This window comes from Stenella coeruleoalba (assembly GCF_951394435.1).
Source record: "Stenella coeruleoalba genome assembly, chromosome: X".
In the NCBI taxonomy this organism is placed as follows: Eukaryota; Metazoa; Chordata; class Mammalia; order Artiodactyla; family Delphinidae; genus Stenella; species Stenella coeruleoalba.
Genome location: NC_137152.1, coordinates 40,359,804 through 40,431,892, shown reverse-complemented (window position 1 = coordinate 40,431,892; position 72,089 = coordinate 40,359,804).

The following is a 72,089-nucleotide window of genomic DNA, read 5'->3' as shown; positions in this document are numbered from 1 at the left end:
CGTAAGTAGTGGGCTTTGTGTTCAAACACAGGCAGTATGATTCTAAGGCCATACTGGCTTGTAGGATCTATTATCTCCAAAAATAAAATGAACTGGGAGATTTGGCAGGTTTAAATCACAAAATGGGAGAAGAGGATAAAGTCATAGATTATCTGTAGAAAATGGAAATATTGGTAAATTTTAGAAATAAAGGATAATACAGTGAAGTTCTTTTATGAGTACATGTTTTCTCCCCGAAGTAGGAGATAACCCTATGGAGATTGTGAGAGAGGAATGAAATAAGGAAAATGAGAAATGGAGAAGGTTTAGGATAGACTTTTAGGGTGTGGGGAAAGTGGCTGAGTTGCAAATGTAAAATTATTTTCTTAAGCATTCCAATTAAACAAAAGCAGTTTATACTGGAAAACATAATACTCTCTGGTGTTGAGATTCCCCTCTTTCCCCCTCATACACCTAGCATCATTAGGCATACTAGAGCACAAGCAGAGTTTTCAGTTTCATCCAGGTGTTAGGAATGGTAGTACCAAATAGGCTGGAAGGAGAAGAGGAATATATCAAGGGATTAGGGATACAGGGTTAAGAACACTGTGTTGGATGCCTTATATTTGTTTTCTCAGTGTATCTTCCCACTGCATTCATAAATATGCCTCTCTATACTGAAAAGGCAGGAAAGCTTAATTCTCTGTTTCCTAGAGTTTTTACTAGTAGGGTTCCAGATGAATTTTACCTTCTGTCAATCTGATGCACACTGATCAGATTTATTTTAGAGCTAATTTAAGTGTAGAGAGATGTAGAGTAAAGCAGGCATGATCTGGAGTTCTGAATGTAGCTGGGGAAGAATCTTTCTTGAGCTAACAATCTGGTAGAATTTCCTGGTTCTAAGACACCTTATTCCTAAAGCCAACAGTTGCACTGGAAGCATCCTGATTTACCCACTCAACTGTGGCAGCTCCCCTTGGGGACCAATTCTGCTGAATGACTATAATAATCATTCTGAGAGGCCATGAATAGACCTGTATCTCCAGGCCCTAGGACAGTATTTATAGGCCTTAACTCCCCAAATTAATCCCGGTACTAATTAACATAGAATGCTTTCTGCTAACAGCAACAAAACATTGACTAATACAAGTACCGAAAAGTTGGGGTTCAAAATCAAGTAATACCTTTGTTAACTATTGTTTTTGTTTAATATCCTTAAACATTCTGTGCCTCAGTTTCCTTATCTGATAAGTGGAGATGCATCCACATTCACATGTACACCCTGAGGTACTAGGGGCAAAGGTACATGGCAGATACAAAGAGCCAAAGAGGCTAGATTTGTAAGATACTTCAGTGACATCATCATTACTAAACACCAATATGGTAAATTGTGAGACAGCAACTTCCATCATGGATGATACACCTTATAGAAAAGCCTATGAGTAAACATAAACAAAAATGCCTGAATTTGAGGCTAAATGGGGTAAATGTATCTCCATTCTAAGGCAGTCCCTAATCCCCGCAATGTCCACACCACACCCCATCCAATGTTTCCAGTCCTAGGTGAGAATATAATTACAAACCAAAGCTGAAACTATAAACCTGTTGTTTTCAGACTAATTCACACACAGTCAATATGGGAAATATGAAGAACTGTGAAAACTGAGACTATTAGTCACTCAGACTTGTTCATTTTACACCAGTACACAGAACTGCTAAAATAAAATGTAGTGAAGCATATAAATAAAATGATAATTATGTGACATGATGGAGATGTTGGCTAAAGCTACAGTGGCATTCATATTGCAATACATAAATGTATCAAATCAACACATTGTCCAACTTAAGTTTATACAACGTTATACGTCAGCTATATCTCAATAAAAAATTAAAAATAAAATTTGGTGAAGCACACTCAGCTAGAACTGAACTGCCTGATAGCCGAGTGCTGGAGTAGCCTAACCAGAAAGTAGTCTTATCTGAGGGTTAACGAGTGGAAAATATCTCCATACAGTAACCTGATGGCCAACCAATTGCTGCATGTGTCCTAGCAATTCCTGCGTAAAGATTACTGTGATCTCTCAGAGTAACGGGATAAAGTCAAGCCTGTATTCAAGTAATCATGGGTACAAATGTTTTACACATTCCAGACTCTGTATGCCTCATGATGTTCTGGCAATCTCTTGTGGAGCTCATTTCACAAGGGCACAGGAGGGCCAGATCTTTTGCCCCAGGTTAGAAATCAGAAAATTGAAGTTTGGAGAAAAGGAGGCTGGTTGCCAAAGGGTCTTTGATGTGACCAAGGCCCAAACACTCAGCCCTCAAAATGCACAGCCATGACGGGAAAAACCATTAAGAGGAAGAAGCCGAGTAAGGCCACTGGAGATTTACTGATAAATTACTTCCACAGGGGTGCTGGTACAATGATATGGAGGAGATAGATGTGTCAGGGAAAGAGGAAATCTGAGCCATGCAAGGTTCCAGAAAGTAGAGCAATAGCAAATGATGGCACAGATGAACACAGAGAAAACAGTGTGAGTGAGAATTAATGGTAATGTGGGGAAATGAATTTTGTAAGCCAAAAGATGATCAAACCCATGAGCCTAGTTGAGTCACGTGTCCCCCAAGTAAGGTAGAAAGGTCCAACGAAGGAGAGGGAGTCTTAATTCTTCTGTCTCCAAATGTAGTAATACCTGCACATCACAACAAAGACAGCCAAGGGGTAATGCCAGGTTCAAACATCTGGAGGGATGAGTACAGTAATATAATGTTGTAATAAAACAGGAAAGTGTGATGTCAGTACACTTCACTCAGTTCTGTGACGTACTTCCAGCCCACACTGACTGAGCGCCGGCTTTGCATTTGCCCCCGTGTGGGCAGATTCAGATTATGAGTCTGCATCACGCAGGGACAAATTGAGTGACAATAAGAATAATACCTAAAACAGATTTAAACACATCAACTGTGATTAAATGTTGGGTTCATGGTGGCTCTAGAGGAACAAAGACCTCATGGTCACCGTGACCAAATGCTAGGAAATAGATTCATTACTTGGAAATTGGGTAAGCAGAGGCAAGTAATGAAACAATTATCCTGTGTGTGGCATATGAATGGTAACACTGGTTACCAAATAGTGGATGAGGGAAGGTTCTCATCGGAGAAGAATTCCATTTAATAAATGAAGAAGGGTAGATAAAATGAAAATATCTCCATTTTCAACCTCAAATGATGCAAACGCTCTAGGCAATGAGCACCAATATCTGCTCGCTTTACAAAAAGACGGATAGCCATGCTGTATTCACCTCCCAATGGACGAATGAGACACTGCTTCTGAGACATTCTTGCCAAATTATGAAGACTGAACCAGAAGAAGACAAGATCTAAATCCCAATTTGCAGGAAAGGCTGGGGACAGAGGAGTGTGTTAAATGATGCCAGTGAAATGAAATCAGCAGAATTCTGCATGTGGATGACTCTCTAGAGCAAAGGACTCATTTCTCATGAGAAAAAGAGAGAGTAAGAGAAGGTGAATTTTACAGAGAATTAGCAGGCATATTGAAAAACTGCAGTGCCTGAGTCTAAATGGGATCCAGAGTTGAAGAAAACATTAGCATTTAAAAGAGAGAAAGGGAAACTTTACCTGTGAGTATTGAAGATACTAAGTAATTATTAACTCTTGTTTAGGCATGATAATGGCATGTATTGTGTCACTAAAGTAGTCTTTTTAAGGAGTCTTTATCTTGGAGAGCTATATTCTGCAATATACGTGGATTAACTGAAAACATGTTCGGGATTTGCCTGAAGAAAACCTGGAGGGGTGGGTAAATTAATAGGTTTACATGAAATAAAACTGACCAAGAGCTCATGACAGTTGAAGTTGGGTGGGATTTACATGGGAGCTCGTTATAATAGTTAATTTATCATGTATCAGTTTGACAATATTTATAGCAGAAGGTTTTTTTTTAAAAAAAATATCCAGGGCTTCCCTGGTGGTGCAGTGGTTGAGAGTCTGCCTGCCGATGCAGGGGACACGGGTTCGTGCCCCGGTCCGGGAAGATCCCACATGCCGTGGAGCGGCTAGGCCCGTGAGCCATGGCCACTGAGCCAGCGCGTCCGGAGCCTGTGCTCCGCAACGGGAGAGGCCACAACAGTAAGAGGCCCATGTACCTCAAAAAATAAATAAATAATAAATAAATAAAATATCCAAAGCCACAAAACAGACTAATGAAATCAGAATTTCTGGATATAGAGCCAGTATTAGAAGTTGTAAAAGTTAACTTCAAATGAGTTTAAGGGAGAGTTTGGGAGCAAAGGTAAAATAAATAGGGCCTTATGTTTTTTGTTTTTTGCTGTTTGTTGTTGTTGCTGTTGTTTGCAATAAGAAATCTGGAAGCACCCATTTGTTCTCTGATTCAGCTGCTCCAGGGCCCCATGGCTTCCATCCCCCTGATCCACTATTTTCTGCAGGTTAAGGTGGTAACCTCATGCAGCCACACAGGCATCTCTGCAAGAGCTCCAGGCATCTCTATTGCATTCCAAGTGCCACCATCCTCCTGTGCCACATCTGTCCTTCTCATTAAAAAAAAGGCATATACCACAGAAGCCCCCAACGCATTCCCCATACGTCTCATTTGGCAGGACTGGATCATAGAGCCACCTTTAGCTATAGAAGAGGCTGGAAAAATCATTATCTGACAAAGGGAAACGGTGTAGCCATGATTGGATTGGAGAAATCCCAAGTCCCACCTGGGGACTGAACATATTACCTCTTTGACCAAAATTAGTTTTTCCTACCCTAGGGCATTGATAGGAAAGGCTGTTGGGTCCGAAATCAACAAATCTACTGGGAAAGGAGAAGCGGAGCTCCTAGGGCCAAAAACAAGTCAGGGGTAAGGATTAAGTATGCACTGAAGTGAATACACTCACAGGATTGAGTCACCTACTCTCTCCAAGCACTTTCACACCTGCTATCTTGTTCAATCCTCACAGCAATCCTATTAACGAGGTAAGTGGCCTTATCTCCATGTTGCATGCGATGAGGGACCAGAGCCTCCTAGTGGATGGGCGAGGTGGCTAGTTGGGGTTCTGATTAGTGGCTCCACAGCACAGTACTTTGCCCATCTGCCAGGGGTTCTAACAGCCACCTCCCTGGCTCACCAAAATCACTGTGGGAAATATTAACAGGGCAAAGGAAGGAAGTCCACTGTTTGCTCAGCACTGTGCTAGGCATATTCCAATTCAGGAAGGGGGCCTAGTTTGATTCTGGCTCTACTCTGATGGTAGATGATGTTTGCAGGTTTAGGGCTCACATAGCGGCTCACAAAAGATCCTGCCCCACACTATCCATTCTGCACACCAGGTCACACGTGAAAACTGAAAACACGGGAACTCAGCTATGGGCTGAGAAAGGAGTGCAGGGCCTAACACAGGAAGTGTGAAGCTTGATGATCTGACCATAGGCAGAGGTGCTGCCACGCTGATCTCATCGCCAGCAGGTCTGGTCGCCTGTTCACAAGGAATGAGCTTGATGTACATTCGTCCCATGAGCACCTGCAGAATCCAGCTCAGGTCCTGCCTGAACATCAAGGATGGCTCCTAGAAAGCCTTTCCTGTGCCTCATACCTCCGTTTCATGCCAGTAGAATATTGCCATTCATGGAGCAAAGAGCTGTTCTTTATTATGTCAACTTTGCTCCCCTGCCATATTTGACCCAATGCAAGAATCTTGTGACCCAATTCTCCTCTGTCCTTAATCTCCATCCCTTAAGACTTGGGTCTCGTGAGATATAGATCCTGCCAATTGAACCGTCTCTATCCCCTTGTTAAGTAGATGCATGTGGCTCAACCCCATTTGCAGACCGACATGTTCTCGTTCTGTGAGTCTGCTCAGAAGAACACGGGAAGAGAGGGAGATTCCCATCATTATGGGGGAAAAACTCAGGATCTAGTCTTTGGAAGTTTTAAAGATAGATCATTAAATTTTAATCAGTATTTTCATATGTCATGAGAACAGCCATTGAGGCATCCTAATACTGCAGAATCATCAGTTGACATGTGACATTTCCTCCTTCCTCTGAAAACCTATTATAGACTTACTAAACCTTCCCTAGGAAATCAAGACACTGCAAGACGGAAGCATTTCTGCTCACAGTAGTTTCGGTAGGTAAGTAAGAACAAGGAAGTAGAACAGACAGTGTGGGGGGCAGTTCCCTGCTTTATTAAGTCTACTCTATCTTATTGATAGTTCCATGCTTGTCTATTTAGTTATAAAATCTGTTCTGCAACAAATGAAGCAACGGCATGAGATACTGAAGTGAGAAAGGAGAAGTAGTAGAGTGAGCTGGTGCTATTGCTGTCAAACATCTTGGGTGTTTATCAGAAAGGAGTGACCTAAAGGGAGAGAAATGGTGAACAGGTTGTGTCCACAGAGATTGAGCCTTGAAAAATCTGTTGTTGTTGTTTTGTCTTCCCCACCTGAGATGGCTGAGCTTCTTTGATGAGGGTTGGAGGGGAGTGTACAATTGCTCTGCTCTGATCTTGAAGTAATTCACCCACTGAGAAAAGAAAGTTCACCATTAGAGGTCTGAGAAACCGATAATTTCTTATTTCACTTAATTTAATCCTGAGTAGAGAGTAAATCGTCTCTGATGAAAAACGCTTTTAATTCTCTTCTGTCTGGTAGGATTCAGGACATTCTCACTCACTCATTTGTTGAAACTTCCCATCTATTACTTGGCAGGCTTGTCAGGAGTAGGGAAAACTCAACATTCCCCCAAAATATCAGAGATGTGGCTGAAAAGGCATCCAGTGAGTTATGCACATGCCTACAGTGGGCTATCAAAGGCTGGTTCTAAATTTTTCTTATCAACCCAAAAGAAAATGGAAGTCTTGTTACTTCTGTGCTTTAAAGCCAGACACAAAAGGACAAATATTGTATGACTCTACTTATATGAAAAGTATAGAAGAGGTAAATTCATAGAGAGAGTTGAAAGTAGGTTAGAGGATACCAGGGGCTGGGTGGGAGGGGTTAATGGGAGTTATTGATCAATGTGAACAGAGTTTTTGTGCAAAGGAATGAAATATTATGGAAAGAGTGGTGACAGTTGTGCAATATTGTGAATCTAATTAATTCCACTGAATTGTACACTTAAAATGGTTAAAATAGCAAATTTCATGCTATGTATAAATTTACCACAATAAAAATAGTTTAAAATCCTTAGGACTTTTTGATCAGGAGCCAGAAGTGTCTGTTGAGGGCCAGATGCAGCCATGTAGAAGCGGTACTTAAGTCTGTCTCCGGGTAATAATTGCAGAGACCAGGCAGAGTGACCAATACACAGAAAGGGCTCCATAGATATTAGCTGCCGCTTAAACCATGGTCTGTTCTTGCCCCTTCTGAGGAGAAGTTGTATGCATCTCTGAGGTCTCAGAGACAAACCCTATGTACCCGTCAGCCTTCTGCTTGCCCTTTCCCTGGCCCTTTCTCTCTCTTCCCCCTTTATACTGCTGTCTGCTATACTTTGTTATACTCAAATGTTGAATTCTTAACGTCAGTGGATGGTATTTGTTAGCTTTCAATTTTCAGTGCATCCACTTGGTTGATTTTTAAATTAAAGCTTTCTGATGAGATCTCAATTTTGTCATCATCCATAGTCTTGAACATATTAATCATAATTATTTCTCTGCCCCTGTCTGATAATTCCAATATTGGGAACCTCTGGGTATTTTCTTTTCTCTTCTTCGTCTCTTAACCTGTTTTTTGATATGTCTGGTGGTTGATCTAAATGTCAGAACATTGTTTAAAAAAGAGTCGACTGGCTCTGGGCAATGTTTTTCCCTCCATAGAAGTTTCACACTCTCTCTGGCAGGCCGCTAGCATAGGGCAATCCTATCAATCCAGTCAGGGGCTGAGCTGACTCCAGGAGGCTTCAGGAATTATCAGGCTTGGATTACCCCTGGTTTTCCCTCCTCCCAGGTTACAGCTCTCCAGTGGTCCGAACTGTCAGCCTGGGGTGTTTACTGGGGACCCTCTTTTGGGTGAGTTCTGCACTTAGTGTTTTACTCTACTGTACCATGGGACTGCGGAGAAAACTGTTGAGACCTGTAACAGCTGTCTGCTCATCTTCTTAGTCTCGTGTCCTACTCAGTTTAGGTAGGAACAAATGCCTCAAGGAAGAAAGCCACCCAAGGTCGGTCTCACTTCTGTCTACCTTTCTTTTCCCTAAGATTTTGACTTCTCCAATATTGCCTGGTTTGTAAGTCTGGCTCCATGAATTTCCCCTAGCCCCAGGAATTTTCCTAGAAGCAAATGTCGTCTCTGTCTCTTAGTGGGTGTTTTGCCTGTAGAATGATGTGCTCTCACCCAGGGCAGTTTGGGATTCAGCAGATTCCCTGAGGGTAAAAAGCAGCACAAAACTGTTAGATCCCCCTCAGTGAGGTTCCCTACTCTCCAGGTTCTCCTACACTGATGTCCTGGACACAGAAGGAGTTCTCTGGTGCCTACAAGCAGAAGCTTTTTTCTTTTGTCCAGATTTTTAAATTTTTCTCTGTGAGATAATAGGACTGCAACAAGCTAGTTCATCACAGCCATGGCTGGAAGTGGAAATGACCCACGCATGATTGTTAAGCCTTATTATTATTATTTCTTAAAGGTGAATACGCAGATCTGGCTCTAAAATATGTTCCAAAAGAATGTTAATATCAGAGGATTTTTCTACCTGATATCCGTATACTCCTGTGGTTTGCAGCACAAGTTTTGGTGGAGCAAAAACCTAAAAAATCATCAAGGAAGAAAGTCCAACCCCAACATTTTTCACACTACCGATCTGTGGCTGAAGCATAAAAGCAATAGGCGAACAATTTTGACCACGTGCTAAGTGAGGGAAGTTTATTCTAAGGACTGTGTTTTAAAGAATTTGCAGGGTATGAACTCAGTCAACCAATAATAGAAAATCTAAGGCAAGTGGACTGTTGTTGAGAACTAAATCCTTATAAAACTAGCAAATCAAGTGAAACAGACATAAATAAAATTATACATTATTAAGGAAAACAGAGGGATGGAAAGAGAGAAAGCTGATTTTCTACTTTGATCATTGCTTGTAGGCATTAATAAAGAATGTCTAAAGGAACAGAAGGTTAGGAACATTTCATATAATTGTATTTATAAAAATACCTCAGGGACTTTGGGTTGTTGGCGAAAATAGTGTAGACTAACTTTTTCTTGCTCCTCACCTCCAAATTCAAATAATTACCTTGGGAAAATTTCAACAAATAATCGTAAAAAGATTGTAAACGTTGGAAAGAAGACCTAAGGACTTGAAGATTTATGATACACTGTGGTGAATTCCCTGACCTTTCTTTTTATCCCTCAGATGTCCTGAATCGGGTTCTAGAGATGTGCAAGAAAGAAATGCCAGTCTTCATAGTAAGTAAGTAAGTAAGTAAGTAAGCAAATAAGTAAATAAAAGAACTACAAATTAAAAAGCAAAGCCTGCTGTCAATGTGCAAACGTCCGGAAAAGTGAAAACCCGACAGTGATATGAAGGAGAAATGGATGCCCAATAGAAGCACCAAGCTGAACTACCTGCAGCATTTACAAGTGCTAACCCTAGCCTGGCAGGCAGGACCACCTTCTCTCCACCCCCAAATGAAGGAAACAACAGGCACTATTTCCACAAAACAGCACCTATAGCTGATCCTCAGAGGGCTGACCCACCCCATGCTCTTCTCAGGCTGACCACAGGAGGGCCTCGCCACATGCACAGGTGACTCCACCAGCCCCAATGTCTCCTAGGTGTCCACTCAGTGACAGAAGGTGAGCCAAGACCAGTGTCTTTCTATCCTCTACCCAACAAAGGACTGCCAACTAGACCAGGTGGCTCATGGCATTCTGTCCTGCAGAAGAATATCTATTCCAGGCATCTGCAGTCCCTTCACCCAATGGCAGAAGGCAACTAGGCCTGGCATTTCCCAGATATCCACCCTGTACCAGAAGGTGAACTAGTTCCAGGGTCTCTCCACACTCCACCCAGTGTCAGAGAGATACCCAGGCCCGCAGCTCCTAGCTCTCCCACCAGCAGCAGCAGGTACCCTGGTGGATGCCTCATTGCGTATCATATTCAAATTGCAAAAGAGAAAAGACAAAGGAAAATCCTGAAGGAAGCCAGAAAAAATTGAAAACCTCCTTACCTGTAGAAGAACAAAGAGAAAATTATAGTGGACATTTTGTCAGTATCAATGCAAGCAAGAAGAGAGCACAGGGGGCATTTTTAATGTGCCAAGAGAAAAATAATGTACCAACCTAGGATCATTATATATGCAGCAAAAATTATTCTTTAAAAATGCAGAGTAAATAAAGACTTTCTCTCTCAGATAAAGAAAAATCGAGGGAATTAGCACCAGTAGTTCTACCCTGAAAGAAACGGGAAAAGATTTATAGGGAAAATTATGTACGGCAGAAATTTGGATTTACATGAAGAAAGGAAGTGCATCAGGGAAGTAATAAAGGAAGGTAAAATGAAATCTCTTATTCTTAATGGATCTAAAAATAACTGTTTAAATAATAAAAGTAATAATGAATCAAGTGATTATAGCACGTGGGTAAGTGAAATGAATGACAGTAACATAAAAAGAGATGGAATAGTCTAAGTGACCTGCTCTACATGTGAGGTGGATATGTTGTTTGAAGGTGGTCTTAAATTAGTGAAATATGTATATGTAATCTCTGGTAAACCTCTAATATATTTTAAACAAGTATAATCAATACACCAAGAGGAGAAATGAACTGGCTTAATATAAAACATTCCATTACAACCATAGAAGGCAGGAAAAGAAGACTCTCGTAATGAAAACAGCTACAAACATGGTTGATTTTAATGCAACTAGTTCAATAATCACTTTAAATGTGAATGGCCTATAAACACAGAAAAAAAGTCAGAGTGGAATTTACAAATTCACAAGTAAGTACTGTCAGCAAGAACCCATTTTGTATTAAAAGTTTCCGATAGGTTAAAGAGATGGGAAATAACATATCATTCTAACACTAAGCAAAAGAACTCGGGAGTAGTTATATTAATTTCAGACTGCCAGGAGCATTAAAAATCACATCTACATAACTGTCATAACCACGAGAAGCCTAAGGAGACGTGACTAATAAATGTGAGTCAGTATCCTGGATGGGATCTTGGAATACCAAAAGGACATTAGAGAAAAGCTGAGAGAATATGAATATAAAGTGTAGACTTTGGGTAATGATTATGTATCAATATCAGTACATTAATGTGATAAATGTACCATACTAGCACAAAATGATAATACTAGGAGAATCTGGTCATGGGTCATATGGGAACTGTCTTTACACTGTTTACAGTAATTCTGAAAATCTAAAAACTGTTGTAAAATGAAAGGTTTACTTTTAATAAGCATGTTGCTACCACATTGCAGTAGTTCCAGTTATCTTGGGGGTCTAGACAGATATTATTTAAGACATAAGATGTCATTTTCTTAAAAAGATGTATTCAAAAACTAATGGCTGAAAACTTCCCAAGTTTAAGGAAAAAAAAATTGAACAACTTTAAAACTACAGACTCAGGGAAGTGAGTGAACTCCAAATAGGATAAACCCAAAGTATTCCTTGCCAACACACAAGAACTTTGAATTACTGAAAGCTCAAGACAAAGAAAATAATCAAGAAATGAAACACTCAGAAGTGACATGTTATTTATAGAGGAAAACCGATTCTAGCGATAGTAGATTGTTCGTCTTAAACCATGAAGGACATAAGGAAGTGGCGTGTCATCTTTTTCAAGTTCTGTTTTGGGGGTTGTATAATGTGATGAATTAATAGACATAAACATAATGAAATGATAACCACAATCAAGTTAATAAACATATCCATCACCTCACATAGTTATCCTTTTTTTTTGTGGTGAGAGCACATAAGATCTACTCTCCTTGCAATGCCAAGTACACAGTACACCACTATTATTAACTACAGTCACGATGCTATACATTAGATTACCAGAAATTATTCATCTCAAAACTAAGAGGTTGTGCCATTGACCAATATTTTTCGAGTTCTTTAGAAAAGAATCCACAACCCTAAGTTTTACATATGGAGATACGTTCCTTCAGGAATGGGGGGAAATAAAGACACACTCAGAACAAGGAAAACTACAATAATTAGAGATGTATCCCAAGAAAAATTGTTTAAGGAAGCTCTCCAAACAAAAAGGAAAGGATAACTTAAGAAAACTTACAGCTTCAGAGAGGAAGGAAGAAAAATGGAGTGGATAAAAAGTGGTGTGTATATACTGGCCAGAATGGCCATCATCAAAAGTCTACAAATGATAAATGCTAGAGAAGGTGTGGAGAAAAAGGAACTCTCCTACGCTGTTGGTGGGAATGTAAATTGGTCCAGCCACTATGGAGAACAGTATTGAGGTACCTTAAAACACTAAAAATAGAGTTACAATACGATCCAGCAATCCCAGTCCCAGGCATCTATCGGGAAAAGAAGAAAACTATAATTCAAAAGGACAAATGCACCCCAATGTTCATAGCAGCACTATTTACAATAGCCAAGACATGGAAGCAACTTAAATGTCCATCGACAGATGAATGGGTAAACAAGATGTGGTATATATGACTAATATCATATATATATATGTGTGTGTGTGTGTGTGTGTGTATACATATGTATTATACACACACACACACATATATATATATATATATATACACATAGGATATTACTCAGTCATAAAATAGAATGAAATAATGCCATTTGCGGGAACATGGATGGACCTAGAGATTATCATACTAAGTGAAGTAGGTCAGGTGGAGAAAGAAAAATATCATATGATATCACTTATATGTGTAACCTAAAGAAAATGATACAAATGAACTTCTTTACAAAACAGAAATAGGCTCACAGACATAGAAAACAAACTTATGGTTACCAAAGGGGAAAGGGGTGGCGAGGAATAAATTAGGAGTCTGCTTTTAACAGATACACACTACTATATATATATATATATATATATATATATATATATATATATATATAGTAGGTAAACAACAAGGACCTACTGTATAGCACAGGGAATTATATTCAATATCTAATATCTTGTAATAACTTATAATGGAAAAGAATCTGAAAAAGAATATATATAAATACACATAACTGAATCACTTTGCTGTACACATAAAACTAACACAACATTGTATATCAACTGTACTTCAATAAAAAATATACAATAAGATAAAGGAGACCTTCAAGGTGGCAGAGGAGTAAGACGTGGAGACCACCTTCCTCCCCACAGATACATCAGAAATACATCTACACATGGAACAACTCCTGCAGAACACCTACTGAATGCTGGCAGAAGACCTCAGACCGCCCAAAAGGCAGGAAACTCCCCCACGTACCTGGGTAGGGCAAAAGAAAAAAGAATAAACACAGACAAAAGGATAGGGACGGGACCTGCACCGGTGGGAGGGAGCTGTGAAGGAGGAAGGGTTTCCACACACTAGGAAGCCCCTTCGCGGGCGGAGACTGCGGGTGGCGGAGGGGGAAAGCTTCGGAGCCGCGGAGGAGAGCGCAGCCACAGGGGTGCGGAGGGCAAAGCGGGGAGATTCCCGCACAGGGGATCGGTGCCGACCAGCACTCACCAGCCCGAGAGGCTTGTCTGCTCACCCACTTGGGGCGGCTGGTGGCTGGGAGCTGAGGCTCCGGCTTCTTCAGAGGTCAGACCCCAGGGAGAGGACTGGGGTTGGCTGCGTGAATACAGCCTGAAGGGGGCTAGTGCACCACAGCTAGTCAGAGGGAGTCCGGGAAAACGTCTGGAACTCCATACGAGGCAAGAGAACACTGTTTCGGGGTGCGCGAGGAGAGGGGATTCAGAGCACCGCCTAAAGGAGCTCCAGAGACGGGCGCAAGCCGCAGCTATCATCGTGGACCCCAGAGATGGGCAAGAGACGCTAGCTAAGGCTGCTGCTGAAGCAACCAAGAAACCTGTGTGCAAGCACAGGTCACTATCCACACCTCCCCTCCCGGGAGCCTGTGCAGCACGCCACTGCCAGAGTCCCGTTATCCAGGGACAACTTCCCCGGGAGAACACACGGTGCACCCCAAGCTGTTGCCACGTCATTCTGGCCTCTGCTGCCGCAGGCTCGTCCCGCATTCCGTACCCCTCCCTCCCCCGTGGCCTGATGGAGCCAGAGTCCCCTAATCAGCTGCTACTTTAACCCCGATCTGTCGGAGAAAAGAACAGACTCCCTCAGGCGACCTGCATGCAGAGGCGGGGCCAGATCCAAAGCTGAACCCCAGGAGCTGTGCGAACAAAGAAGAGAGAGGGAAATCTCTCCATGCAGCCTCAGGAGCAGCGGATTAAAGCTCCACAATCAACTTGATGTACCCTACATCTCTGGAATACCTGAATAGACAACGAATCATCCCCAAATTGAGGGGGTAGACTTTGGGAGCAAATCCAGACGTGGGGTTTGCTTCCTGCATCAAATTTGTTTCTGGTTTTCTGTTTATCTTAGTTTAGAATTTAGAGTTTTTTATCATTGGTAAATTTGTTTATTGATTTGGTTGCTCCATATCTTTTTAATTTATATATATATATATATATATATATACATATTTTCCCTTTTCCTCCTTTTGTGAGTGTGTATGTGCATGCTTCTGTGTGTGATTTTGTCTGTATAGCTTTGCTTTTACCATTTGTCCTGGGGTTCAGTCTGTCCTTTTTTTTTTTTTTTTTTACTTTTATTTTTTAAATAATTTTTTATTTTAATAACTATTTTCTTTCTTTCTTTCTTTCTTCTTTCCTTCTTTCTTTCTTTCTTTCTTTCTCCCTTCCTTCCTTCCTTTCTTTCTTTCTTTCATTCTTTCTTTCTTTCTTTTCTTTTTCTCCCTTTTCTTCTGAGCCGTGTGGCTGACAGCGTCTTGGTGCTCCGGCCGGGTGTCAGGCCTGTGTCTCTGAGGTGGGAGAGCTGAGTTCAGGAAATTGGTCCACCAGAGACCTCCCAGCTCCACGTAATATCAAGAGGTGAAAGTTCTCCCAGAGATCTCCATCTCAACACTAAGAACCAGCTACACTCAACGACCAGAAAGCTACAGTGCTGGACACCCTATGCCAAACAACTAGCAAGGCAGGAACACAGCCCCACCCATTAGCAGAGAGGCTGCCTAAAATCATAATAAGGTCACAGACACCACAAAACACACCACCGGATGTGGTCCTGCCCACCAGAAAGACAAGATCCAGCCTCATCCACCACAACACAGGCACCAGTTGCCTCCACTAGGAAGCCGACACAACCCACTGACCCGACGTTAGCCACTGGGGGCAGACATCAAAAACAATGGGACCTACGAACCTGCAGCTTGTGAAAAGGAGACCCCAAACACAGTAAGTTAAAAAAAATGAGAAGATAGAGAAACCCACATCAGATGAAGGAGCAAGGTAAAAACCCACCAGACGTAACAAAGGAAGAGGAAGTAGGCAGTCTACCTGAATAAGAATTCAGAATAATGATAGTAAAGATCATCCACAATCTTGGAAATAGAATGGAGAAAATACAAGAAACGTTTAACAAAACCTAGAAGAACTAAACAGCAAACAAACAATGATGAACAATGCAATTAAAAATTCTCTAGAAAGAATCAGTAGGAGAATAACTGAGGCAGAAGAACGGGTAAGTGACCTGGAAGATAAAATATTGGAAATAACTACCGCAGAGCAGAATAAAGAAAAAAGAAGGAAAAGAATTGAAGACAGTCTCAGCGACCTCTGGGAAAACATTGAATGCACCAACATTCGAATTACAAGGGTCCCAGAAGAAGAAGAGAAAAAGAAAGGGACTGAGAAAATATTTGAAGAGATTATAGTTGAAAACTTCCCTAATATGGGAAATGAAATAGTCAATCAAGTCCAGGAAGCACAGAGAGTCCCATAAAGGATAAATCCAAGGAGAAACACGACAAAACACATATTTATCAAAAATTAAATACAAAGAAAAAGTATTCAAAACAACAAGGGAAAAGCAACAAATGACATACAATGGTATCCACAGAGGTTTAACAGCTGATCTTTCATCAGCAACTCTGCAAGCCAGAAGGGACTGGCAGGACATACTTAAAGTGGTGAAACGGGAAAACCTACAACCAAGATTACTCTACCAAGCAAGGATCTCATTCAGATTCGACAGAGAAATTAGAACCTTTACAGAGAAGCAAAAGCTAAGAGAATGCAGCACCACCAAACCAGCTTTACAACAAAAGCTAAAGGAACTTCTCTAGGCAGGAAACACAAGAAAAGGCAAAGACCTACAATAACAAACCCCAAACAATTAAGAAAATGGTAATAGGCACATACATATCGATAACTGATTTAAATAAATGGATTAAATGCTCCAACCAAAAGACATACAGCCTGAATGGATACAAAAACAAGACCCGTATATATGCTGTGTACAAGAGACCCACTTCAGACCTAGGGACACATACAGACTGAAAGTTAGGGGATGGAAAAAGATATTCCATCCAAATGGATATCAAAAGCAAGCTGGAGCTGCAACTCTCATATCAGACAAAATAGACTTTAAAATAAAGACTATTACAAGAGACAAAGAAGGACACTACATAATGATAAGAGATCAATCCAAGAAGAAGATAAAGCAATTGTAAATATTTATGCACCCAACATAGGAGCACCTCAATACATAAGGCAAATGCTAACAGCCATAAAAGGGGAAATCAACAGTAACACAATCATAGTCGGGGACTTTAACACCTCACTTTCACCAATGGACAGATCATCCAAAATGAAAACAAATAAGGGCACACAAGCTTTAAATGACACATTAAACATGATGGACTTAATTGATACTTACAGGACATTCCATCCAACACCAACAGAATACACTATCTTCTCAAGCACTCATGGAACATTCTCCAGGAGAGATCATATCTTCAGTCACAAATCAAGCCTTGGTAAATTTAAGAAAATGGATATCATACCAAGTATCTTTTCTGACCACAACGCTATGAGACTAGATATCAATTACAGGAAAAAAATCTGTAGAAAATACAAACACATGGAGGCTAAACAATACACTACTAAATAACCAAGAGGTCACTGAAGAAATCAAAGAGGAAATCAAAAAATACCTAGAAAAAAATGACAATGAAAACATGATAACCCCAAAACCACGGGATGCAGCAAAAGCAGTTCTAAAACGGAAGTTTATAGCAATACAATCCTACCTCATCAAACAAGAAACATCTGAAGTAAACAACCTAACCTTACACCTAAAGCAATTAGAGAAAGAAAACAAACAAACAAACAAAAAACCCAAAGTTAGCAGAAAGAAAGAAATCATAAAGGTCAGATCAGAAATATATGAAAAAGAAAGGAAGGAAACAAAGATCACAAAGACTACAAGCTGGTTCTTTGAGGAGATAAACAAAATTGATCGACTATTAGCCAGACTCATCAAGAAAAAAAAGGGAGAAGACTCAAATCAATAGAATTAGAAATTAAAAAGGAGAAGTAACAACTGACACAGCAGAAATACAAAGGATCATGAGAGATTACTACAAGCAACGATATGCCAATAAAATGGACAACCAGGAAGAAATGGACCAAATCATAGAAAAGCACAACATTCCAAGACAGAACCAGAAAGAAATAAAAAATATAAACAGACCAATCACAAGCACTGAAATTGAGATGGTGATTAAAACTGTTCCAACAAACAAAAGCCCAGGACCAGATGGCTTCGCAGGCAAATTCTATCAAACATTTAGAGAAGAGCTAACACCTTTCCATCTCAAACTCTTCCAAAACAGAGCATAGGGAGGAACACTCCCCAACTCATTCTATGAGGTCACCATCACCCTGATACCAAAACCAGACAAAGATGTCACAAAGAAAGAAAACTACAGGCCAATATCATTGATGAGCATAGATGCAAAAATCCTCAGCAAATTACTAGCAAACATAATCCAACAACCCATTAATAGGATCATACACCATGAACAAGTGGGGTTTATCACAGGAATGCAAGGTTTCTTCAATATACGCAAATCAATCAATGTGATACACCATATAAACAAATTGAAGGAGAAAATCCATATGGTCATCTCAGATAGATGCAGAAAACGCTTTTGAGAAAATTCAACACCCATTTATGATAAAAAACCCTCCAGAAAGTAGGCATAGAGGGAACTTACCTCAACAGAATAAAGGCCATATATGACAATCCCACAGCCAACATCGTTCTCACTGGTGAAAAATTGAAACCATTTCCTCTAAGATCAGGAACAAGACAAGGTTGTCCATTCTCACCACTATTATTCAACATAGTTTTGGAAGTTTAAGCCACAGCAATCAGAGAAGAAGAAGAAATAAAAGGAATGCAACTCAGAAAAGAAGAAGTAATGCTGTCACTGTTTGCAGATGACATGATACTATACATAGAGAATCCTAGAGATGCTACCAGAAAACTACTAGAGCTAATCAATGAATTTGGTAAAGTAGCAGGATACGAAGTTAATGCACAGAAAGCTCTTGCATTCCTATACACTAATGATGAAAAATCTGAAAGAGAGATTAAGGAAACACTCCCATTTACCATTGCAACAAAAAGAGTAAAATACCTAGGAATAAATCTACCTAAGGAGACAAAAGACCTGTATGCAGAAAACTATAAGACACTGATGAAAGAAATTAAAGATGATACAAACAGATGGAGAGATATACCATGTTCTTGGATTGGAAGAATCAACATTGTGAAAATGACTCTACTACCCAAAGCAATCTACAGATTCAATGCAATCCCTATCAAACTAACAATGGCATTTTTTGCAGAACTAGAACAAAAAAATCTTAAAATTTGTATGGAGACACAAAAGACCCTGAATAGCCAAAGCAGTCTTGAGGGAAACAAACGGAGCTGGAGGAACCAGACTCCCTGACTTCAGCCTATACAACAAAGCCACAGTAATCAAGACAATATGGTACTGGCACAAAAACAGAAGTATAGATCAATGGAGCAGGATACAAAGCCCAGAGATAAACCCACGCACCTATGGTCAACTAACCTATGACAAAGGAGGCAAGGATATACAGTGGAGAAAAGACAGTCTCTTCAATAAGTGGTGCTGGGAAAACTGGACAGCTACATGTAAAAGAATGAAAGTAGGACACTCCTTAACACCATACACAAAAATAAACTGAAAATGGATTAAAGACCTAAATGTAAGGCCAGATACTAGAAAACTCTTAGAGGAAAACATAGGCAGAACACTCTATGACATAAATCACAGCGAGATCCTTTTTGATCCACCTCCTAGAGAAATGGAAATAAAAACAAAAATAAACAAATGGGACCTAAAGAAAATTAAAAGCTTTTGCACAGCAAAGGAAACCCTAAACAAGGCGAACAAACAACCCCCCCGCCTGGAAGAAAAGATTCGCAAATGAAGCAACTGACAGAGGGTTAATCTCCAAAATTTACAAGCAGCTCATGCAGCTCAATATCATAACAGCAAACAACCCAATCCAAAAATGGACAAAAGACCTAAATAGACATTTCTCCAAAGGAGACATGCAGATTGCCAACAAACACATAAAGGTTGCTCAACGTCACTAATAGTTAGAGAAATGCAAATCAAAACTCCAATGAGGTATCACCTCACACCGCTCAGAACGGCCATCATCAAAAAACCTACAAACAGTAAATGCTGGAGAGGGTGTGGAGAAAAGGGAACCCTCTTGCAGTGTTGATGGGAATGTAAATTGATACAGCCACTATGGAGGTTCCTTAAGAAACTAAAAATAGAACTGCCATACGACCCAGCAATCCCACTACTGGGCATATACCCTGAGAGAAACATAATTCCAAAAGAGACTTGTACCACAGTGTTCACTGCAGCTCTATTTACAATAGCCAGGACATGGAAGCAACCTAAGTGTCCATCGACAGATGAATGGATAAAGAAGATGTGGCACATATGTACAATGGAATATAATTCAGCCATAAAACGAAACGAAATTGAGTTATTTGTAGTGAGGTGGATGGGCCGAGAGTCCCCTCATACAGAGTGAAGTAAGCCAGAAAGAGAAAAACAAATTCCATATGCTAACATATATATATGGAATCTAAAAAAAAAAAAAAGTCCTCAAATACCTAGGGGCAGGACAGGAATAAAGACGCAGACATAGAGCATGGACTTGAGGACACGGCGAGGGGGAACGGTTAGCTGGGGCGAAGTGAGAGAGTGGCATGGACATATATATATACTACCAAATGTAAAATAGATAGCTAGTGGGAAGCAGCCGCATAGCACAGGGAGATCAATTCAGTGCTTTGTGACCACCTAGATGGGTGGGATAGGGAGTGTGGGAGGGAGACCCAAGAGGGAGGAGATACGGGGATATATGTATATACATAGCTGATTCACTTTGTTATAAAGCAGACACTAACACACCACTGTAAAGCAGTTATACTCTAATAAAGATTTAAAAATAGAATAAAGAACAGCACTGATTTGGAAAAAAGAAGTGTATATAAAATAAACTATCCTTTTAATCAGGAGCTTCTTAAATTATGATTGATGGTTGAAGCAAAAAGTATAACATCTGTTTTGATGCTTAATGCATGTTAACGAAATACTTGAAACAATTAAAATTTCAAAGTTAGGAGGTAAATGGACTTAACTGCAATTAACGATTCTAACTTCATGCAAAATCATAAAACATTGATACCTGTAGATGGTTACATATGTACATTATAATACTTAGAGAAACCATACAATGTGAAATAGCCAAAGCATTCAAAATAGAACCCTAAAACATATGCAAGTAACCCACAGGAATGCAAAAACAAACCATGAGAATGAGAATCAGAGGGAACAGCAAAAATCAAGAACTGAAAGACTAGACTGAAGTCCTACCATAGGAATATTTACTTTAAATGTAAATTCTCTAAGTACACCAGTTAGAGACAGAGATGGACAGAACTGATGAAAGAAAGTGACCCAAATATGTTCAGTCTACTGGAAAGATTTCAACTACACAGGTAGATTCAAAGTAGGTAGATGGAAAAAATACATATCATGCTAATATTAATTATTTAAAAAACAGGAGTGTCTGTATCAGCATCAGAGAATGTGTACTTCAGGTCAATAAAATTACTAGGCACAGGTGGCATGTTTCGTAAAGGTAAAAGGATCAATCCAGCAAGAAATCTTAGCAATTCTAAATGTGTGTGCAGCCAGAACCATGCAAAGTAATATCTATGGCATATGTAATCCAAATGGAAAGTCTTTTAAAATAGGTCAGATTATACCATTCACAGGTATTGATATGACAGATACATTTAAATCTAAGTCTTCCACAAAGTATTATGTAATGCGTTCTGTTACCTCCAAGCAAAAATTTAAAAGCTAGCCATATCTTCAATGGAAGCTGCATCCTGGAATGAATATGGTAGAGAGTGAGCCATAGCCAACACGTAAGGGAGAATTATTTTGGGTTTGTTTGTTAACATGGTATAGCCTAGCCTAGGCAGGCTGATTTTCCAGACAATTGCAAATATCAATAATATAAAAGAAAGGAAGGAAGGAAGGAAGGAAAGAGGGAAGAAAGAATGGAATAAGGGAGGGAAGGAAGGAAGGAAGGAAGGAAGGAAGGAAGGAAGAAAAAGAAAGAAGGAAAGAGAGAGAAATTAAATTTAAATCACAATTTTAAATTGGGACAGAATGAATTAAGATTAGAATGCAATATATCAGACAAAGAAGGGAATATTTTATAACTTCCTAGGAAGTTATAACACTTATGATTATGACAGACACAAATTAGCAGTATGAGACTTGCAATGGCCTCTCTCAGGGCATGACAGATCAAGTGCACACGATAAGAACATAGAAGAACTAAATAAATAACAAATGAGATGCATATGATACTCAGCACCTGCACCAAGATAACAGACTTCAAGTTCTGATAAATTGAAGTAGGTCGTAAGGGCCAGTGTGCCTGCCGAGAGTAACTAAAAAGCTCAGGGAACATATAAAGAAAACACTTTAAATCAACTTAGTTCTAAGAGGACACTGAGGAATTACTGTGTGCAATTACTGGGTCTCTTACGAGAAGACAGGACGAGCAGAACAAGCCTACAACTGAAAACAGCTTCTATCCAGAATTGCCTACATAAAAGTAAACAGCTATAAAACTGAGTTGTGCTTTAAAGCTCAGAGCTAACCAAAAGTGGTGATGTTGGTAGACCACCCCCTCACTTTTAGCTGAGGTCCCAACGGCTTACACCCTCTGAGTCAAGATGACCGAATCATCAGTAAATCAGCTCCCATTTCACTTTGCATCATCTATCCAGGTGCAAATGATAAAACACATTCAGCTAGGTGGCAAAGAGATGCTACAGACCAAACCTGGGAAGACAGCTCACTTAGATGAAAACTTATATCTTTAAATGTGTATATTAGAAAAGAGGAAAGAAGACACAGAGCTGACCAACAGGTACAGGAAATGTTACTCAACATTGCTAATCATCAAGGAAGTACAAATCAAAACCACAGTGAGATATCATCTCACACCTGTCAGAATGGCTATTATCAGAGACAAGAAATAACAAGTGTTGGCAAGGATGTAGAGAAAAGGGAGTCCTTGTGCACTGTTGGTGGGAATGTAAATTGGTGCAGTCACTATGGAGAACAGTATGGTGGTTCCTCAAAAAACTAAAGATAGAACCACCCTATGATCCAGCAATCCGACTCCTGGGTATTTATCTGAAGAAAATGAAAACACTAACTCAAAAAGATATCTGCACCCCCATGTATACTGCAGCGTTATTTACAGAAGCCAAGATATGCAAGCAGCCTAAATGTCCATAGACAGATGGGTGAATAAAGAAGATGTGGTGTATATATAGAACAGTGGATATTATTCAATGATAAAGAAGAAGGAAATCTGCCATCCGTGACAACATGGGTGGATGTTGAAGGCCTTATGCTAAGTGAAATAAGTCAGACAGAGAAAGACAAATACCATATCATCTCACTTATATGTGGGTTTGAAAACAAACACCACACACACACAGAAACAAACAAACAAAAAGCCAAACTGATAGACACAGAGAAGAGTTCGCTGGTTGCCAGAGAGGTCAAAAGGTACAAACTTCCAATTGTAAAATAAATGTCATGTATGGTGACTGTAGTTAATAACACTGTATTGCATACAGTAGTCCCCCCTTATCCTTGGTTTCGTTCTCTGCAGTTTCAGTTACTTGCTTTGAACTGCAGTCTAGAAATTTTAAATGGAAAATTCCAGAAATAAACAATTCTTAAGTTTTAAATTGCATACCATTTTGAGTAGTGTGATGAAATCTCCTGCTGTCCTGCACTGTCCCGCCTGAAAATGAATCATCCCTTTGTCCAGCGTGTCCCTCCCATTAATCACTTCATAGCCATCTGGGTTATCTGTGGCAGTATCATAGTACTTGTGTTCAAGTAACCATTATTTTACTTAATAATGGGCCAAAAGTGCAAGAGTAGTGATGCTGGCAATTTGGATATTCTCTTATTGTGCCTAATTTATAAATTAAACTTTGTCATAGGTATTTATGTATAGGAAAACAATAGCATATATAGGGTTCAGTACCATCTTCAGTTTCAGGCATCCACTGGGGGTCTACCGTATTTGAAAGCTGATAACTGTATGGTCAGACCACTCCAGATGGCTGTTCTCTTGCTCTCTGTACATCCCCTGCTCAACCAGTTTCACCTATCCCCTACTCACATGGCTGACCTTCCTACATACTTGCCCCAGGGCCCAGCTACTGAGGATTGTTCTTATTAAAGCGGCAGTGCAGGGCATGCTCCTCTGCTAGTTTCCCTGATAACCGATGAGCTAACCTAAGGCCGATTCCCCCTATCACTGGCAATCTCTCCCCTTATCCCCGGGAGAGAAGACTGCAGCCATGTCCTGCCCGCCATCCGCAGCACACGGTGGGATGTCGCTCCAGGACCTTGCTTCAGACATGTAAGATCCCCCATCCATTAAACCACTGATGTCTCTGTCGCTGACTCCAGGCTCTTTGTTAGGTCTTGAAGCTGGGCAAGCACAGGCCTTATAGGCCTGCGGGGTGCAGCCCAACACTAAGAGAGTCAATCTTAAAAGTTCTCACCAAAAGAAAATGAATTTTGTAACTATGAATGGTGACAGATGTTAAGCAGAGTTATTGTGGTGATCATTCTGCAATATACAGAAATATCAAATCATTCTGTTGTACACCTGAAACTAGTAATGTTGTATGCGAATTATATCTCAATAAAAAATATATTTTTAAAAAGAAAAGAAGAATGGCAGAAAATGAGCTAAGCATCCATCCTGGGCAGTTAAAACATAACAAGATAAACGCAAAGAAAAACAAAGAATCATTAAAGATAAAAACCAAACTAATGAAAGTGAAAACAAACATACAATAGAGCATTTTAACACAGCATTTTACAGGCCCTTTGAATAGTCAGTAAAACGGACAAGCCTCTGGTCAGACTTAAGCGGAAAAATGAATAAAGGCACAATTTATTAATACCAGGAATCAAATAAAGTGACATTACTAGAGACCTTTATGCCAAAATGGAAAATTAAGAGGAAGTGGACACACAGTAAAATACAACTTAATAAAACTGAGAGAAGTTAAAAAAACATGATTTAAACTAAAAATATGAAACACATGGGATAAAAAATCTCCACAGAGGATCTCTAAGCCCAGATAGCTTCATAAATGAGTTCTGTCAATACTTAAATAGGAGATAATCCCAATAGTACATAAAATTTTTAGAGAATAGAGCTAGAGGGTACACTACCCTCTTGCATTTTATGTAGCATGACATTGGTACTAAAACTAGACAGGGCACTTTCAGAAGTTTAAGTTACAAACCACCTTGTTTCATAAACAGAGATGAAAATATCCTAAGCAACATAACTTGAAGAAAAAAAAAAAAGAAAGCCCAGCAATATATAGAGAAGATACCATATCATGACCAAGTTGCTTTTATCCCAGGAAAGCAAGATTGGTTTCACATCAGAGAATGTCAGTGTAATCCATCACCTTAACAGATGAAGGGGAAGGGAAAACTAAATATGATCTCCTCAGTAGATGCAGAGACATATTTTGTTAAAACTCATCATTCATTCATGCTGAAACAACTGTTAGAAAAAGAGGTGTAGCAGAGACTCTCCAAAGATTTTTAGGTATAATTTTGGAGTGAACAGGATCTTTCTAGGCATGTTGCAAAAGCAGAATTTATTTTTTTTTGGCTGCGTTTTGTCTTCGTTACTGCTCGCAGGCTTTCTCTAGTAGTGGCGAACGGGGGCTGCTCTTCGTTGTGGTGCGTGGGCTTCTCATTGTGGTGGCTTCTCTTGTTGCGGAGCACGGGCCCTAGAGCGCGTGGGCTTCAATAGCTGTGGCGTGCGGGCTCAGTAGTCGTGGCTCGCGGGCTCTAGAGTGCAGGCTCAGTAGTTGTGGCACACGGGCTTAGTTGCTCTGTGGCATGTGGGATCTTCCCGGACCAGGGATCAAACCCACGTCCCCTGCATTGGCAGGCAGAATCTTAACCACTGCGCCACCAGAGAAGTCCGGGAAAGCAGAATTCATAAAAGAAAAAGGGAATAAATTTTAGTACAACGATACTGAAAAGAGATTCACCAAACTAAATCTATCTAAAGTAAAAACTCAAAAGGCCAAGTTTAAAGAGTATTTGCCATCTATGTCACAGACGATGGGCTAATTTCCCAAATAAGAAAATAGTCTTTTATTGAACCGTTTTTGGAAAAAGGAACAAAGGCCTCTCTTTGTTTATGATAACACCAGCTGCTGTAACAGAGGACCTCCCAAATCTCAGTGGCCTTTTCACTCTAGAAATGTTTCTTGCCCACGTAAAATCCAAATGCAAGCAGGCTTGGGAGGCTTGGCTCTGCTTTCTGAACTTATTTGGGGACCAACTGACGGAAGAATCTCTGCCACTTTCAGCATTTGGCTGCATTGGTCACTCTGGTGTGAACAGTTTGCCAGCAGATGGGGCAAGAAAGAGAATAGGAGGATGTCACAGGAGGCCTTTAGGAGTCAGGCTGGTCAATGTTGTACATCACTTAGGTCCACTTTCCCTTGGCCAGGACTCAGTCCATAGGCCACAGTTAGGTTCTGGAAGGCTGGGGAACTCGAGGAAGTAAAGGAACAGGTTTGGAGAAGAGCTACTCAGTCTCTGCTACTGGTATGACAAATACGTTCACGGGAGGGAAAATACAAAACGCCTCTAAATATGTTTTTAAAATCCCCAGCCTTGTTCATAATAAGGCAAATGTGTATTTTAACTACAGTAAGATAGCACTCATTATTTATCATGTTGCCCAATCTACTGTTTGAAACACACTCTTTTGGTGAGGATGTGGGGAAACAGAAATGCTCCTGCATTGTTAGTGAGGGTGTGAATTGATACAACGCCTGGAGAGGGCAATTTAGCAATATCTGTCAAAATCATGTGTGCATTTTCCCTTTGATCCAGAAATCCTACTTCTATGATTTTATCCACTGGATGTACTTGCACATGTGTGGCATGATGACACATGTAAGCTTATTCAATGCAGATTTGTCTGTGATAACATAAGATTGGAAAAACCATAAGTGTCCATCAGTAGCAGACTGGTAAATAAATAAAAGTGAGTACATCTATATAAAAGGGTACCACGCAGCTATTTAAGAAAAAAGAATGTTATTTAGCTTAGTGGTTAAGTGTACGTTCTGGAACTACACTGCGTGGGTCCAATCCTGATTCTCCCCATTTTTAGCCATGTTACCTTTGACAAGTTATTCACATTCTGTGTGCTTTAGTTTCTTCATCGATAAACAAGGATAATATTTACTTCATTGGGTATGATGAGGGTTAAGCCAACAGGTTTAAAGCACTTAAAACAATGGCATGACAAGCACTCTCTAACTTTTGCCTCATTGTGATCACGCAGAAAGGTCTCCAAGATACATTAGAAATGGAAAAATTCAGGCCCAGACTCTGTTTGGTATTTAACCACTTGCATATAAAGAGGAGTGGTTGAGATACATATATATGCTTGTATATGCGCAATATAAAAGGAAGTATATATAAGAACCTGGTGGAAAAGTGTTGTTGCCTTTGGGGAGGAGAACTGTATGATTCTACAACTGGGGTGAGAGGCATACTTTTTTAAAAAATTTATTTATTTTTGGCTGCGTTGGGTCTTCGTTGCCGCGTGCAGGCTTTCTCTAGTTGCAGCGAGTGTGGGCTACTCTTTGTTGTGGTGCGCGGGCTTCTCATTGCGGTGGCTTCTCTTGTTGCAGAGAACAGGCTCTGGCGTGCAGTCTTCAGTAGATGGGGCATGCGGGCTTCAATAGTTGTGGCTCGCAGGCTCTAGAGCGCAGGCTCGGTAGTTGTGGCGCACAGGCTTAGTTGCTCCGAGGCATGTGGGATCTTCCCGGACCAGGGCTCGAACCCATGTCTCCTGCACTGGCAGGCGGATTCTTAACCACTGCACCACCAGGGAAGAACCAAGAGGCATACTTTTGACTGTATGTTTTGAAAGTTTTGAATTTTATACTGTGCGTGTGTATCACCTCTTCATTTTTTTTCTTTTTCTTTTTGTTAAAGGCAAGAAGAAAAGAAAAAGCAATAACATGGGCTTTGGAGCTATGCAAACTGAATTTGTGACCTTTTCTACCACGCAGGTCCAACTATATAAGGAGGGGCCTAATGCAAAATGAAAATGTGGGGCTTCTCATTCAAAAAGGCAGTGAAGGGACTTCCCTGGCTGTCCAGTGGTTAAGAATCCGCCTTCCAATGTAGGGGACTCAGGTTCAATCCCTGGTCAGGGAACAAGATTCGACATGCCGCAGGGCAACTAAGCCCATGTGCTCTAGATCCCGCGCGCCGCAACTACTGAGCCTGCGTGCCACAACTACTGAGCCCACGCACCACAGCAAAAGATCCTGCATGTCACAATGAAGATCCCGTGTGCCGCAACTAAGACCCAACGCAGCCAAATAAATAAATATTTTAAAAAATTGTTATTGCCCCCCCTTTCTCCCACAGTCTCTCTGTTGACCTGCCATGGTGTTTTGTATTTGCTGTTTAATGCCACGAAGGTCCTCACAGGTATCTTGGGCCCCCCACCTCTGGACCTGGCACTCTCCACCCTGCCCCTTCCTGTACACACACCCAGGCCCCCACCATGTGTGCCATTAGTTAACTTCTCTGGGGCTTCAATCTCTTCATCAGCAAAACGGAGGTTTTTGAAAATACACAAAACCTCAGTGAGATTTTTTTGAAACTTCAGTGAGATTTTATGTGTAAAGTGCTTAGCATATTACTTGATACCATGCCACAAATCATTACATGTTGAATATAACTATTAAATTACTAATGAGACTATAATTTGTATTATGTTAGGAAAAATGAATAGGTATATCAGAATTCTCATCATTAAGTACTTTATTAAAATAACGTACGGTGGTATAATGAACACATACAAACATCACAACAGGTAGAAACATCGACCACTGTAGATTAAACAGGAGTGTTCCTCCTACAGTTTTAGGTGGAGTAATGTGTCCCATTCCATCCCCAAAGCTGTCACCCGTCCCTAAAACTGTCAGCTATTCACCCATCTGCAGATAATATCAGCAAGTTCAGAACGAAGCATCTGACCATTATGAATCCATTTGGGGAAAAATTGGTCCTGATGAGACACATGTGGTTCACAGAAGCTGGATCAAGTACCTGAGTTCCCATGGCAACCAAGGATATCAAGGAACTCTGTCTCCCATAGAAAATGCAGGGTGAGGCTTTCTCGAAGAGGTAGGCCTGGAAGTTGCTGGGAAGGGTTGGTGCCTCTCTCCACTTTACACCAGGCCCACATCCTTTCTACATACAAAAACCGCCTCTTGGGGTGCCATTTTCATGCTTCCATGGAGGACCAGTGCCCATGGGTTCAGACATCTTCTGTGTCCCCAGCCCAGAACATCATCCTCCTTGCCTCCACCTGTCCTTCCTTCCTCATGGGGTTGGGTGCTTCTTTTCTCTCAGCAAAGTACCACTGTCTCTGTACATACTCTCTCACTGGAGTTATCCCGGGGTGTGTTACATTCCCCTGCCCCATTAATAGGGTGACCAGGTGGGGCAGTAGCTGCAGGGGAGTGTGGGGGTCAACACGGGAGAAATTATAGCAGGTTTGTAGCCTGATGGGAATGATCATATGTGGTGTAAGGCCGTGACTCAGTGTTAGTTTTCTCCATGTGATGAGCAGTTTCTCCAAATGTTGCCCTTTTCAACAACACAGGGTTGGAAGAGGAAGTCCACCATGCACCCTGAGTGTTCCTTTGTGGTTTTGCTGGGTATGCCAAGAATTTAAAGCCCTAACCACTCTTAACCAGGGAGATTTCTCAGGGTTTTATTTGTACTGAGCAATCCTGAGGGATAAGGTAACACCTCCCCCAAAGAGCAGGATTGCTTCTGCTCACTACAAAAGCAGTAAGTCTCCCAAGCTCAGGGCCCCCTCCTGTATCACAGCTTTCTGCATGTGCAGGCATCCAGGTAAGTCTACCTTCATCGCCCCCAGGGGACTTTGGGCACATGTAGCACTGGTGCAGACCTGTTGCTCTGGCTACTGCTTTTGCTGCGAGTGTAAAGTCCTTTGTCTCTCACTCAGGAGTCTTCTGTCTTCTGCCAGGATCTGTCAACCTGTGGCAAATTAACTTGTGAACTTGCAAGCAGGATAAAATCTCAGACCCTCCACTGTCCTTGACACACAGATTTAAGTACATCATGCCTCTGTTTCCTTTGGCTTTAAGATAAGGGACAAGTTAGCCAACATGGTCTTCCAGGCCCTGACTGGCCCGGCCCTGCCTACCTCTCCAGGTTCTTGTGCCACTTTCCCCCACATCTCTCTGCTCTTTAGTCATATGAAGGAAGGAAGCAGTGGCTGATGTGTGGCACTTGCCTGATGGTTACAAGGAGGCCTCAGTGTTGCTGACAACATGTCCTGCTACTCACGGCTAAGCCCTGTTGTTCTCCTGTTGGACATAAACAACCAAATCACCCAACCCAAACTCAACTCCCATAATAGGTCCTTTCTAACGTGATCTTCCTGGCACATATTCACGGTTCCACACGTCGTCCATTTCTTCGCTGCAATGAGTAATAAATACAACTTAAATTTATCTCCCTGTGTATTCCTAGTGTTCTTTGGCTAGAAGGCATTAACATATACAATGTCAGAAGTTCTTTCAGCTTATCAAACATGGCAATTTCTTTCCTGCCACAGGGACTTTGCACATACTGTTCTGTCTCCTAATCTCCTTATCCTTGCTGTTTCCTCTGCAATTAATTAGTATATTTCACAAATAAGTGTCAAACATTTACATGTGTCAAGCACTGTGTTATTTACAGGGAATGCAATGGTGAGCAAAGACAGATGTCCTATATGTCCTTTTGCTTACACCTAAGCAGATAAGATAAAATTTATTCCAATATCACAGTAATGAATATAAAATTCAAAAATGATTTAATTGCTCTGATGATAAGAAGCGCACTTCTTGTGGGTTCATGATAATAGGAATCTAATCTAGACTTGTGGGTGGGGGATGACTGAGTAGCACTACAGATGAAATATGAACGATAAAGGTACATTAATTAATGGCTTAACAGTCCTGACTGCAGGTATAGCACGTACAAAGACCCTATGGTCCAAGAAATTGCAACAGGTTTAAGGGGCTGGAATGGGTTTATATGACTGGAGAGCAAAGGACAAGTAGGAGAGTGTTGTGAGATTGGGAGGCAAAAGAAATATAATGGCTGAGCATAGTGGTTTGTGTAATAGGACTCCCTGCATTTGGCCCTTAGTTCTCTCACTAACTGTGTATCAGGAGTAAGTTACTGAACCTCTCTGTGTCTTACCTGTATTAGGGGCATGATTAAAAACTGCCTTCGATGGTTTTTATGAGAATTCAGTGCCATAATGCCTCTAAGGCACATAGAACCATAAAAACTGATTACAGACAATATTCAATGAATGTTAACTGTTATTATTTTGACTATGGTGATTAGGTAAGGATGGCATGGCTGGGACTAGGGTGAGATAATAGCAGGGCAAAATTAAAAGAGGCACTCACTTCTTGTGCTGACCTATACTTGGACTACTCTGCGTTTGAGCATTCCCTTAACATTTTGCATGCTATGTGCCCATTTTGTCCCACCTATTCCTGGCCTTTAGAGAGAGATCAGACCATTCAGACTATGTTAAAGATTTTAGTTTTTCTCCTAAGAGCTAGGAAGATTTTTCAGAGTTTTAACCAAGTAGAGTGAGTAGGACATGTATGTGACATGCTCTAATGTTTGTTTTGAAAATATCATTTGGAAAAATATGGATTGGAAGGAACCCAGGGTCAGTGTAAATAGCGGCAGTTAGGAAGCAGTTTAAATAGTGAAAGAATGACATGATGAGAACTTGGACAAGAATGGTGTAGTGGAGGTAGAAAAACATGGACAACTTTGATAAATATTTAGGAATAAAATCTATAAGACTTGGCAATGAATAGCATGTGAAAGGCAAGGGCAAAGGAGGTGGCAGGGGTGATGCTTAGATTTCTGATGTATGCAAATGATAGACTGTGAGGTGATAACATTGAAAGAGGTGATAACACTGTAAGGAAACCATATTTAGGAGGAAGAGCACACATGGTCTTGTAGAGTTTGAGGTGTCTTTGAGACACTCAATTGGATATATTGAATAGAAAGTTGGTTATTCTAGTCTGGAAGTCTGTTGGCAGTGTGGGCCGAGAAATAAACATCCTTTGTAGTTTATAGATGGTGATTAAAGATGAGGGTATGATTGGCATTACCTTAGGGAGAACATGGAGTGATAATAAGAGGCCTTAGATCCAAGCTGCCCAAAACTCAAATATTTCATGCCTAGGTAGAGGAGGATGACCTTACAAAGCAGAGAGATAAATGGCCAGAAAGTAAGAAGAACACCAGGAAATTAGCAACAGTCAATGAAAAGAAAAGACTGTTTCTAGGAGGAAAGAATGCTCCATTGTATCAGAGGAGGGAGGAAGGGCAAGGAATTGAATGAAGATTGGAAATTTTTCACTGCCTTTAGCAACCCAGATGTGACTGGTTATATTAGGTAGTGAGAGTTGTTGCAGGGAGTGATGGAGTCAAAGTTAGATGTGAGCTGAGAGGTAAGAAGTAGGTGGAATAATGACAACAGAGCCATTTCTTTCAAGACATCTGGCTGTGAAAGGAGGGAGAACAGGCACTTTTTAGAGGGTTCATAAATTCAGTGAAGGGTGATTCGAAAAAAGAATTTGCCAAGTTTAAATTTTCAACATTTTATTGTTTACTCTGGTGCCAGGCATTGCACTAAACACTTTACATACGTTATGACATTTAATATTTACTACAGTCTAATGATAGAGGGATTATTATCTCCATTACATAAATGAAAAAGCAGAGGCTCAGAGGGGTTAAGTGCCTAAAGCCACACTGCATCTGAGTGGCAAGGTAAGATGCCAAAGCCAGTGTGACACCAATTCCTGTGCACTTAACCACTGCAGTAATCCATATCTCTTCTGTTGAATTTCATCTGTGCCTCCCTGATTCCTTCAATTCTGCCTGTCCTTCCTCTACTTCAGCTATCTAAGAAATTTGAGGTAACCAAAGGAATACCGAGAAAGCCAGACCTCCCAGCATCCTAGAGAGACACTGGAAGTTCTTTGAATTGGAGGCAGTGGGAAGGAGGAGCAACACTTTCGGTGGTGTCTCTGCACTTTCGGGCTCTGGTCAATTTTGGGGGGGGTGACCTGCTACTCGCTGCAGCAGATTTTTTTTTTAACACCAAGGGTGGAGGACGGCTATTTGTCCAGAGAACTTGTGTGTTTCGGGGAGGGGGGCGGGGAGGACGGACGCTTGGAGATTTTTTTCTGGCTGCTCTAACTCCTGAGGGGCTGTCGCCAAGCTCAGGGACATAATCATGTACTCTTCTATAAACCAGGGCGATTCCTTCCCAGGTCTCACTCACATCAAAGGGGAGTAACGACAGCGAGAGGAGGGCTTCACCCTGAGCCTGGCTTTTTTGAGCTGAGGACAGAATGCCAACACCTGTTTAGATGGGATTCCTATTTTTAAAAGGGGGCTCCTAAAATGGATCTCTTGGTGTCCTTTCAGCCTACACTTAGCCACGGCTCTCTTGTAAGTTCTGAGGACCCACAAGGAATCAGTGCCTGTCTCTGACTTCTTGTTATCTTACAGCCAGGAAGGGACATGCACATTGATCAAAAACAACATTTGTGTCTCTCTTAGTCTCTGCTCTAACACCTCGAACAGTTCTAATTTTATTAAATAAATGAAATAATTGTTGAAACAGTGACACACATATGTTTAAATTATAATAATAACACGATTTATTGAGTGCTTGTTGTGTGTCAAGCACTAAGTGTTTTATATGTATTCATTCATTATGGTATGTGATAACAGGGAAAGGCACCTAGTACTTTAACAGGGTGACCTGACCTAGTTTGAGGGGTCAGTGAAGACCTCCGCAACGAAAGTCACTTGCACTGTGATTTGGAGAGAGAGTAGGCTTTGACTAGTTGAAAAAGGGAGTGGAGATGGAAATCATTCTAGACACAACATTACAGAAATAACAGCATTTATTAATGTCCTAGTGAAGGGGAGAGACCTTGACCAACTTGGGAGATTGAAAGAAGGCCTGTGTGGTTGGGTCATGTAGTACTTATAGGTCACATTATAGTTTGGTGTTTTTGTCTAAGAGCAGTCAAGAAAAAGAATAGATATATGTATATGTATAACAATCACGTTGCTGTACACCTGAAACTAACACAACATTGTAACTCAACTCTACTCCAATATAAAATAAAAATTTAAAAAAGATTTAAATTAGAGTATGATATCAGTTTTGCAGAAAATTCTGTCAACATTATAAATAACAGATAGAAGAGCAGGGCTGATGTGAGTAGATCAATAAGGAAAATATTGTAGTAATTCAGGTATGGCATGATGGTCAACAGTGATAGTAGAGATGAAGAAAAGTGGAGAGATTTAAGATGTTTAGGAGCTAAAGTCAGCAGAACTTAATGTTGGAGAGAATGTCAGAGACGACTTCCAGGCCTGGCCTGTACAGCTGGATAGATGGTGATACCATCTGCTAAGAACAGGGGAGGACCAGGTGAGCATGGGACAGTGAAGATCATATCATGCAGACTTTGAGATGCTTCAGAATCAACCAAATGGCAATGTCAAGTAAGCTGAAACAGGTCAGTGATCTATCATAACTGGAGGAAAGGCAACAACTGTGGATGTAAATGCAGGTACATTTTTAGATTTGGTGGTAGAAAGTTGAGATAGTCTCTCCCGAGGACTTTTATTTTCTTGGTAAAATGGGAGGTATGGTTAGCTTCTGTAAGTGAGAGGAAAGGAGATCAGATGTTTGAGGAGTTTTTAAGTTTGAAATTGTCATTACAGGTAATTGGAGAGAAGGTGATTGCAAAAATACAGTAAAGTTACTGGACACCCTCTAGAGCTTGGCTGAGGTTGATATCTATGTTTGTAGATGTTACTGGTCTTTCTACTCATTTGAGTTTTCACCATCAGTCTGTTGCTTCTTGACTGCAGGCCTGGGTTCATCCAGACTTTGATATGGGAAAGTTTCTGAGTTGGGTAATTGAGTAATGCAAGAGCCCTTAAATGAAGAATTGAATACAGAGGTGTGTGCACATTTGCAGGTGAAGGGAGCACATTGAGATGAGGTCTGAGTTTGAGGTGCTTGTGAAAACATCCAGGATGACATTTTAGTCTGGTGGTCTAGCTACAGGCCAGAAATATATATTTGGGAGTCACCTCAACTATAAGTGTCAAATGAAGTAATGAATTTGAATGAATTCATCCAAGGATGTAGGAAATATAGCATACAAAGAGCTGATGGCCAAGAATGGGACCTAGGGTGTAGTAGGAGATCAAAAAAGAAATTTCAGTGGCATAGGAGAGTAACCAGGAGAAGAAGTAGAATTATGGGCTTGAAAGGGGGCGTGTTGATGCTATACAGAGGTAAGGTCAGGTGAGAACTGAAATTGGAGTCCTTTGGGATTCATTAATTAGGACATCCTTGTTACCCTATTGAGAGGTGTGTCATTTGGGGCAGCTGGAGGCCCTTAGGGAGTGAAGCCAGACTGAATTAAATTGAAGAGTGAGGAAGGGAAGGGTCTTTGTTTGATGGTACTTCATTTGAAAGGAAATGAGGAAGGGAGATTGGTAATTGGAGACAGGATGCAAGGGAAGGTTATTTAGGATGGGGAATACTTAAATACATCGTTTAGAATGAAGAGAAGGGGGCATTGAAAAGGGAGAAAGTGAAAATGTAGGAGAGAGAGAATCAGACCATTTTCATCCTTCTAATCTTGTATTCTCAGAACGATCCTCCAAGGAAAGTAGTATTACCCCTGTTTTGCAAAGATGAGGCAACTGAAAGTAATTTCAGTCACTTTTCCGTGGTCACACGGCTAGTGGCTAGTAAGAGGGAGTCAGCACATGAACCCAGTTATAACTCCGAAATGGTTGCACATACCACAGTACCAAGTCACAAACACCTTGAACATTGTTCTCTCTTAGAACAAAAAAGTTGATGTAGTAGCCTCAGTACATTTTTAAAAAATTTACTCTTTTAAAGAAAACTCCCACCGCTCTGGCAAGCAATATGAGGTTCACCTTTTTTGGAATGTCAATTAATGACAGACACTCAGCTGGATGTTTCACATTCATCGTTTAATTTTCACAACATAATGGCAACATAGGTGTAATTACCACTACTTTAAAATGAGGAAAACAAGATTCACAGTGGAGACAGCTTTTGTCATACTATACTACCATTGATTTCTTTTTAAAAAAAATTTTAATGGAGTATAGTTGATTTACAAGGTTGTGTTAGCAAACACAACCTTGTGTACAGCAAAGTGAATCAGTTATACATATACATATATGCAGAATCTTTTTTATATTCTTTTCCCATATAGGCCATTACATAGTATTGAGTAGAGTTCCCTGTGCTATACCTTAGGTTCTTATTAGTTATCTACTTTATATATAGTATTGTGTATATGTCAATCCCAGTCTTCCAGTTTATCCCTCCCCCCCTTACCCCCGGTAACCATAAGTATGTTTTCTACGTCTGTAACTCTATTTCTATTTTGTAGATAAGTTCATTTGTACCCTTTTTTAGATTCCACATATAAGCAACATACCATTGATTTCTTTGTTTAATTCTATTTCACCTGTATACCAGTGTTTCTCAAAAGTCTCTACAAATTAGTGGACAATAAATTATACTTTTATATAAACTTTATTGACATATAATCCACATACCATAAAGTTTACAAATTTAAAGTATACAATTCAATGTTTTTAGTATTATTCACAGAGCTGTGCAATCATCTCTATGATCTATTTTTACAGTGTTATAATCACCCTCAAAAGAGACCCTATATCTATTAGCAGTCACTTCTCATCCTCCACTCCTTCCTCAGGCACATACAAATCAAATTGATGACTCCATAGACTTGCCTACGCTGAACATTACATACAAATGGAATCATATAATATGTGGTCTTTTGTGATTGGCTTCTTTCACCCAACATGTTTTTATTTATTTATTTATTTATTTATTATTATTTTTTAATGATCATTTGATTTTATTACAATGACTAGATGACTGTCACTCTTAAAAAGGAACATAAAGTGTAATAAGTTGAAATCAGTTTTTTTTGAGTACAAAGAAAGCAGTACAGTTGCAAATATTGACAATCTATAACATTATTATAAAGGCAATGGATTAAAAAACCAACCAAAATATGCTGATTATTACTTTAGTTTCAAATGCTACTTTAAATTTGGTTTAATTAAAAATCTCTACTCTTTATTGGATAAAATCTCAAATATTATAGTAATAATAACTTTTTTGTGTGTGTGTGTGATACGCGGGCCTCTCACTGCTGTGGCCTCTCCCGTTGCGGAGCACAGGCTCCGGACGCGCAGGCTCAGCGGCCATGGCTAACGGGTGCAGCCGCTCCATGGCACATAGGATCTTCCCGGACCGGGGCACGAACCCCTGTCCCCTGCATCAGCAGGCGGACTCTCAACCACTGCGCCACCAGGGAAGCCCAATAATAATAACATTTACAGAAGTAAAATATATGTCAACAATAGCACAAAGAAAGGGAAGGGGTGACTTCTCTTCTGAAGAACCTCCAGTGCCTTCCCATTTCACTAAGAGTAAAAGCCAAAGTTCTTACAAAGTACTAAAAGTCCCTATACCAACTGTCACCGTAACCTCTGTCACTTCCTCTCTACTATTCTTACCTCCTGCTCACTGTGCTCCAATCACACTAACCTTTTGGGCTGTTCCAAGAGAATCCTGGGCAAACTCCCACCTTAGGGCCTGAGCACTGGTGGCTGCCTATGGCCAGAAGGCACTCACACCCAGATGACCAGAGGCTAACACAATTCTAAATGAGGCCCGCCCAGACAAATCTATTTATAGTTGTAATTCGTGAAAGCATCTCCAGCTCCCTTGCCCTCTATATTTTTCAGAGCACATATCACCCTTGAACATACTATATAACTTCCTTGTTTAAATGGAATTCATTATTTATTTTTGTTTCCCCCTGTTAGAATATAAGCACCAAAACAGTATGGATCCTCTCTGTTTGCTTTTTTTTTAAACATCTTTATTGGACTATAGTTGCTTTAAAATGTTGTGTTAGTTTCTGCTTTAAAACAAAGTGAATCAGCTATACATATACATATATCCCCATATCTCCTCACTCTTGCGTCTCCCTCCCAACCTCCCTATCCCACCCCTCTAGGTGGTCACAAAGCACCGAGTTGATCTCCCCGTGCTATGCGGCTGCTTCCAACTAGCTATCTATTTTATATTTGGTAGTGTATGTGTGTCCATGGCACTCTCTCATTTCATCCCAGTGTACACTTCCCCCTCCCCGTGTCCTCAAGTCCATTCTCTATGTCTGTGTCTTTATTCCTGTCCTGCCCCTAAGTTCTTCATAACCACTTTTTTTTTATATTCCATATATATTTGTTAGCATACAGTATTTGTTTTTCTCTTTCTGACTTACTTCACTCTGTATGACAGACTCTAGGTCCACCCACCTCACTACAAACAAATCAATATCGTTTTTTTTTTTTATGGCTCAGGAATATTCCATTGTATATATGTGCCACATCTTCTTTATCCATTCATCTGTAGATGGACACTTAGGTTGCTTCCATGTCCTGGCTCTTGTAAATACAGCTGCAGTGAACATTGTGGTACATGACTCTTGTTGAATTATGGTTTTCTCAAGTGATATGCCCAGTAGTGGGATTGCTGGGTCATATAGTAATTCTAATTTTAGTTTTTTAAGGAACCTCCATACTGTTCTCCATAGTGGCTCTATGAATTTACATTCCTACCAACAGTGCAAGAGGGTTCCCTTTTCTCCACACCCTCTCCAGCATTTATAGTTTGTAGATTTTTTGATGGTGGCCATTCTTACTGGTGTGAAGTGTTACCTCATTGGAGTTTTGATTTGCATTTCCCTAATGATTAGTGATGTTGAGAATCTTTTCATGTGTTTGTAGGCAATCTGTATATCTCCTTTGGAGAAATGTCTATTTAGGTCTTCTGCCCATTTTTAGATTGGGTTGTTTGTTTTTTGATATTGAACTGCATCAGCTGCTTCTATATTTTGGAGATTAATCCCTTGTCAGTTGCTTCATTTTCAAATATTTTCTTCCATTCTGAGGGTTGTCTTTTGGTCTTGTTTATGGTTTCCTTTGCTGTGCAAAAGCTTTGAAGTTTCATTAGGTCCCATATGTTTATTTTTGTTTTTATTTCCATTTCTCTAGGAGGTGGGTCAAAAAGGATCTTGCTGTGATTTATGTCATAGAGTGTTCTGCCTATGTTTTCCTCTAAGAGTTTTATAGTGTCTGGTCTTACATTTCGGTCTTTGATCCATTTTGAGTTTATTTTTGTGTATGGTGTTAAGAAGTGTTCTAATTTCATTCTTTTACATGTAGCTGTCCAGTTTTCACAGAAGCTCTTATAGAAGGGGCAGTCTTTTCTCCATTGTATATTCTTGCCTCCTTTATCAAACATAAGGTGACCATATGGGTGTGGGTCTATCTGTGGGGTTTCTATCCTGTTCCACTGATCTATATTTCTATTTTTGTGCCAGTACCATAATGTTTTGATTACTGTAGCCTTGTAGTATAGTCTGAAGTCAGGGAGCCTGACTCCTCCAGCTCCATTTTTCATTCTCAAGATTGCTTTGGATATTCGGGGTCTTTGATGTTTCCATACAAATTGTGAAATTTTTAGTTCTAGTTCTGTGAAAAATGCCAGTGTTAGTTTGCTAGGGATTGCACAGAATCTGTAGATTGCTTTGGATAGTAGAGTCATTTTCACAATGCTGATTCTTCCTATCCATGTACATGGTGTACCTCTCCATGTATTTTTATCATCTTTAATTTCTTTCATCAGTGTCTTATAAGTTTCTGCATACAGGTCTTTTGTCTCCTTAGGTAGGTTTATTCCTCAATATTTTATTCTTTTTGCTGCAATGGTAAATGGGAGTGTATTCTTAATTTCACTTTCAGATTTTTCATAATTAGTGTATAGGAATGTAGGAGATTTGTGTGCATTAATTTTTTATCCTGCTATTTTACGAAGTTCATGGATTAGCTCTAGTAGTTTTCTGGTAGCATCTTTAGGATTCTCTATGCATAGTATCATGTCATCTGCAAACAGTGACACTTTTACTTCTTCATTTCCAATTTGGATTCCTTTTATTTCTTTTTCTTCTCTGATTGCAGTGGCTAACACTTCTAAAATTATGTTGAATAATATTGCTGACAGTAGGCAACCTTGTCTTGTTCCTGATCTTAGAGGAAATGGTGCTCTTTTTCAACTTTGAGAACAATGTTGGCTGTGGGTTTGTCATATATGGCCTTTATGATGTTGAGGTAGGTTCCCTCTATGCCTACTTTCTGGAGGGTTTTTATCATAAATCGTTGTTGAATTTTCTCAAAAGCTTTTTCTGCATCTATTGAGATGATCATATGGTTTTAGTCCTTCAGTTTTTTAATATGTTGTATCACATTGATTGATTTGTGTATATTGAATAATCCTTGCATTCCTGGGATAAACCCCACTTGATCATGGTGTTTGATCCTTTTAAAGTGCTGTTGGATTCTGTTTGGTAGTATTTTGTTGAGGATTTTTACATCTATGTTCATCAGTGATGTTGTCCTGTAGTGTTCTTTCTTTGTGATATCTTTGTCTGGTTTTGGTATCAGGGGATGGTGTCCTTGTAGAATGAGTTTGGAAGTGTTCCTCCCTCTGCTATATTTTGGAAGAGTTTGAGGAGGATAGGTGTTAGCTCTTCTCTAAATGTTTGATAGTATTCACCTGTGAAGCCATCTGGTCCTGGGCTTTTATTGGTTGGAAGATTTTAAATCTCAGTTTCAGTTTCAGTGCTTGTGATTTTTCTGTTTATATTTTCTATTTCTTCCTGTTTCAGTCTCGGAAGACTGTGCTTTTCTAAGAATTTGTCCATTTCTTACAGGTTGTCCATTTTTTTAGCATATAGTTGCTTGTAGTAATCTCTCATAATCCTTTGTATTTCTGCAGTGTCAGTTGTTACTTCTCCTTTTTCATTTCTCATTCTGTTGATTAGAGTTCTCCCTTTTTTTCTTGCTGAGCCTGGCTAGTGTTTTAAAATTTTTGTTTATCTTCTCAAAGAACCAGCTTTTACTTTTATTGGTCTCTGCTCTTATTTCCTTCATTTCTTTTTCTTTATTTCTGATCTGATCTTTATGATTTCTTTCCTTCTGCTAACTTTGGGCTGTTCTTCTTTCTTTAATTACTTTAGGTATTAGATTAGGTTGTTCATTTGAGATATTTCTTGTTTCTTGAGGTTGGATTGTATTGCTATATATTTCCCTCTTAAAACTGCTTTTTCTGCATCCCATAAATTTTGGGTCGTCGTGTTTTCATTGTCATTTGTTTCTAGGTATTTTTTTCTTTCCTCTTTGATTTCTTCAGTGATCTCTTGGTAATTTTGTAGTGTATTGTTTAGCCTCCCTGTGTTTGTAGTTGTTGCAGTTTTTTTGCTATTTGCTAACTAGTTTCATAGCATTGTGGTCATAATGTGGGAATGTGGGATCTTCCCGGACCGGGGCACAAACCCGTATCCTCTGCATCGGCAGGTGTACCCTCAACCACTGTGCCACCAGGGAAGCCCCGATTTCTCCTTTTATGGCTGTTAGCATTTGCCTTATGCATTGAGGTGTTCCTATTTTGGGTGCATAAATATTTCCAATTGTTATATCTTCTTCTTGGATTGATCCCCTGATCATTATGTCGTGTCCTTCTTTGTTTCTTGTAATAGTCTTTATTTTAAACTCTATTTTGTCTGATATAAGAATTGCTACTGCAGCTTTCTTTTGATTTCCATTTGCATGGAATATCTTTTTTCATCCCCTCACTTTCAGTCTGTATGTGTCCCTAGGTCTGATGTGGGTCTCTTGTAGACAGTGTATATATGGGTCTTGTTTTTGTATCCATTCAGCCAGTCTATTTCTATTGGTTGGAGCATTTAATCCATTTGCATTTAAGGTAGTTATCCATATGTGTGCCTATTACCGTTTTCTTAAATGTTTTGGGTTTGTTTTTGTAGGTCTTTTCCTTCTCTTATGTCCTGCCTAGAGAAGTTCCCTTAGCATTTGTTGTAAAGCTGGTTTGGTGGTATGAATTCTCCTTACTTTTGCTTATCTGTAAAGGTTTTAATTTCTCTGTCGAATATGAATGAGATCCTGCTGGGTATTGTAATCTTGGTTTTAGGTTTTTCCCTTTCCTCACTTTAAATATGTTCTGCCACTCCCTTCTGGCTGCAGAGTTTCTGCTGAAAGATCAGTCTTTAACCTTATGGGGATACCCTCAGATGTTATTTGTTGCTTTTCCCTTGATGCTTGTAAGTTTTTTTTTTTTTTTGGATTTAAGTTTTGATAGTTTGATTTATGTGTGTCTTTGTGTCTTTCTCCTTGGATTTATCCTCTATGGAACTCTCTCTGCTTCCTGGACCTGATTATTTCTTTTCCCATGTTAGGGAAGTTTTCAACTATAATCTCTTCAAATATTTTTTCAGACCATCTTTCTCTTCTTCTTCTGGGACCCCTATAATTCAAATTTTGGTGTGTTTAATGTTGTCCCAGAGATCTCTGAGACTGTCCTGAATTCTTTTCACTCTTTTTACTTTATTTTCCTCTGTGGTAGCTATTTCCACCATTTTATCTTCCAGGTCAGTTATCCGTTTCTCTACCTCAATGTTTTGCTATTGATATTTTGTAGAGAATTTTTTGTTTCATTTATTTTTTTTGTCCATCATTGTTTGCTCTTTAGTTCTTCTAGTCCTTGTTAAACATTTCCTGTATTTTTTCCATTCTATTTCCAAGATTTTGGATCATCTTTACTATCAGTACTCTGAATTCTTTTTCAGGTAGACTGCTTATTTCTTCATTTTTTTGGTCAGGTGGGTTTTTGCATTGCTCCTTCATCTGCTGCATATTTCTCTGTCTTCTCATTTTATTCAACTTGCTGTGTTTGGGGTCTCCTTTTCGCAGGCTGCATGTTCGTAATTGCCATTGTTTTCTGTGTCTGCCCGCAGTGGGAGACTTTGGTTCAGTGGCTTGTGTAGGCTTCCTTGTGGATGGGACTGGTGCCTGTGTTCTGGTGGGTGAGCCTGGGTCTTGCCTTTCTGGTGGGCAGGGCCATGTCTGGTGGTGTCTGTGAACTTAGTATGATTTTAGGCACTCTCTCTGCTAATGGGTGGAGTTGTGTTCCTGTCTTGCTAGTTGTTTGGCATGGGGCGTCCAGCACTGAAACTTGCTGGCCGTTGGGTGGAGCTGTGTCTTAGTGTTGAGACAGAGATCTCTGGGAGATCTCTGACCAATTCATATTACTTGGGGCTGGGAGGTCTCTGGAGGTCCACTCTCTTGAACTTGGCTGTCTCACCTCAGAGTCTCAGGCCTGACACAAGGCTGGAGCACCAAGATCCTGTCAGCCACACGGCTCAGAAGAAAAGGGATAAAAAAAGAAAGAAAAATAAATAAATTTAAAAGAATAAAAGAAAATGATTTTTAAAAATTGAAAAATTAATAAAATAAAAACATTAAAAGTGTAATAAAAAGAGAACAATCAAACCAATAAACAAATCCACCAATGAAAATAAGCACTAAAAACTATACTAAGATAAACATAAAAATCGGAAACAAGTCAGTCACAGACATGAAACCCCAAGTCTACAGTTACTCCCAAAGTCCACTGCCTCAATTTTTGGTTGATTCATTGTCTATTCTGGTATTCCACAGATGCTGGGTACCTCAAGTTGACTGTGGGCATTTAATCCGCTCCTCCTGAGGCTGCACGGAGAAATTTGCCTTTCTCTTCTTTGTTTGCACAACTCCTGGTGTTCAGCTTTGGATTTGAACCCGTCTCTGCATGTAGGTGGCCTGAGGGCATCTGTTCTTCTCTCAGACAGGACGGGGTTCAAGCGGCAGATGATTTTGGGGCGCTGGCTCACTCAGGCTGGGGGAGGGAGGGGTACGGATGCGGGGTGAGCCTGTGGCGGCAGAGGCCAGCATGACTTTGCACCAGCCTGAGGCATGCCATGCATTCTCCTGGGGAAGTTGTCCCTAGAGCATGGGACCCTGGCAGTCGTGGGCTGCACAGGCTCCTAGGAGGGGAGGTATGGATAGTGATCTGTGCTTGCACACAGGCTTCTTGTTGGCTGCAGCAGCAGCCTTAGCATCTCATGCCCGTCTCTTGGGTCCATGACGATAGCTGTGGCTTGCGCCCGTCTCTGGAACTCCTTTAAGTGGCGCTCTTAATCCCCTCTCCTCATGCACCAGGAAACAAAGAGGCAAGAAAATGTTTGTGTGTAGGTTGCCCTCAGGTATCTGTTTCTACCCAGACAGGATGCAGTTGAAGCAGCAGCTGATTGGGGGCTCTGGCTCACTTATGCTGGGGGAGGGTGGGGTACGGTAGTTATAATTGGAAAGCAGGGTGAGCCTGCAGTGGCAGAAGCCCGTGTGATGTTGCAACAGCCTGAGGCACACCATGTGTTCTCCCGGGGAAGTTGTCCCTGGATCATGGAACCCTGCCAGTGGCAGGCTCCCAGGCTCCCAGGGTGGGGGAGTGGGTGTGTGGATAGTGACATGTGCTTGCACACTGGATTCTTGATGGCTACAGCAGCAGCGTTAGCATTTCATGCCCGTCTCTGGTGTCAGAGCTGATAACCTGTCTCTGAAGCTCTTTTAGGCATTGCTCTGCCTTCTGTGGGCAGACAAGGTAGGAATCCCCTGTCCTCGTGCACCCCAAAACAATGGTCTCTTGACTCTTAGGCAAGTCCAGACATTTTCCCGAATTCCCTCCCAGTTAGCTTTGGTGCACTAGCCCCCCTCAGGCTCTGTTCTCGAAGCCAGCCACAGTCCTCTTCCGGGGATCTGACCTCTGAAGCCCAAGCCTCAGCTCCCAGCCCACATCCACCCCGGCGGGTGAGCAGACAAGCCTCTCGGGCTGTTGAGTGCTGGTCGGCACTGATCCTCTGTGCGGGAATCTCTATGATTTTCCCTCTGCAGCCCTATTGCTGTGCTCTCCTCCATGGCTCTGAACCTTCCCCCCACCACCCACCTCCTGTCTCTGCCAGTGAAGGGGCTTCCTAGTGTGTGGAAACTTTTCCTTCTTCACAGCTCCCTCCCAGAGATGTATGTCTTGTCCCTATTCTTTTGTCTCTGTTTTTTCTTTTTTCTTTTGGCCTACCCAGGTATGTGGGGTTTTTCTTGCCTTTTGGGAAGTCTGAGGTCTTCTGCCAGCATTCAGTAGGTGTTCTGTAGTAGTTGTTCCATTTGTCGAAATATATATATTTTTTAATTAATTTATTTATTTTTGCTGTGTTGGGTCTTCGTTTCTGTGCGAGGGCTTTCTCTAGCTGTGGCAAGGGGGGACCACTTTTCATCATAGTGTGCAGGCCTCTCACTATCGTGGCCTCTCTTGTTGCGGAGCACAGGTTCCAGACGCGCAGGCTCAGTAGTTGTGGCTCACAGGCCTAGTCGCTCCGCGACATGTGGGATCCTCCCAGACCAGGGCTCGAACCCGTGTCCCCTGCATTAGCAGGCAAATTCTCAACCACCACCTCATTAGCAGGCTAATTCTCAACTGCGCCACCAGGGAAGCCCTGTCGAAATATTTTTGATATATTTGTGGGGAGTAAGGTGATCTCCACATCTTACTCCTCCTCTACCTTGAAGGTCTCCCCTAGCATGTTTTTAAAATTCACCCATATTATGGTATGTATCAGTACTTTATTCCTTTTTATTGCTGAGCAATACTCCATGGAATGAATGTGCCATATTCCATCCATCCATTCATCAAGTGATGAATACTTGGGACACTTACAACCTTTGGCTACTATGAATATTGATACTATGAATATATGTGTACAAGTTTTTGTTTGGATGTATGTTTTTGTTTTTCTTTAGTAGATACCTAAGAGTGGGCTTGGGTTATATGGAAACTCTATGTTTCAAGTTTTGAGGAACTGCCAAACTGTTTCAAAAGAGGATGCACTATTGTATGCTCCTGCTGGCAATCTGAGGGTTGTAATTTCTCCACATCCTTGTCAACAATTGTTACTGCCTGTCTTTTTAATTATAAGCATCCCAGTGGACAGGAAGTGGCATCTCATTGTAATTTTGATTTTCAATTCCCTAGTGGCTGATGATGAGCACATTTTCATGTGCTCATTGGCCATTTATATAACCTCTTTGGCAAAATATCTATGCAGATTCTTTATTCATTTAAAAAAAATTAGGGTTTTTGTCTTTTTATTATTCAGTTACATGAGTTCAGTATATATTCTGTATATGTCTCGTCAGAGGTGACTTGCAAATTTTTTCTGTGAATTGTCTTTTCACTTTCTTGATTTTGTCCTTCGAAACATGAAGGTTTTTCATTTTGATAACATCCAATTTATTTTTTCTTTTCTTGCTTGTGCTTTGGTGTCACATGTAAGGAGCCTTTGCCTAACCCAAGGTCACAAAGATTTACTCTTATTTTTTCTTTTAAGATTTTTACAGTTTTAGCTCTTATATTTATATCTTTGATCAATTTTAAGTTAGTTTTTGTATGTGGATGAGGTAGGAATCCAATTCATTCTTTTGTATGTGTATATCCAGTTGTCCCCTATCATTTGTTGAAGAGACTATTCTTTCCCCATTGATTTTTCTGGGTACATTTGTTAAAAATCAATTGACCATAAATGTAAGAATTCATTTATGGACTCTTAATTCTATTTATTTCATCAATCTATATGTCTGTCCTTATGCCAGTACATTGTCTTGCTTACTGTAGCATTGTAGTAAGTTTTGAAATCAGGTAGTGTGAATGAATTCTCCAACTTTGTTCTTTTTCCAGATGATTCTGGATACTCTTTGTCTTTTGCATTTCTCTATGAATTTTAGGATCAATTTCTTTTTAAAGATCCAGGTAGGATTTTCATTGAAGCTGTATATCAATTTGAGGAGTATTGCCATCTTAACAATATTAAGTCTTCTGGTTCACGAACATGAGATAACTTTTAATTTATTTAAATCTTTAATTTATTTCAACAGTGTTTTGTAGTTTTTAGTGTACAAGTTTTGCACTACTTTTTAAAAATAGACTTTATTTTTTAGAGCAGTTTTAGGTTCATAGCAAAATTTAGTAGAAAGTACAGGGACTTTCCATATACCCTGCTCACACATAGCACAGCCCCCCCCCCATTATCAACATCTCACAAAAGAATGGTAAATTTGTTACAACTGATGAACCACATTGACAGTTCATTATCACTCATAGTCTCTAGTTTACATTAGGGTTCATTCTTAGTGTTGTACAATCTATGGGTTTTCACAAATGTATAGTGGCATGCATCCACCATTATAGTATCATACAAAATAGTTTCACTACCCTAAAAATTTTCTGTGCTCAGCAAATTCATCCCTCCTTTCCCCCCACCCGTGGAAGCCAAAGAACTTTTTACTGTTTCCATAGTTTTGCATTTTCCAGAATGTCAGATAGTTGAATCATACAGTATGTAAATTTTCATATTAACTTCTTTCACTTAGTAATATGCATTTAAAATTCCTCCATGTCTTTTCATGGCTTGATTGCTCATTTCTTTTTAGTGCTGAATAATATTCCATTGTACCACTGTTTATTTATCCACTCACCTGCTGAAGGACATAACCTTGGTTGTCGTCAGGTTTTGGAAATTATGAATGAAGCTGCTGTAAAATCTGTGCAGGTTTTTGTGTAGATGTAAGTTTTCAGCTCATTTGGATAAATACCAAGAAGGTGACTGCTGGATCTTACACAACTTTCTAAAATTTACTTCCAAGTATTTTATTCTTTTTTGATGCTATTACAAATGGAATTGTTTTCTTAATTTCATTTTTGGATTGCTTATGGCCAGTGTATAGAATTACAATTTAGTTTTGTATGTTGATCTTGTATTCTGAAACTTTGCTGAACTCGTTTATTAGTTCTCATGGTTTTTTAGTTGATTCCTTAGGATTTTTTTTTTTTTTTTTTTTTTTGCGGTACGCGGACCTCTCACTGTTGTGGCCTCTCCTGTTGTGGAGCACAGACTCCGGACGCACAGGCTCAGCGGCCATGGCCCACGGGCCCAGCTGCTCCGCGGCATGTGGGATCCTCCTGGACCGGGGCACGAACCCGTGTCCCCTGCATTGGCAGGCAGACTCTCAACCACTGCGCCACCAGGGAAGCCCTCCTTAGGATTTTTAATGTGCTGGATTATGCCATCTTTCTTTCCAATCTGGATTCCATTCTTTCTTTTTCTTGCCTGACTTTCATGGCTAGATCTTCGAATACAATATTGAATAGAAGTGGCAAGAGGAGACATCCTTGTCTTTCCACCCCCCACCCCGATATTAGAGGGAGAACATTTAGTCTTTCACAACTAAGTATGATGATAACTGTGCCATTTTCATAGATGTCTTTATCAGGTTGAGGAAGTTTGTTTCTATTTCAAGGATGTTAAGAGTTTTTATCATGACAGGGTGTTGGATTTTAAAAGTAATTTTCCTTAAACTGTTGATATGATCATGTGGGTTTTGTCCTTTATTCTATTAATATAGTATATTATATAAATTAGATTTTAGATAATAAAACATCTTTGTATTCCTGGGATTCATCTCACTCGGTCATGGTGTACAATCTTTTTTATATATTGCTGGATTAGGTTTACTAATATTTTAGTTGAAATTATTTATGTCAATATTCATAAAGAATATTGGTCTAATTTTTTTCTTGTTATATCTTTGTTTGGTTTTGGTATCAACGAAATACTGGCCTTATAGAATGAATTGCAAAGTGTTCCTTCCTGTTCTATTTTTTTGAAGAGTTTGTGAAGGGTTAGTATTAATTCATCTTTAAACAAGTTGGTAGAATTTGATGAAGTCACCTGATCCTAGATTTTATTTTGGGGGAGTGTCTTGACTACTAATTCAATCTCTTTACTTATTATAGGTTTATTCAGATTTTGTATTTCTTTTTGAGTTAGTTTTGATAGTTTGAGAGTTTCTAAGAATGTTTATTTCATATAAGTTATGTATTTGTTGGCATACAATTGTTCATTGTATTTCCTTATGTGTTTTTTTTTCCTGTAAGATTTATTGATGATCGCTCTTTCATTCCTGATTTTAGTAATTTATGCCCTCTCTCTTTTGTTTCTTGGTCAGTCTGCTTAAAGATTTGTCAATCTTTTTGATCTTTTCAAAGAACTAACTTTGTCATTGATTTTCTCTATTGGTTTTCTTTTTCTATTTCATTTGTTTTCACTCTAGTCTTATACTAGTCTACTTTTTGCTTGCTTTTGGGCAAACTTGCCCTTCTTTTTCTAGTTTCTTAAGGCAGAAATGTACTTTGTTAAGATCTTTGTTCTTTTTTTAATATAAAAATTTGCAGCTATATATTTCCTTCTGAGCATTGCTTTAGCTGCATCCCATATATTTTGTTGTGTTTTCATTTTCATTCACCTCAAAGTATTTTCTAACTTTCCTTGTGATTTTTTTCTTTGGACCATTAATTATGTGGGAGTATTTTGTTTAATTTCCACATATTTGTGATTTTCCTAAATTTTCTTTTCCTATTTTTCTAATTTCATTACCTTGTTGTTGGAGAAGATAATTTGTATGATTTCCATCCTTTTAAATATGCAGGTATACTTCGTTTTATTGTGTTCTGCTTTATTGTGCTTTGTAGATATTGCATTTTTTTTAACAAATTGAAGGTTTGTGGCAACCCTGCATTGTCAGATGGTGGTTAGCATATTTTAGTAATAAAATATTTTAAAATTAAGGTATAGGGCTTCCCTGGTGGTGCAGTGGTTGAGAGTCTGCCTGCCGATGCAGGGGACACGGGTTTGTGCCCCGGTCCGGGAGGATCCCACATGCCGCGGAGCGGCTGGGCCTGTGAGCCATGGCTGCTGAGCCTGCGCGTCCGGAGCCTGTGCTCCGCAACGGGAGAGGTCACAACAGTGAGAGGCCTGCGTACCAAAAAAAAAAATTAAGGTATATGCATTTTTTAAGACATAATGCTATTGCATACTTAATAGACTACTATATAGTATAAACAGAACTTTTATATGCACTGGGAAACCTGAAAATTTGTGTGGCTCTCTTTATTGTGATATTCGCCTTATTGTGGTGGTCTGGAAGTGAACCCACAATATCTCCTAGGTACAACTAGGTACTGAAGTTGTTTCTTGACCTAGCATATTATCTGTTTTAGATAATATTCTATGCACACTTGAAAAGGATGTTTATTCTGCTGTTGTTGAGTGGAGTGTTCTGTGGATATCTGTTATGTCAGTTTGGTTTACAGTGTTGCTCGTCTTCCATATCCTTGTTGATTTTCTGCCTAGTTGTTCTGTCTGTTATTGAAAGTGGGGTATTAAAATCTGAAATATTATTGTCATTATTTTCTACCTTCATTTATGTCAGTGTTTGCTTCATGTATTTTTTCTGTAGGTGCATATATGTTGCATTTGTTAATTTTTCATAATGTATTGAAACTTTTATCACTATAAAACATATTTTGTCTCTAGTAATAATTTCTCTTTAAAGTCTATTCTGTCTGATATTAACATAACCACTCCAGTTCTCTCTCTTTTTTAAAATAAATTTAGTTATTTTATTTATTTTATTTGTGGCTGTATTGGGACTTCGTTGCTGCATGCGGGCTTTCTCTAGTTGCAGCGAGTGGGGGCTACTCTTCGTTGTGTTGTGTGGGTTTCTCACTGTGGTGGCTTCTCTTGCTGCGGAGCACAGACTCTAGGAACACAGGCGTCAGTAGTTACAGCATGCAGGCTCAGTAGTTGCGGCTTATGTGTTCTAGAGCACAGGCTCAGTAGTTGTGGCACATGGGCTTAGTTGCTCTGTGGCATATGGGAGCTTCCTGGATCAGGGATTGAACCCGTGTCCCCTGCATTGGCAGGCAGATTCTCAACCACTGTGCCACCAGGAAAGCCCTGTTTTTTATATAGTGGCTTATATCTGCTAATCTCAAACTCTTAATTTATCCCTCCCACACCCCCTTTCCCCTTTGGTAACCATGAGTGTGTTTTGTGAATCTGTTTCTGTTTTGTAAATAAGTTCATTTGTATCATTTTTTAGATTCTTTGTGTAACTGATATCATGATATTTGTCTTTCTCTTTCTGACTTACTTCACTTGGTATGATTATCTCTAGGTCCATTCATGTTGCTGCAAATTGTAATATTTCATTTTTTTTGTAGTTGAGTAATATTTCATTGTATATATACCACATCTTTTTAAGCCATATCTTCTTATTTTTTTGCTTACTTTATTGTACTTTTCAACTCCAGAATTTCTATTTGAATCTTTTAAAATTATTTATTTTTATTTTATTATTTTATTTTGCGTTACGCAGGCCTCTCACTGTTGTGGTCTCTCCCGTTGCGGAGCACAGGCTCCAGACGTGCAGGCTCAGTGGCCAAGGCTCACGGGCCCAGCCGCTCCGCGGCATGTGGGATCTTCCCGGACCGGGGCACGAACCCATGTCCCCTGCATTGGCAGGTGGACTCTCAACCACTGCACCACCAGGGAAGCCCTAAAATTATTTTTATCTTTTCATCATTACTCACTAATTTGGTGAGACATACTTGTCATACTTTCTTTAAATTCTTTAACCATGTGTTCTTTGAACATATTAATAATAAATTATTTAAAGTCTATGTCTACTAAGTTCAACATCTGGTCCCTCTCAGGGACATTTTCTGTTGTTGTTTTTTTCCCTGTGTATAGGGCATGTTTTCTGTTTCTTTACTTAATATTTTTTGGTTGAAAACTGGGCATTTAATATAACATATTATAACAGCTCTGATGTCAGACACCACCACAACCCTCCTTTCCAATGTTTGTTTTCTTATCTTTTATTTTCATTTTTCTTGCTGCTATTTATTTGTTTAGTGACTTTCTGAGCTGAAAGGGAGGGGTTATGGGAATGCCTTCAAGATAAAACACCACAGTTCTTACTGTCTTATTTGAGGTCAGTAGTTTCTCTTTGATAGATGATTTTCATTTTCGTCTATGAAATTGGCTGATTTCCAGTGTTCTGAAATGATTGCTTTTAGGTTTTTGCATGAATTTCTTTGTTTCTATGGAAGAATAGGTTCACTGAGGTGCTCACTCCACCATGAAGGATGTTGACATACCACCAATACTTCTTTTTAAAAAAATTAAAATGTAATAAAATAGCATAGCAAGTATTGGTGCTTTGTATATAGTAAAGTTAGGTATTGTTTTATGAAAATTTAAAACCAAAATGTGTATATTAATTTCTTTGTAATGTTATATGTAGTTTTACTGTGGGTCCCAATTTAAAAAAAGCCTATATAACAATATTAATTTGTATGAACTTAAGTGTGCATCAGAATCATCTGGAGGGCTAGTTAAAATACATATTTATGATCTCTCCATCATAGTTTCTGATTCAGTAGATTGAGAAGGGAGTTAGAATTTGCATTTTTAAATCAAGTTCCCATATGATGCTGATGCTTCTTCTCTGGGCACCTCATTTTGAGAACAACTGTACAAGACCAATAGTTTTCAACCCTGCTTGCAAATACAATCACCTGTGAGTGTTTTAAAATATAAAGATGTCTAGTCCCTACCCCAGACTAATTAGATTCAGATCTCTAGAAGTGGGGCACAGTGTTTCTGATGTACACAAGGAGTTTAGATCTCTGTACTAGATTGTGACCTTTTTGAGGGCAAGACTGAGTCTTTTGTCTTTTATCCTTGGTCTGACCTTGTGTAGGTGCTCAATATATGTTGAATGAATTGACTTAAAATGGCCCTAGATTTTTCTAGCAGTAGAGGACAGATTACTCTTGGAGGAGGCAAGGTTTTAAAAATGAAAGGGGCAGACAGGGCTGGTGCTTCTCCAAATGAAGAATGTTGGCTCCACTCCTTCCCGTAGCCCAGATACAAGGGGAGGCTGCAGGGTTGTGTGAGAGTTACGTCTATCAGAAATTATTCCCCAGTGCAGGAGGGATAAAGGAAACTTAAATTCAAACATTGTTGGTGATGCCTTTTCAGCACAGGCACAGAGAAGAGCCCATCTTGGATTTCCCTGCCATGGAATTTCGGAGAAGGACTGATTTTATTCATGGCCTGTTTTTATCTACCTCAGCTCTCCCTACTCTCCAGTTTCCTTCTTTCTTCTGAAAGGAGCTGGTAACTAGGCAAAGGCTACTAATCTACTACTGATCTACTGACAGCCAGACCCCAGGTGAACAAATATTCCCTCTGCTTTTCCTTAGGTCCACCCTTGGTGCTTCAGTCTGGCCTTAGCAATTTTCTGCAACCTCTCTTTCCTGCAGGAGTCCCTATGACCCAGCTCTGTCCCTTAGGTACATAGTCTCATCCTGTTACACAGTCAACTATTTGTGGGTTATTCCCTAGGAGTCTTCCTAACAGTGATGTCACTATGTTAGACAAGTGCATTGGCTCTTGTTGGTTCTGATGTATCCTCATGACATAGCCGGGAAAATGAGCACTACAAAGTAAGCCACCTACCTGAGCAATACTTCCAGACCACTGCAATAAAGCGAGTCACACAAATTTTTTGATTTCCCAGTATGAGTAAAAGTTACGTTTACACTATACTGTAGTCTGTTAAATGTGCAATAGCATTATGTCTAAATAATGTACTACCTTAATTAAAAAAGTTTATTGCTAAAAAATGCTAACCATCATCTGTGTCTTAGTGAGTTGTAATCTTTTTGCAGTAGTAACATCAAAGATCACAGATCATCATAACAAATATAATAATAATGAAAAAGTTAGAAATATTGTGAGAATTACCAAAATGTGACATACATGTAGTGAGCAAATGCTGTTAGAAAAATTGTGCCGAAAGACTTCTTCGATGAACAGTTGCCACAAACCTTCAATTTGTAAAAAAATGCAGTATCTGTGAAGTGCAGTAAAGCAAAGCACAATACAATAAGGTTTACCTGTATGCTTTTTCGACTGTGTTACATCTTTTTATAGACATTTTCCTCTCTGAGTGAGGCACATTCAGAAACTGTAACCTCTTTCCTGTCCATACGCTGCTCAGTAATGCAGAAGCTTTTGTCTTTCATTATATAATCAAGCTATGGGGTTGTCCCTGTTGTTTTAGGACATGGTGAAGTTCAAGGATGTGGTTTTATGTCTCAAAGAAGAGGAATGGAGTCAACCTGACTCCTCCCAGAGGACTCACTGTTGGGATGTGATGCTGGAGAATTACGGAAACACAGTCTCACTTGGTAACTGAAATGTAGCCTCTTCCTTGTATTCTTTTAAGATTTGGGATAGTCTTCCTTTTTCCATGCTTTATTTCTTTTTTTTTCTTTTATCAACATCTTTGTTGGAGTATAATTGCTTTACAATGGAGTGTTAGTTTCTGCTTTATAACAAAGTCAATCAGTAATACATATACATATGTTGCCATATCTCTTCCCTCTTACATCTCCTTCCCTCTTACCCTCCCTATCCCACCCCTCTAGGTGGTAACAAAACACCAAGCTGATCTCCCTGTGCTATGCGGCTGCTTCCCACTAGCTGTCTATTTTAGGTTTGGTAGTGTATATATGTCCATGTCACTCTCTCACTTTGTCACAGCTTACCCTTCCCCCTCCGCATATCCTCAAGTCCATTCTCCAGTAGGTCTGTGTCTTTATTCCCGTCTTACCCCTAGGTTCTTCATAACCTTTTTTTTTCTTAAATTCCATATATATGTGTTAGCATATGGTATTTGTTTTTCTCTTTCTGACTTATTTCACTCTGTATGACAGACTCTAGGTCCATCCACCTCACTACAAATAACTCAATTTCATTTCTTTTTATGGCTGAGTAATATTCCATTGTATATATGTGCCAAATCTTCTTTATTCATTCATCTGTTGGTGGACATTTAAGTTTCTTCCATGTCATGGCTATTGTAAATAGAGCTGCAGTGAAGATTTTGGTACATGACTCTATATGAATTATGGTTTTCTCAGGATTTATGCCCAGTAGTGGGATTGCTGGGTCATATGGTAGTTCTATTTTTAGTTTTTTAAGGAATCTCCATACTGCTCTCCATAGTGGCTGTATCAATTTACATTCCCACCAACAGTGCAAGAGTGTTCCCTTTTCTCCACACCCTCTCCAGCATTTACTGTTTGTAGATTTTTTTGATGATGACCATTCTGACTGGAGTGATGACCATTCTGACTGATGATGACCATTTTTTGATGATGACCATTCTGACTCTCCAGCATTTACTGTTTGTAGATTTTTTTGATGATGACCATTCTGACTGGAGTGAGAGGGTATCTCATTGGACTTTTGATTTGCATTTCTCTAATGATTAATGATGTTGAGCATTCTTTCATGTGTTTGTTGGCAATCTGTATATGTGTTTGGAAAAATGTCTATTTAGGTATCCTGCCCATTTTCGGATGGGGTGGTTTGTTTATTAGATATTGAGCTGCATGAGCTGCTTGTAAATTTTGGAGATTAATCAGTTGCTTCATTTGCAAATATTTTCTCCCATTCTGAGGGCTGTCTTTTGGTCTTGTTTATGGTTGCCTTTGCTGTGCAAAAGCTTTTACGTTTCATTAGGTCCCATTTGTTAATTTTTGTTTTTATTTCCATTTCTCTACGAGGTGGGTCAAAAAGGATCTTGCTGTGATTTATGTCATAGAGTGTTCTGCCTATGTTTTCCTCTAAGAGTTTGATAGTGTTTGCTCTTAACTTAGGTCTTTAATCCATTTTGAGTTTATTTTTGTGTATGGTGTTAGGGAGTGTTGTAATTTCATTATTTTCCATGTAGCTTTCTAGTTTTCCCAGCACCACTTATTGAAGAGGCTGTCTGTTTTCCACTGTATATTCTTGCTTTCTTTATCAAAGATAACGTGACCATATGTGCGTGGGTTTATCTCTGGGCTTTCTATACTGTTCCATTATCTATACTGCTGTTTTTGTGCCAGTACCGTACTGTCTTGATTACTGTAGCTATGTAGTATAGTCTGAAGCCAGGGAGCCTGATTCCTCCAGCTCCATTTTTCTTTCTCAAGATTGCTTTGGCTATTCGGGGTCTTTTGCGTTTCCATACAAATTGTGAAATTATTTGTTCTAGTTCTGTGAAAAATACCAGTGGTAATTTGATAGGGATTGCATTGAATCTGTAGATTGCTTTGGGTAGTAGAATCATTTTCAGAATGTTGATTCTTCCAATCCAAGCACATGATATAACTCTCCATCTGTTTGTATCATAGTTAATTTCTTTCATCAGTGTCTTATAATTTTCTGTATAGAGGTTTTTTGTCTCCATATGTAGGTTTATTCCTAGATATTTTATTCTTTTTGTTGCAATGGTAAATGGGAGTGTTTCCTTAATTTCACTTTCATATTTTTCATCATTAGTGTGTAGGAATGCTAGAGATATCTGTGCATTAATTTGGTGTCCTGCTACTTTACCAAATTCATTGGTTACCTCTAGTAGTTTTCTGGTAGCATCTTTAGGATTCTCTATGTATAGTATCAGGTCATCTGCAAAGAGTGACAGCTTTACTTCTTCTTTTCTGATTTGGATTCTTTTCTTTCTTTTTTTTTTAACATCATTATTGCAGTAAAATTGCTTTACAATGGTGTGCTAGTTGCTGCTTTATAACAAAGTGAATCAGTTATACATATACATATGTTCCCATATCTCTTCCCTCTTGCATCTCCCTCCCTCCCACCCTCCCTATCTCACCCCTCTAGGTGGTCACAAAGCACCGAGCTGATCTCCCTGTGCTATGTGGCTGCTTCCCACTAGCTGTCTATTTTACATTTGGTAGTGTATATATGTCCATGCCACTCTCTCACTTTGTCACAGCTTACCCTTCCCCCTCCCCATATCCTCAAGTCCATTCTCTAGTAGGTCTGTGTCTTTATTCCCATCTTACCCCTAGGTTCTTCATGACCTTTTTTTCCCTTAGATTCCATATATATGTGTTAGCATACGGTATTTGTTTTTCTCTTTCTGACTTACTTCACTCTGTATGACAGACTCTAGTTCCATCCACCTCACTACAAATATCAATTTCGTTTCTTTTTATGGCTGAGTAATATTCCATTGTATATATGTGCCACATCTTCTTTATCCATTCATCCGATGATGGACACTTGCAAGTGACAATTAAGCTACATCTTATGGAGTAAACTGGACATAAGCAACACACTTTGGGTGTCACTGTCTCCCATCACCCCCAGATGGGACTATCTAGTTGCATGAGAACAAGCTCAGGGCTCCCACTGATTCTGCATTATGGTGAGTTGTATAATTATTTCAGTATATATTACAACATAATAATAATAGAAATAAAGTGCACAATAAATGTAATGCACTTGAATCATCCCCCCACCCCATCTGTGGAAAATTGTCTTCCACAAAACTGGTCCCTGGTGCCAAAAAGTTTGGGGACCGCTGCTATAGAATGTCCCACATTCTTGATTTATCTGATTGTTTCTTCACAATGTAATTTAACTTGCCCTCTCTCAGTCTGTGATATAGACAAAACATGAGATCTAGAATCTTGATTAAGTGATATTGTGTATTTCATATTGAATGATATCAAGAAGCTCCTAATTCCAGGTTGACTCACTATCAGTAGAGGCTAGGTTTGATCCTTTGGTTAAGGTAAGAAATTTACAGTTCCTCCATTGTGAAAGTACATTTTCCCCCTTTGCAATTCTAAGTAATCTATGGGCTAACACACTGATTACCACCATGTAAATATTCTCTTCCCTAATAGCTTTCATCTAATAGTCTTAGTATCCATTGATGATCCTTCCTGAATTATATATTACATTGGGAATTGCAAAATGGTAGTTTTATAATTTTGTCATAAATTTTACATTTACTAGCTGGCATACTTTTCAAAAAAGGAGGCTCTCTCTCTCTCTCTCTTCATATTATTATGGACTCAAAGAGTTTTACTTATTCATTTTGCTAAAATAAACTACTGTTGTTTAATTTTTTTGATGTTCAAATTGTCCCACTTTTTGTCAGTAGGGGCCCTTTCAAGGAAGCTCCTATATCTTTTTGACATGATCCCATTAGTCTTTGAGTGTTTTCTAGTTTTCCAGTACATTGAGATGTTCTTAGGCTCACTTTGCATTTTCCTGCCCCAGATCTGGAACTTGTCATCTGTGGAAGGAGAATTCCAGGTTGGAGGAACACCAAGCGCAAAGGCCCTGAGGTAGAACCATACTAATTATGTTAGAGAAGTAGAAAGGAGACCAGTGAGGGGAGAGGGGTAAAAGATGGGGTCAGATCTTGTAGGGTCTTATAGGTTAGGCTAAAGGTTTCAAATTTGACTTTCAGTGAATGGGAAGCCATTGGAATGTTTTGAATAGAGGAGTAACTTTAACTTATCTTGTTGAGAACCCTCTGGCTTCTTTGTAGAGACTAGACCAGAGGGCAGGGTTAGAAACAGAGACACTAAGTTAGGAATATATTTTATTCTTTAAGGGAAAGGTGAGGTGGCTTTGACCAGGCAGACTGATCAAAGTGTAAGAAATGGTTGATTCTTAATTCATTTTGAGGCTAGAGCAAAGAAGTTGTGGGATGCAGGAGAAAGAAAGGAGCTAAGAAAGTTAGACATTTGAAAAAATTAGCAGGACCACTAAGAGTAAAATTACAGAAGGGGATTAAATAAAAGAGGAAATGTTTAATGTGAATAAAACTGAATTGTTTGGGGGAAGAATCAGGTAGCACTTAGTATTTACAGCCCTGGGATCCAATAAGAAATATATATTTTGTCTTGGCACATAGCTCCTAAAACCCTTGGAATCTCCTAAGTGATCAGAGTGTCTTTTTTATGCTGATGAGATTGCTGGTGGCTGGAGCCCCTAGATAGCTTCAGTATGGGGGCTGGTCACCAGAGAAACCAATTCATGATTAGAGAGTTGAACTTTCAGCTCCACCACTGCCCCGACAATCTCCCACCCCCAACCTCTTGGGAAAGGATTGGGGGTGAAGATTGAGATGATCACCAATAGCCAGTGATTTGATCGATCATTCCTATGTAATGAAACCTCCATAAAAACCTCTAAACAATGGGTTCAGAGAGCTTCCAGGTGATGAACACATCAAGGAACTAGGAAGATGTTGTATCTAAAGAGGGCATGGAAGCTCGGTGCCCCTTCCCTCACACTGTGCACTATGTATCTCTTCCATTTGGCTGTTCCTGATTTGTATCCTTTACCATAAACTGGTAATAGTAAGTAAAGCACTTTCCTGAGTTCTGTGAGTTGCTCTATCAAATTATTGAACCTGAGGCAGGGGTGATGGAAACCCCCAATTTTTAGCCAAGTCAGACAGAAGTATGGGTAATTTGGGCATCTCATACTTGCAATTGGTGTCTGAAGGGGGAGCAGGTTTGTGAGATTCAGCCCTTAAGCTACGGGGTCTGTGCTAACTCTGGGTAGTTAGTGCCAGAACTGAATTGTTGGACACTTAGTTGGTGTCAGAGATTTGGAGAAATAGCGTTGGAAAAGACACGGTGCTATTTGGTGTCAAGAGGGAAAAAAATCCCTCATTCAGTGTCAGAAATGCTATGAGTTAAAAACACTTCAGAACCCTAAAGTATGGATTGCTCATTCCTCTTTCAAAAGATGAGTTCAGGCTTCTCATGGGAGCTAATGCAGTGGTCGGTTGCAAATTTGAACTGTTTCTTTCTTTCAGTCTAAGCATTCTCTTATGTCTGGTTCTGCAACTCAAATTTGGTTCAGATCAGTATTTACCTTTTCATATCAAACATGTATGACAAAATAGTAATTTGCAATTCAATTGTTTCACATTTTAAAGACGTAGAATCCATAAAATAAACAACATAAATCACAGGTTTCAGCTCAAGAAAGAAGCACAATATGAACTACTATCCAGATCAAGAACTAGAACACTATCAGCATTCCACAAGTGATTTTTGTGCCCCCTCCCAGAGGCTAACCCCACTCTCCTCCCAGAGGTAACTGCTATTCTAATTCTCAAACCCAAAGATTAATTTTGCCTGTGTTTGAATTTTACATAAAATGGAATCATGCAGTATGTATTCTTTTATGTCTGGATATTTTATTTTATTTTATTTTTTTAAATTTTATTTTATTTTTTAAAATGTATGTATGTATGTATGTATGTATATATTTATTTTTTAACATCTTTATTGGAGTATAATTGCTTTACAATTGTGTGTTAGTTTCTGCTTTATAACAAAGTGAATCAGTTATATATACACAAATGTCCCCATATCTCTTCCCTCTTGTGTCTCCCTCCCTCCCACCATCCCTATCCCACCCCTCTAGGTGGTAACAAAACACCAAGCTGATCTCCCTGTGCTATGCAGCTGCTTCCTACTAGCTATCTATTTTACATTTGGTAGTGTATATATGTCCATGCCACTCTCTCACTTTGTTCCAGCTTACCCTTCCCCCTCCCCCTATCCCCAGGTCCATTCTCTAGTAGATCTGTGTCTTTATTCCACCTTGCCCCTAGGTTCTTCATGACCATTTTGGTTTTTTTAGACTCCATATGTATGTGTTAGCATACGGTATTTGTTTTTCGCTTATCTGACTTACTTCACTCTGTATGACAGACTCTAGGTCCCTCCACCTCACCACAAATAACTCAATTTCATTTCTTTTTATGGCTGAGTCATATTCCATTGGATACACATGCCACATCTTCTTTATCAATTCATCTGTTGATGGACACTTAAGTTGCTTCCATATCCTGGCTATTGTAAACAGAGCTGCAATGAACATTGTGGCACATGACTCTGAATTACTGTTTTCTCAGGGTATATGCCCAGTACTGGGATTGCTGTTTCGTATGGTAACTCTATTTTTAGATTTTTAAGGAACCACCATACTGTTCTCCATATGACTGTATCAATTTTACATTCCCACCAACAGTGCAAGAGGGTTCGCTTTTCTCCACACCTTCTCCAACATTTATTGTTTGTAGATTTTTTGATGATGGACATTCTGACCGAGGTGAGGTGATACATCATTGTCGGTGTTTTTTTGTTGTTGTTGTTTCGTTTTAACACCTTTATTAGGATATAATTGCTTTACAATGGTGTGTTATCTACTATCTTATAACAAAGTGAATCAGTTATACATATACATATGTTCCCATATCTCTTCCCTCTTGTGTCTCCCTCCCTCCCACCCTCCCTATCCCACCCCTCCAGGTGGTCACAAAGCACCAAGCTGATCTCCCTGTGCTATGCGGCTACTTCCCACTAGCTAACTACCTTAATTTTGGTAGTGAATATATGTCCGTGCCACTCTCTCGTTTTGTCACAGCTCACCCTTCCCCCTCCCCATATCCTCCAGTCCGTTCTCTAGTAGATCTGAGTCTTTATTCCTGCATTACCACTAGGTTCTTCAGGACATTTTTTCCCCTTAAATTCCATATATATGTGTTAGCATATGGTATTTGGTATCTTTCTCTTTCTGACTTATTTCACTCTGTATGACAGACTCTAGGTCTATCCACCTAATTACAAATAGCTCAATTTCATTTCTTTTTATGGCTGAGTAATACTCCATTGTATATATGTGCCACATCTTCTTTAGCCATTAATCTGATGATGGACACTTAGGTTGTTTCCATCTCCAGGCTACTGTGAATAGAGCAGCAATGAACATTTTGGTACATGACTCTTTTTGAATTATGGTTTTCTCAGGGTATATGCCCAGTAGTGGGATTGCTGGGTCATATGGTAGGTCTATTTGTAGTTTTTTAAGGAACCTCCATACTGTTCTCCATAGTGGCTGTACCAATTCACATTCCCAACAGCAGTGCAAGGGTGTTCCCTTTTCTTCACACCCTCTCCAGCATTTATTGTTTCTAGATATTTTGATGATGGCCATTCTGACTGGTGTGAGATGATATCTCATTGTAGATTTGATTTGCATTTCTCTAATGATTAATGATGTTGAGCATTCTTTCATGTGTTTGTTGGCAGTCTGTATGTCTTCTTTGGAGAAATGTCTATTTAGGTCTTCTGCCCATTTTTGGATTGGTTGTTTGATATTTTGGTATTGAGCTGCATGAGCTGCTTGTAAGGTTTGGAAATTAATCCTTCATCAGTTGCTTCATTTGCAAATATTTTCTCCCATTCTGAGGGTTGTCTTTTGGTCTTGTTTATGGTTTCCTTTGTTGTGCAAAAGCTTTGAAGTTTCTTTAGGTCCAATTTGTTTATTTTTGTTTTTATTTCCATTTCTCTAGGAGGTGGGTCAAAAAGTATCTTGCTGTGATTTATGTTATAGAGTGTTCTGCCTACGTTTTCCTCTAAGAGTTTGATTGTTTCTGGCCTTACATTTAGGTCTTTAATCCATTTTGAGCTTATTTTTGTGTATGGTGTTAGGGAGTGATCTAATCTCATAATTTTACATGTACCTGTCCAGTTTTTCCAGCACCATTTATTGAAGAGGCTGTCCTTTCTCCACTGTACATTCCTGCCTCCTTTACAAAAGATAAGGTGACAATATGTGCGTGGGTTTACCTCTGGGCTTTCTATCCTGTTCCATTGATCTGTGTTTCTGTTTTTGTGCCAGTACCATACTGTCTTGATTACGGTAGCTTTGTAGTATAGTCTGAAGTCAGGGAGCGTGATTCCTCCAGCTCCGTTTTTCATTCTCAAGATTGCTTTGGCTATTTGGGATCTTTTGTGTTTCCATACAAATTGTGAAATTTTTTGTTCTAGTTCTGTGAAAAATGCCAGTGGTAGTTTGATAGGGATTGCATTGAATCTGTAGATTGCTTTGGGTAGTAGAGTCATTTTCATAATGTTGATTCTTCCAATCCAAGAACATGGTATATCTCTCCATCTATTTGTATCATCTTTAATTTCTTTCATCAGTGTCTTATAATTTTCTGTATACATTTCTTTTGTCTCCTTAGGTAGGTTTATTCCAAGATATTTTATTCTTTTTGTTGCAATGGTAAATGGGAGTGTTTTCTTTCTTTTTTTTAATAAACAACTGAGATTTTATTTCTTACAGTTCTAGATGCTGGTAAGTCCAGTCAAGGTAATTTAGTGAGAACCTACTTCCTGGTTCATAAGCAGCCATCTTCTAGCTGGGTCCTCACATGATGAAAAGAGCAAGGAAACTCTCTATTGTCTCTTTTCTTTCTTTGTTTTTTAACATCTTTATTGGGGTATAATTGCTTTACAATGGTGTGTTAGTTTCTGCTTTATAACAAAGTGAATCAGTTATACATATACACATGTTCCCATATATCTTCCATCTTGCATCTCCCTCCATCCCACCCTCCCTGTCCCACCATTCCCGGTGGTCACAAACCACCAAGCTGATATCCCTGTGCTATGCAGCTCCTTCCCACTAGCTATCTACCTTACGTCTGGTAGTGTATATATGTCCATGCCTCTCTCTCTTTGTCACAGCTCACACTTCCCCCTCCCTGTATCCTCAAGTCCGTTCTCCAATAGGTCTGTGTCTTTATTCCTGTCTTACCCCTAGGTTCTTCGACATTTTTTTTTCTTAAATTCCATATATATGTGTTAGCATACAGTATTTGTCTTTCTCTTTCTGACTTACTTCACTCTGTATGACAGACTCTAGGTCTATCCACCTCATTACAAATAGCTCAATTTCATTTCTTTTTATGGCTGAGTAATATTCCATTGTATATATGTGCCACATCTTCTTTAGCCATTCATCTGATGATGGGCACTTAGGTTGTTTCCATCTCCGGGCTATTGCAAATAGAGCTGCAATGAACATTTTGGTACTTGACTCTTTTTGAATTATGGTTTGCTCAGGGTATATGCCCAGTAGTGGGATTGCTGGGTCATATGGTAGTTCTATTTGTAGTTGTTTAAGGAACCTCCATACTGTTCTCCTTAGTGTCTGTACCAATTTACCTTCCCACCAGCAGTGCAAGAGTGTTCCCTTTTCTACACACCCTCTCCAGCATTTATTGTTTCTAGATATTTTGGTGATGGCCATTCTGACTGGTGTGAGATGATATCTCATTGTAGTTTTGATTTGCATTTCCCTAATGATTAATGATGTTGAGCATTCTTTCGTGTGTTTGTTGGCAATCTGTATATCTTCTTTGGTGAAATGTCTATTTAGGTCTTCTGCCCATTTTTGGATTGGGTGGTTTGTTTTTTTGTTATTTATTTTATTTTTTTTAACATCTTTATTGGCGTATAATTGCTTAACAATGGTGTGTTAGTTTCTGCTGTATAACAAAGTGAATCAGCTATACATACACATATATCCCCATATCTCCTCCCTCTTGCGGCTCCCTCCCACCCTCCCTATTCCACCCTCCTTATCCCAACAGTAGTTGCTATTAGTCCCGTATTTCTCAGATGTTTGACACAATGTACCAATTAATGTATTTTCCTCCACTGGAATAACATTTCAATTTATGGCTCTGGAGAGTTTTAACAATTGGACTGCCTCTTGTGCCAGAGCATATTGTGCTCCATCTGTGACTAGCAATGGCGATCCTTATTGCCAGTGGGTAGCAAGTGATCCAGTTTCAAAACACCATATTAGCTCTCTTTCTTGGACAACTCCCAGTATCAAGTGTTGCAGGTGTGTTCCCTGGCAAGCACCCTCTGAGACGCAGTTTTAACATACTCTCGCTCACCCTGTTCAAGATGGTCTTAGCTTTCCTCTATCATTCTTGAATTCCCATCTTTCCGATTGGAAATTCACAAGTTTTGCTGTGAATTCATTTACCAAAGAGAACTCCCAGACTACTGAGCTAAAATCTCAGGAAAATCTTTAAAGCATTATAATGAAAAATATTTTTTAACATCTTTATTGGAGTATAATTGCTTTAGAATGGTGTGTTAGTTTCTGCTTTATAACAAAGTGAATCAGTTATACATATACATATGTTCCCATAAATCTTCCCTCTTGCATATCCCTCCCACCCACCCTCCCTATCCCACCCCTCCAGGTGGTCAGAAAGCACCGAGCCGATATCCCTGTGCCATGTGGCTGCTTCCCACTAGCTATCTACCTTACGTTTGTTAGTGTATATATGTCCATGACTCTCTCTGAGCTGCATGAGTTGCTTCTAAATTTTGGAAATTAATCCTTTGTCAGTTGTTTCATTTGCAAATATTTTCTCCCATTCTGAGGGTTGTCTTTTGGTTTTCTTTATGGTTTCCTTTGCTGTGCAAAAGCTTTGAAGTTTCACTAGGTCCCATTTGTTTACTTTTATTTTTATTTCCAATTCTCTAGGAGGTGGGTCAAAAGGGATCTTGCTGTGATGTATGTGATAGAGTGTTCTGCCTATGTTTTCCTCTAAGAGTTTGATAGTTTCTGTCCTTACATTTAGGTCTTTAATCCATTTTCAGCTTATTTTTGTGTATGGTGTTAGGGAGTGATCTAATCTCATAATTTTACATGTACCTGTCAAGTTTTCTGAGAACCACTTATTGAAGAGGCTGTCCTTTCTTCACTGTACATTCCTGCCTACTTTATCAAAGATAAGGTGACCATATGTGCATGGATTTATCTCTGGGCTCTCTATCCTGTTCCATTGATCTAACTTTCTGTTTTAGTGCAAGTACCATACTGTCTTGATTACTGTAGTTTTTTGTATTGTCTCAAGTCAAGGAGTCTGATTCCTCCAGCTCCGTTTTTCGTTCTCAAGATTGCTTTGGATATTCAGGGTCTTTTGTGTTTCCATACAAATTGTGAAATTTTTTATTCTAGTTCTGTGATAATTGCCAGTGGTAGTTTGATAGGGATTGCACTGAATCTGTAGATTGCTTTGGGTAGTAGAGTCATTTTCACAATGTTGATTCTTCCAATCTAAGAAAATGGTATATCTCTCCATCTATTTGTATCATTTTGAATTTCTTTCATCAGTGTCTTATAATTTTCTGCATACAGTTCTTTTGTCTCCTTAGGCAGGTTTATTCCTAGATATTTTATTCTTTTTGTTGCAATGATAAATGGGAGTGTTTTCTTGATTTCAATTTCAGATTTTTCATCATTAGTGTATAGGAATGCAAGCAATTTCTGTGCATTAATTGTGTATCCTGCAACTTTACCAAATTCATTGATTAGCTCTAGTAGTTTTCTGGTAGGATCTTTAGGATTCTCTATGTATAGTATCATGTCATCTGCAAACAGTGACAGATTTGCTTCTTCTTTTCCATTTGGATTCCTTTTATTTCCTTTTCCTCTCTCATTGCTGTGGTTAAAATTTCCAAAACTATGTTGAATAAGAGTGGTGAGAGTGGGCAACCTTGTCTTATTCCTGATCTTAGTGGAAATGCTTTCAATTTTTCACCAGTGAGGATGATGTTTGGGTTTGTCATATACAGCCTTTATTATGTTGAGGAAAGTTTCCTCTATGGCTACTTTCTGCAGGGTTTTTATCATAAATCAGTGTTGAATTTTGTCAATAGCTTTCTCTGCATCTATTGAGATGATCATATGGTGTTTCTCCTTCAATTTGCTAATATGGTTTATCACATTGCTTGATTTGTGTATATTGAAGAATCCTTGCATTCCTGGAATAAACCCACTTGAACATGGTGTATGATTATTTTAGTATGCTGTTGGATTCTGTTTGCTAGTATTTTGCTGAGGATATTTGCATCTATGTTCATCAGTGATATTGGCCTGTAGCTTTCTTTCTTTGTGATATCCTTGTCTGGTTTGGTATCAAGGTGATGGAGGCCTCGTAGAATGAATTTGGCAGTGTTTCTCCCTCTGTTACATTTTGGAAGAGTTTGTGAAGGATAGGTTTTAGCTCTTCTCTAAATGTTTGATAGAATTCGCCTGTGAAGCCATCTGGTCCTGGGCTTTTGTTTGTTGGAAGATTTTTAATCACAGTTTCAATTTCAGTGCTTGTGATTTGTCTGTTCATATTTTCTATTTCTTCCTGATTCAGTCTTGTCAGGTTGTGCATTTCTAAGAATTTATCCATTTCTTCCAGGTTGTCCATTTTATTGGCATAGAGTTACTTGTAGTAATCTCTCATGATCTTTTGTATTTCTGCAGTGTCAGTTGTTACTTCTCTTTTCTCATTTCTAATTCTATTGATTTGAGTCTTCTCCCTACTTTTCTTGATGAGTCTGGCTAATGGTTTATCTATTTTGTTTATCTTCTCAAAGAACCATCTTTTAGTTTTATTGATCTTTGCTCTCGTTTCCTTCATTTCTTCTTCATTTATTTTTGATATGATTTTTATGATTTCTTTCCTTCTGCTAACTTTGGGGTTTTTTTGTTCTTCTTTCTCTAATTGCTTGAGGTGCAAGGTTAGGTTGCTTATTCGAGATGTTTCCTGTTTCTTAAGGTGGGCTTATATTGCTATAAACTTCCCTCTTAGAGCTGTTTTTGCTGCATCCCATAAGTTTTGGTTCATCGTGTCTTCATTGTCTCTTGTTTCTACGTATTTTTAATTTCTTCTCTGATTTCTTCAGTGTTCACTTCGTTATTAAGTAGCGTATTGTTTAGCCTCCATGTGTTTGTATTTTTTACAGATCTTTTCCTGTAATTGATATCTAGTCTCATAGCGCTGTGGTCAGAAAAGGTACTTGATAAAACTTCAATTTTTGTAAATTTACCAAGGCTTGATTTGTGACCCAAGATATGATCTATCCTGGAGAATGTTCCATGAGCACTTGAAAAAAATGTGCATTCTGTTGTTTTTGGATGGAGTGTCCTATAAATATCAATTAAGTCCATCTTGTTTAATGTATCATTTAAAGTTTGTGTTTCCTTATTTAGTTTCATTTTGGATGTTCTGTCCATTGGTGAAAGTGGGGTGTTAAAGTCCACTACTATGAATGTGTTACTGTCGATTTCCCCTTTTATGGCTGTTAGTATTTGCCTTATGTATTGAGGTGCTCCTATGTTGGGTGCATAAATATTTACAATTGTTATATCTTCTTCTTGGATCAATCCCTTGATCATTATGTAGTGTCTTCTTTTTCTCTTCTAATAGTCTTTATTTTGAAGTCTATTTTGTCTGATATGAGAATTGCTACTCCAGCTTTCTTTTGGTTTCCATTTGCATGAAATATCTTTTCCCATCCCCTTACTTTCAGTCTGTATGTTCCTCTAGGTCTGAAGTGTGTCTCTAGTAGACAGCATATATATGGGTCTTGTTTTTGTATCCATTCAGCCAATCTGTGTCTTTAGCTGCGAGCATTTAGTCCATTTACATTTAAGGTATTTATCGATATGTATGTTCCTATTCCCATTCTCTAAATTGTTTTGGGTTCGTTATTGTAGGTCTTTTCCTTCTCTTGTGTTTCTTGCCTAGAGAAGTTCCTTTAGCATTTGTTGTAAAGCTGGTTTGGTGGTGCTGAACTCTCTCAGGTTTTGCTTGTCTGTAAAGGTTTTAATTTCTCCATCAAATCTGAATGAGATGCTTGCTGGGTAGAGTAATCTTGGTTGCAGGTTTTTCTCCTTCATCACTTTAAGTATGTCCTGCCAATCCCTTCTGGCTTGCAGAGTTTCTGCTGAACGTTCAGCTGGTAACCTTATGGAGATTCCCTTGTGTGTTATTTGTTGTTTTTCCCTTGCTGCTTTTAATATGCTTTCTTTGTATTTAATTTTTGACAGTTTTATTCATATGTGTCTTGGCGTATTTCTCCTTGAATTTTTCCTGTATGGAACTCTCTGTGCTTCCTGCACTTGATTAACTATTTCCTTTCCCATATTAGGGAAGTTTTCAGCTATAATCTCTTGAAATATTTTCTCAGTCCCTTTCTTTTTCTCTTCTTCTTCTGGAACCTGTATAATTTGAATGTTGGTGCGTTTATTGTTCTCCCAGAGGTCTCTGAGACTGTCCTCAGTTCTTTTCATTCTTTTTTCTTTATTCTGCTCTGCAGTAGTTATTTCCATTATTTTATCTTCCAGGTCACATATCCGTTCTTCTGCCTCAGTTATTCTGCTATTGATCCCATCTAGAGTATTTTTCATTTCATTTATTTTGTTGTTCATCATTGTTTGTTTCATCTTTAGTTCTTCTTGGTCCTTGTTAAACGTTTCTTGCATTTTCTCTATTCTATTTTCAAGGTTTTGGATATCCTTACTCTCATTATTCTGAATTCTTTTTCAGGTAGACTGCATATTTCCTCTTCATTTGTTAGGTCTGGTGGGGTTTTTTCTTGCTCCTTCATCTGCTGTGTGTTTTTCTGTCTTCTCATTTTGCTTATCTTACTGTGTTTGGGGTCTCCTTTTCACAGGTTGCAGGTTCATAGTTCCCATTGTTTTTGGTGTCTGTCTCCATTGGCTAAGTTTGGTTCAGTGGGTTGTGTAGGCTTCGTGGTGGAGGGGACTGGTGCCTGTGTTCTGGTGCATGAGGCTGGATCTTGTCTCTCTGTTGGGCATGTCCACGTCTGTTGGTGTGTTTTGGGTGTCTGTGGACTTATTATGATTTTAGGCAGCCTCTCTGCTAATGGGTGGGGTCGTGTTCCTGTTTTGTTTGTTGTTTGGTACAGGGTGTCCAGCAGTGTAGCTTGCTGGTCGTTGAGTGAAGTTGGGTGCTGGCATTGAGATGGAGATCTCTGGGTGATTTTCGCCATTTGATATTATGTGGAGCTGGGAGTTCTCTTGTTGACCTGTGTCCTGATGTTGGCTCTCCCACCTCAGATGCAAAGCACTGACTCTTAGCTGCAGCACCAAGAATCTTTCCTCCACATGGCTCAGAATATAAGGGAGAAAAAGTAGAGAGAAAGAATTAGTAGAAGTAGGAAGAAAGAAAGAAAGAAAGGGAGGAAGGAAGGAAGGAAGGAAGAAAAGAAGAAAGAAAGAAGAAAAGAAGGAAAGAAAGAAAGAAAGGAGGGAGGGAGGGATTGAGGAAGGAAGGAAGGAAGAAAGGGAAGGAAGGAACAAAGAAAGAAGATAAAGTAAAATAAAATAAAGTAAAATATAATAAAGTTATTAAATTAAAAAATAATTATTAAGAAAAAAAACAGACTGATAGAATCTTAGGACAAATCGTGGAAGCAAAGCTCTATAGACAAAATCTTATACAGAAGCATACACATACACACTCACAAAAAGAGGAAAAGGGGAAAAAATCATAAATCTTTCTCTCAACGTCCACCTCCTCAATTTGGGATGATTCGTTGTCTAAAGGAGGGAAGGAAGGGAGGAAGGAAGGAAGGAAAGAAAGAAAGAAAGAAAGAAAGAAAGAAAGAAAGAAAGAAAGAAAGAAAGAAAGAAAGAAAGAAAGAAAGAAAGAAAGAAAAAAGAAGATAAAGTAAAATGAAGTAAAGTTATTAAAATTAATTATTTAAAAAAATGGACAGATAGAACCCTAAGACATATGGTGGAAGCAAAGCTATACAGACAAAAGCTCACACAGAAGCACACACATACACACTCACAAAAAAAGGAAAAGGGGAAAACATCATAAATCTTGCTCTCAACGTCCACCTCCTCAATTTGGGATGATTCATTGTCTATACATGTATTCCACAGATGCAGGGTACATCAAGTTGATTGTGGAGTTTAATCCGCTGCTTCTGAGGCTGCTGGGAGAGATTTCCCTTTCTCTTCTTTGTTCTCACAGCTCCCAGGGGCTCAGCTTTGGATTTGGCCCCGCCTCTGTGTGTAGGTCACCGGAGGCGTCTGTTTTTCACTCAGGCAGGACGGGGTTAAAGGAGCCGCTGATTCGGGGGCTCTGGCTCACTCAGGCTGGGGTGAGGGAAGGACATGGAGTGTGGGGCGAGCCTGCAGCGGCAGAAGCTGGCGTGACGTTGCACCAGCCTGAGCCTCGCCATGCGTTCTCCCGGGGAAGTTGTCCCTGGATTCAGGGAACCTGGCAGTGGTGGGCTGCACAGGCTCCCCAGAAGAGAGGCGTGGATAGTGACATGTGCTCACACACAGGCTTCTTGGTGGCGGCAGCAGCATCCTTAGCATCTCCTGCCCGTCTCTGGGGTCCGCGCTTTTAGCTGCAGCTCGCGCCCGTCTCTGGAGCTCCTTTAAGCAGCGCTCTTAATCCCCTCTCCTCACGCACCAGGAAACAAAGAGGGAAGAAAAAGTATGTTGTCTCTTCGGCAGCTCCAGACCTTTTCCCAGACTCCCTCCCGTCTAGCCGTGGTGCACTAACCCCTTCAGGCTGTGTTCACGCCGCCAACCCCAGTCCTCTCCATGCCTCCACTCGCAGCCCCGCCTGCCCCGGCAGGTGAGCAGGCAAGCCTCTCAGGCTGGTGAGTGCCAGTCAGCACTGATCCTCTGTGCGGGAATCTCCCTGCTTTGCCCTCCGCACCCCTTTTGCTGCGCTCTCTTCCATGGCTCCAAAGCCCGACCCCTCTGCCACCCACTGTCTCTGCCCACGAAGGGGCTTCTAAGTGTGTGGAAACCTTTCCTCCTTCACAGCTCCCTCCCACTGGTGCAGGTCCCGTCCTTATTCTTTTGTCTCTGTTGTTTCTTTTTTTTGGCCCTACCCAGGTACTTGGGGAGTTTCTTGCCTTCTGGGAAGTCTGAGATCTTCTGCCAGCGTTCAGTATGTGTTCTGTAGGAGTTGTTCCACGTGTAGAGGTTTTTCTGGTGTACATGTGGGGAGGAAAGTGATCTCCGCAGCTTACTGTTCCACCATCTTCCCCCGGAGCTTAATCATTGTAGTTTTGATTTGCATTTCTCTAATGATTAGTGATGTTGAGCATCCTTTCATGTGTCTGTTGGCAATATGTATATATTATTTGGAGAAATGTCTATTTAAGTCTTCTACCCATTTTTGGATTGGGTTACTTGTTTTTTGATATAGAGCTTCATGAGCTGCTAATATATTTGGAGATTATTCCTTTGTCAGCTGCTTCATTTGCAAGTATTTCCTCCCAATCTGAGGGTTGTCTTTTCGTCTTATGGTTTCCTTTGCTGTGCAAAAGCTTTGAAGTTTCATTAGGTCCCATTCGTTTATTTTTGTTTTAATTTCCATTACTCAAGGAGGTGGATCAAAAAAATCTTGCTGTGATTTATATCATAGAGTGTTCTGCCTATGTTTTCCTCTCTGAGTTTTACTGTGTCTGGCCTTACATTTAGGTTTTTAATCCATTTTGAGTTTATTTTTGTGTATGGTGTTATGGAGTGTTCTAATTTCATTCTTTTACATGTAGCTGTCCAGTTTTCCCAGCACCACTTATTGAAGAGGCTGTTTTTTCTCCACTGTATATTCTTGCCTCCTTTATCAAAGATAAGGTGACCACATGTGTGTGGGTTTATCTCTGAGCTTTCTATCCCGTTCCATTGATCTATATTTCTGTTTTTGTGCCAGTACCATACTGTCTTGATTACTGTAGCT